General features: G+C 35.2%; 1 protein-coding gene across 2 annotated transcripts; it reads left to right on the top strand.

The window, feature by feature from the left end:
• The first annotated feature begins 16,137 nt into the window (after positions 1–16,137).
• On the top strand, positions 16,138–38,912 carry LOC149559940 (pfkB-like carbohydrate kinase family protein). 2 transcript variants are annotated; one of them, XM_089824371.1, is made up of 8 exons: positions 16,138–16,402; positions 36,546–36,809; positions 36,959–37,030; positions 37,133–37,171; positions 37,451–37,561; positions 37,691–37,788; positions 38,061–38,172; positions 38,271–38,912. In XM_089824371.1, the coding sequence occupies exons 2-8, from the start codon at positions 36,588–36,590 to the stop codon at positions 38,541–38,543; spliced, it is 927 nt and encodes a 308-aa protein (XP_089680497.1). In that variant the 5' UTR covers positions 16,138–16,402; positions 36,546–36,587; the 3' UTR covers positions 38,544–38,912. The 2 variants fall into 2 exon arrangements, with proteins under 2 accessions (XP_089680497.1, XP_089680496.1); XM_089824370.1 differs by having other exon boundaries at positions 16,138–16,357.
• Positions 38,913–72,089: the final 33,177 nt, after the last annotated feature.

Here is a 72,089-nt window from a genome sequence, read left to right on the forward strand (position 1 = left end):
GCAAGTTGGTTCAAGCCAAGAAAATTTTCAGTTAGTGCTGAGCAAATGAAAAATTTGGTGCGTGTTGAGCAATATAGGAGCTGAGCATGTTCAGATGCCAAGCAAAGTAATAGGTGCTGAGCATCAGCAAAACGTAGTTGATGTCGAGTAACACAGTATGTGATGAGCATGAGAATTTCAATGGTGCCAAGCTACTGCATTATTGAAAAGTCAAAGATTTGCCAAATCTAAGCAGATAAGTTGGCTACCTTCAATTTTGTGAACTAGCTGGATGATAAGGATGATGAGCTGGAAGCACAAAATTCTATGTAAACTGTTCTTGAGTGAATTCAAGAGGATTCTTCATGATGTTTCTAGAAGGGAAAAAATGTGGGTTATATTTAATGAATCCTACCTAACCCATTCAAATAGAAATTAAAAGAGGAAAGAATCAAGCGAGAAAAGAAATTCTAGACTTCTATTTAAGGAGTCACAAACCAAGAAGTAAGAGTTGCTAGAGTGCCAAAAATTGCAAAGTGGTTGAAGGGTTTCAAGAAGAAGACATCAAGGAGAAGGAAGAATAGAGCACATAGACTCTTCTTTGATTATTGGTCAAAAGGAAGATTGCACTAGTACATTGAGCATGAAGACTCAAGGAGACCAAGCTTGAAAAGAGGGCAAGCTGTCAAGAGTTGCAGAGAATGATAGCCAGACAATGTTATGAGCTGAAGAAGTGATCTGAAACCTACAAGATAAGTTGTAAAGCTGTAATCAGGTCAAAAGCCCTTATTGTTACTCTCCAGCAATTGTATCAGTTAGGGTAAAAATCCTATGGACTTAGGTTTATTTAACAACCATTTGTAAATCCTTTAACATGGTGGCATTCCAAGTGAATGTCCTAAAAGTCCTCTAACTTGGCCCACTTCTAACAGGGTGGTTAAATCCTTTAACTAGGTCACATTTAATATTGTGTTGTAGCCTTTAACCGGGCATCACTTCAAAAGAGTGAGAATTGAGTAGCATGTTATTGGTGGTTTTTCCCAAATTGAGTTTTCACGTAAATCACTCTATCATGTGTTGATCTTTTCATGTGTTATGCTTGCATGCTGAGTTACAATAACTTGCTAAATAGGAATGTTTAAGCTTGGATGAATGATCAATTTATTAGGCTCACTTTACTTGAAATGTTTGAATTGGACATTTGGACCTTGAATACCTGATTCACGCCCCCCCTTTCAGTTATTCTAAAGCATTCTAACATCATCACCCATTTTTCTTACCATAGGTAGAAAGTACTAGAGTCAAGGATTTGGAGGATAATGACTTTCATGATCTTTTCAAGTTCCTCATAGGAGGACTAGCCTCCAATGATGATGCCAAAGTAATGTGTGCTAAAAAAGAAGGCCTGGCTCTCTAGCCTCTATTCCTTTTGGATGGTTATATTGTTGATGGTTCTATCAACCTTGTTCTGATCTAACTTTTACATATGATAGGTTTAATAGTTTCATTAAATCGATACTTGTTAAGAACTGGAAGGCTACTAAACAAGACTCTTTATAACTACTCTCTTATGGCCAATACTTCTATGGGGTGTGTTGTAAGATTACTTTATATGTGGTGTGCTTAGTTAATTTAGAGGTGTTAGCTATGTAATGCTAGCTTGTAACTAGCAACCAAATTATGTTCTTGGTATTAAGTACTTGATGTTTTGTCTTGATTTTACTTAGTGATGATAGTTTTATTTCTTTTAATATAAAAAGCAACATTTTCTTCTAAAATAACCAAAATAAAAATAGGTTTTGGAAGGGACCCAAAACCCAATACAAAAGAATGAGAAAACAAATCCCCACAGTAAGCCAAATGCTTCCACATAATAGCATTATATGTCTAGCAGCCCAAAAAAGACCAATGAAACAGTGTCAAGGATAATACTATCCAAGACCAAATAACAAAGATAATAAATAAAATAAGCTCTAAGCCCAAACTTTCCCAGAGAGCTTTGCAAATAGGAACCCAGAACCTGCCATACAAAAGGACAAACTAAGTTTTTCCTTTACCTCCCTTCTTTTGGGAGTGTAGAGTCATATCAAAATGAGGAGAAGACTTTTTAGAGTGCTTTCCAATAATCAAGATCCAACCCTCTTAAACCACTACATATTTATTCTACCAATAAAGTAACTCCATACCAACATTTCTAAAACATACAAGGCATCCAACATAAGACCCTCCATCTACAGGGTGAAATATGTCACATTCATTATTTGCTGAACACTTCCTATGTAACAAATAGTTGTTCATAACAAAAACAAAGATAGTTTATAAAGAGATTCATTGAAAAGATAATAGAATTCCTTATCATATGATATTAAGTGTTTTAACTACCAACAATTAGATGAATTATCTATGTTTAACTGTGATAACCATACCAATGATCAATTGAAATAACTAGATTAATGTTTAACTGAAAATAACTAGATTAATGATTAACTAAAAACAACTGTATTTATGATCAACTGAAAATAACTAGATTAACGATTAATTGAAAATAACTATTTCTATAATCAACTGAAAATAACTAGATTAACAATTAACTGAAAATAACTGTATCTATGATCAATGAAAAATAACTAGATTAACGACTAACTATCTTTTCTACATACAAGTATATAAATGCTTATCATAGAAAGAAGAATAGAGCATACAAGTATTATCAGATGGTTCTTTAGCTAGTTGTGCAAGTCTCAACTTTTAGTAAGATGAGAAGCATTGACTTAGGCTTAACCTCCCAACCTTGAACCATACTTATCTCTACACAATTTATTAAATTAGAAAGGCCCTACCTACCTAGGGATCGAGCTTGGGATGTTCTTAGTCTAGCCACCTGAGCATCCTGGTGTTTAGAATGTCCGCACAATTATGAAACAGACACATCTGCATAATTGGCACCACTGACATCAAGTGATCATTAGATGGGAAACATGCCTTTAAACTACCTTGGCCAAGGATTTTTGATGTGTTCAACAGCCCAATCACCACTGCTCAACTTGACAACAGGTTACATTATTAGGGACGAGCATGAGCTATTTAATAATATGTTTTTAATTCTTTATATTTGACTTTTATTCTTTGTCATTTTCAGATTTCATGTCACCTCTTCACTTTTCCATGGCTATATAGCCGACGAGTCCTAGATGTTGAATCTTAGAGCAATCTGCTCTATATGTTGGTTCTAAACTATATATATATATATATCAACTTATCACAATTTGTGATTTGAGGAAAATATTCTTAAAGATAATAGAATTTATTGTTTAATTCTAATCTCCATTGACATGATAATTTATGGATCCATACTATGGTTACTTGGCTCTCACTTGCCATGAACAAAGCTAAATTAAAAAGAAGTTCAAATCTGTAAAATCAAACAAGATATCGTCATGATAAATACTCAAGCTTACTGCTATGAAATTCAATGTTATTGTACCTTTTATACAAGGAAATCAAATTGGAACTATTGGTTTCGGGTGTTTCACATAACCTGGAAAAATTGAAGATAATGTCTTGCTAAACCCTTAGCTACTTCGCCACACCTTACTTGCAAAATATCTACTTCACCACACCTTATTGAGGAGGCAGGAATGATTACTGAATGTCGTAGCATAAACAAGATAGTTGGGTGTTTGGAAAAGGATGTTTGCCTTCTTCTCATGGACTCAATAGAAGGAAAAAGATGCAACTTCTTGACTTTCGTAACATAAGAATATTTATTAGTTTAATACGCCAAGTGTTTAATCAGTTACAAATAAGGAAAATGATAAAAGATGGAAAAAAGAGTTGGAAGGCTATAATTCAAATATTATTATAATTTATATTTATATATGTAAATGTAAATATTTTAGTGAGATGGCATAGTTTTATTATAAGAAAATAATATAATGGCGCCACTTCATTTTTATATCTATATGTACGTACATATACAATAATAATAATAATAATAATAATATGGTGAAAGATCATTTTAAATCCTTTGAGGTGCATTTTATATTTTAATTAAATTACTTTATATTTCTTAACTTATTTATTTAATAGATCATGAGGGTCCCACAGATGTGTTCTGTGTTCAAGTCATTAGGTCCTTACCAAAGACATTTAAGGTCATACTTGTTGATTCTGTTGATTGGACTAGGCAAGTATCCCAATCTGATGATCCCATTTAGCAATGCTTCCCCACTTCATCTTCTCCTATAATCACCCATGAAACACTTCCACCATAATAACAATTCCATAATAATTTCATATAAACATTCAAAACACTTTAAATTATTAGCCATAATTCCAAAATCAAGCAACTGCTAAACCTCATATAGAAAATAATGGTTAATGGCCATCTTCATTAATAGTTAATACAACAAATATAAATAACTACCTACTTCACATGCTCATGAAAGAAAAATCCATTAAATCTAACGGCTATGAGCAATTTTAAAACTAGGTCAAAATTTGGGATATAACATAACCTCCCCCTTAAATTTTTTATCGTCCCCAATGAATATCATAACAAACTTTAAACAATATCTATTCAGATTAATTCAAGAAAAGAAATGTTCAGGTTCTAGTCCTGTAAAAAAGATGAGGGAATTCTTGAAAGATTTTGTGATAATCTTCCCAGTTGGTATTATTCTCTAGATATTGATCCCGTTGGACCTTGCATTGAGTCACCTCCCAATTTCGTAAGCATAGCTTACGCACCTCGAGTATTCTAAGTGGTTCTATTTCTACCACTTCTAGTTCTCACACCTATAATAGGTTCCAATCAAATATATGATCATGATGAGTAATGTATTTCTTAAGGAATGACAAATGGAAGATGTCATGCATGCTGGCAAGGGCTGGTGGTAAAGCAATTCTATAAGCTACTAGGTTCACAACTTCCAATATTTCAAAGAGTCCCACATACCTTGGGGCTAACTTGTCATTCTTACCAAACTTGATAGTACTCTTCTGAAGTTTTAATCTTAATAGTACCTTTTCTCCCCCTAAGAATTCCCTAGGTGTTCTTTTTGCTTCTACATAACTTTTCTGTCAGTCATTAGCTTCCTTTAATCTTTGATAAATCTAGATTATCTGCTCTTCCATTTACTTAAGCATCTGAGGCCCAACAATAATTCTATCTCTCAATTGATTCCAACTCACAAGAGTTCTACATTTGTGGCCATATAGAGCCTCGAAGGGGGCCATTTTAATGGTGGATTCGTAGGAATTGTTATAAGAAAATTCTACCAAAGGTAAATATGTTTCCCACTAATATTGCCTATCCATACAATAAACTCTCAAAATATCTTCTAATACCTAGTTTACTCTTTCTATTTAACCATCTGTATCAGGATGATAAGATGAACTGATGTTTAGTTTAGTACCTAATGCTGCAAATAATGTTTGCCAAAATCTGGAAGTTATCCTAGCATCCGTATCTGAAATAATTTTCTTTGGAACTCCATGCAATCTAAAATTTTCTTTTATGAATTTATGAGCAATTTCTGGTGCTCCATCAGTTAGATTTCTTGGTATAAAATGAGCAACTTTTGTCAGTCTATCAACTACTACCAGAATGGTATTGTGTCAATTTCATGTCATAGGTAATCCTTGTACAAAGTCCATGGAAATTACTTGCCATTTCTACTTTGATACTTCATTTGGGTGCAAAAGACTAGCTGTGTATCAATATTCTAGTTTTACTCTTTGACATTCTAAGCACCTTGCCACAAATTCTATTATCTCCCTTTTCATTCCTTTCCAAAAATATAGAGGTTTTATATCTGACAACATTTTAGTTACCCCAGAGTGTCCTGAATATGGCGCTGAATGAGATTCTTCCAGAATCATTATTCAAAGTTCAATTTTGTTGGGTACATAAATCTTGTTATGATATTTTAACAATCCATCCTCTTCTAGCCTGAAATCTAAATACTTGGAATCATGTGAGTCCCTAATGAGAGCTAGGTTGATCTCTGCATAAAACTCATCATGCTCTAGATATTGTAAAATCTGGTGCCTTAATCTAAAATTTATAGTAGCCATTGCAAAAATGTGTCTTCTTCTACTTAAGGCATTTTCCACTTTGTTTTTCTTGCCCTTAATATAACTTATGTAAAATTCATAGTCTGCTAAAAATTCCAGCCATCTTCTTTGTCTATTATTTAGATTTGGTTGAGTGAAAATATATTTTAGGCCATGATGGTTGGATCATAGATCAAAAGGTTTTCCAATCAAGTAATGTCTCCACATTTGAAGAGCATGAACAACATCTGCTAATTCCAGATCATGAGGGGTGTAGTTTTTCTCATAATTCTTCAACTTCCTAGATTCATATGCAATTACCCGCCCATCCTACATTAGCACACCTCCTACCCTTTCTCCTGATGCATCAATTATAACAACAAATTTAGTTTTTGGGTTAGGTACTCTTAGTATGGGTGTTGTGGTTAACTTTTCCTTCAAGTATTCAAAAGCTAATTGATATTTTTGTAGCCATACAAATTTCCTTCCCTTTCTCTGAAGTGATGTAATCGAGTAAGCTATTTTGGAGAAATTCTTGACAAACTTCCTATAGAACCCTGCCAATCCCATGAAACTTCTAACTTCTATCACATTTTTAGGTATAGGTCATTCCTTAATTACTTTTATTTTTGACGGATCTACAACTATTCCCAAAGCTAATATAATGTGTCCTAAATACTGAATTTCCTTTTGATAGAAAGTGCACTTAGACAAGTTTCCATATAATTTATGTTCTCTTAACCTCTATAAATTTTTTTCCAGATGTTCTTGATGTTCTTCTTCATTCTTTGAATAGATTAGATTACCATCTATAAAGACTAGTACAAACTTATCTAGGCAATCTTGGAATATGCTATTCATTAAGTTCATAAAAGTTGTTGGAGCACTGGTTAACCCAAAAGGTAACATTGCGAATTCATAATGCCATACCTGGTTCTAAATGTAGTTTTGTGAATATCTTTGTCCTTAATACGAAGCTAGTGATATCCTGATCTCAAATAATTTTTTGAAAATATTGTTGCGCCTTTCATTTGATCAAAAAGGTCATCAATTCTAGGAAGTGGATACCGATTCTTGATGGTAACCTTATTGAGCATTCTATAATCTATGCATAGTCTCATGGTTCTGTCCTTCTTCCTAACAAACAATAGTGGGGCTCCCCATGGTGAAACATTGGTTTGAATCAATTTTTTGTTTAACATATCCTGTAATTGTATTTGTGACTCCATTAATTCTATAGTAGTCATTAGATATTGTGCTTGAGAAATAGGTTCTACTCCTAGTATCAAATCTATGAGAAAATCAAAGACTCGAGATGGTGGTAAATTGGGGAGTTCTTCAGGAAATACGTCTCGATAATTTTTTAGATAGGGATTTTTTTCATAAGAATCCTTTAACTTTTCTTTGATTTCCCCATTTTTGAAAATGTAGTCATCTCCATATGTGGTGTTTATAGGATCTCTCATGTCTTCAACTCTTATTGTAAAAATCTCACAACCTTTTCTTCCTTATTTCTTGAGTTGCATGGTAGATAACTATTTTGATTTAATTTCATGTTTAATCCCTATAATGCTTGTAGGTTTGCCTTGGTCATCCAAACAATCTACAATTTTGGCAAGACAATCCACCTTGGCCTTATGCTCACTGAGCTAATTAATGCCTATAATAATATCGTGAGACTTAAGAGGTGCTACATACAAATTCAATGCAATGGAGAAATTTGGAAAATCAACTTGAGCATCAAATAGACATTGCTCTACCTTATCCCTTGACTAGTTTGCATACTCAACTATCCATGGTTTTACCATAAAACTAGATCTCTTTCAAAATCTACTTAATAGTTTAGACGATATAAAACACACATAAACTCTAGTATCAATTAAAATAGAGACAGGGTTCTCGTAGATCTTACCCAGAGTTTCAGTTGGGCTTATATGTTTTTTTGTTTTTCTATTATCTAGGGTTGCGTGGATTCTTTGCTGAAAAACATGTTGTTGTTGTGGAAGAGGTGGTTGTTGCGACTAATTGGTGTTGGGTTTGATGAGGCATTATCTAGCATAATGATCTCCCCCACAATTGTAACATCCTGAAGTTGCCCCCTTCTTTTCATTACTCTTATTATTTTTACTTGTAATGAAATATTTTAAAATCCTTGAATTTGTTTCCTTTTGATTTTGGCTTGCTATACTTGAAATCCTTAAACTATTTTTTTTGAGATCCATTATCTGCACCTTCCATATTACAGTTTTTTTTCCTTTCCTTTATTATTATCCAGTTTAGCAGTTGCTTGATTTTGGAATTATGGCTAATAATTTAAAATCTTTTAAATGTTTATATGAAAATTATTATGAAACTATTATTATAGTGGAAGTGTTTCACAGGTGATTGTAGGAGAAGATGAAGGAGGGAAGCATTGTGAAACGAGATCATCGGAATGAGATACTTGCTTAGTCTAGTCAACAGGATTGATAGATATGACCTTTAACTTCTTTGGTAAGGACCTAACAACTTGAACACAGGATACATATATGTGGGATCCGCATGAGCTATTAAATAAATAATTTAAGAAATAGAAAGTAATTTAATTAAAATATAAAATGTACCTCAAAGGATTTAAAATGATCTTTCACCATATTATTATAATATTAATATATATATATATATATATATATATATATATATATATATATATATATATATATATATATATATATATATGTACATACATATAGATATAAAAATGAAGTAGCTGTTAGAATCTGAAAAGATTAATAACCCAGAAAACTAGTGCAAAGAGTAAATATCTAAACTATGAATGCAAATGATACAAAATCAAAATAGCATCATAGAGTTAGTCTCCAAGAGAGTAATGCAAATGCTGGAAGCAAAATAGCATTAAGAGGATGCAAAAACAAGAGATACAAATACAAGCCAGGTAGCATGCTTATATAGGCTAGGAAGAGGGAGGAGGTGGCAACACCAACCAATGAGGAGCAACCATCTATCAGACTAAAGATAGCAAAGTATCTTCCCAAGATAGCAAAGTATCTTCCCAAGATAGCTAATTGATGCTCACATGTAGGAAGGTGACACCTCACAACCATTCACCTAATAAGACATGCTTTATTAACCTAAGCGAGATTATTAAAAGTGTAGGAAAAACTTAGCAAAATAAGAAAAATAAAAAACTACACTAACACCCCCCCATAAGCGAAGCTTAGGTGGATGTAGAAATGGGTCCCGGTAACAAGGCCTGATCAGGTACCCAATAGAAGAAAAAGAACTAGATGAAGGAAACTAAGCCTCCAATCTAGAAAATGTCCCAAAGAGAGGAACAAAAAAGAGCATGAAGCATCTCTGAAGCATGAAGCTGCAAACTCTGTCAAAATGCTGATCTGTAGAACCTCCATGGAAATAGAAGGCATGAACCATCAACCAAAGAAGCATAGAACAACAAGTGAACCCCCCCATAATGTTGAACAGGGAGAGGGGTGACAGGAACACTGAAATGCAATGCCAAAAACATCTACAAGAAGAAGAATCAGGAACACCAATAGTGTAATAGAAGTACAAGCACATGATAAAAGGCAGTGTCACCGACACACTGCATGGGCTAATGTCATGGAAGAAAAATTCACTTGACAAAGGTGGATGAGCACAAAATGGCAAAACATCATAACCCCCCATGGCACTTTATAACTGAGTGCGAGTACAGACAAACACAAGGTGTACAAGATCTCAGATATGCAAAAGTAGGCACTTTATCTCAGTGCGTTTACAGAAAAAGGAATGCAACAGAATAGAAGCATACAATGCTCAGAAGTCAAAAAGAAGAGTGAGCCAAAAGAACAGAAGAAGAGATTCCAGGACTTGTAGAATCCAAGTAATCCGCCAGAGTGCGAAAGTGCAAAACTCAAAGGAAAAAGAACCTGGAGTAGAATCTGGGTAAAAGATCTCTATAACTGAATAACTCATAGAACCAGCTTTCCAATGATATCTGGCAAGCCCAGAAAAGAGTCTGAATGAGCGAGATATGGCTCCCAAAAGGAAAAATAGAACATATGGCTTTGACTGCCAAAATAGGCAACCAGACTATAGAAAAAATCAAAAACACCTATACCATTATCTCCGTCTCAGAACCAGCTTTTTGATGCATTTTTCAGATCGAAAAAATATGTCCGTATGCTCAAGTTACGGAAGAAAAACCGACAGGGCCTCCTTATGAAGAGCATATGCTAAAAGTGAAACTTGGGCACAATAATCAAGGAAACATATAGTACCACTGCGATCTACTCAAAAAATCATGCACTTTCAAAAAAAGAATAGCCTCGATACGAGGTCGTATGAGAAAGTTATGATCCTCCGAAGTTTTCAAAACGAGAACTATGCACAGTCACGGCTGAAAATTTGCAATTTCTGAAGAATTCATGCATGAAAATCAAAAAATAACTCCACTAGTGGATAGAGCACAAAAAAATAGCCAAGTTCATAACAAGAATCATCAAAATTGGAGTCTGTATGAGCAAGAACAAGACATTTGAAAATTGCATTCAAATCTGCGGCTGCCAACGGAGAGGGGTATGGTTGTAGCTTTGCATGCTTGATTTTGAAAAATATACAGCTTGCATGCAAAATCTAAAAGATACCCAGATGGTTTTTCGGGGCTGCGAACAAAACCCAGAAAGCATTTTTCTTGCTGATGTACAAAAGATGTTGCTGTAGTGTAAATCAAACGCCTTTAACAGTAAAAAATGGCTCCAAAAATTAAAAAAACGACCCCAGCAACCAAAATATGACATGCAAATGCTGGATCAGCTTCTTAAGTCCATCAATGGCATGCTGGAACTTGCAAAACTGATTGAAAACTCCAAATATGCATGTTGGTTGTCAGATTTGAGATTGAAACCCCAGAGAAAAATTGTTTTTGTCAAAACTTTTCTGATTCTCAGGATCATCCAAAGATGCAAGAGAAGAGCATACTTCGTTTTTCAAAAAACTACAATAAAGTCTGGTTTCCCCCCCCGAATCTCTCAAATAAGGAAACTAAAATCTACTCTTGCACATAGAAAAGCTCTGATACCATGTTAGAATCTGAAAATATTAATAACCCAGAAAACTAGTGCAAAGAGTAAATATCTAAACTATGAATGCAAATGATACAAAATCAAAATAGTATCATAGAGTTAGTCTCCAAGAGAGTAATGCAAATGCTGGAAGCAAAATAGCATTAAGAGGATGCAAAAACAAGAGATACAAATACAAGCTAGGTAGCATGCTTATATAGACTAGGAAGAGGGAGGAGGTGGCAACACCAACCAATGAGGAGCAACCATCTATCGGACTAAAGATAGCAAAGTATCTTCTCAAGATAGCTAATTGATGCTCACATGTAGGAAGGTGACACCTCACAACCATTCACCTAATAAGACATGCTTTATTAACCTAAGCGAGATTATTAAAAGTGTAGGAAAAACCTAGCAAAATAAGAAAAATAAAAAACTACACTAACAGTAGCACCATTATATTACTTTCTTATAATAAAACAATGCCATCTCACTAAAATATTTAAATGTACATATATAAATATAAATTATAATAATATGGTGAAAGATAATTTTAAATCCTTTAAGGTACATTTTATATTTTAATTAAATTACTTTATATTTCTTAAATTATTTATTTAATAGCTCATGTAGGTCCCATAGATGTATCATATGTTCAAGTCATTAGATCTTTACCAAAGAAGTTTTAAGGTCATACCTGTCAATCCTATTGATTGGACTAAGCAAGTATCCCATTCCGATGATCCCTTTTAGCAATGCTTCCCCACTTCATCTTCTCCTGCAATCACCTGTGAAACACTTCCACCATAATAACAGTTCCATAATAATTTTTATATAAACATTTAAAAGACTTTAAATTATTAGCCATAATTCCAAAATCAAGCAACTGCTAAACATCATAGAGAAAATAATGGTTAACGACCATCTTCATTAATAGTTAATACAAAAAATATTAATAACTACTTACTTCATAGGATCATGAAAGAAAAATTTGTCAAATCCAACGGCTATGAGCAATTTTAAACTAGGTCAAAATTTGGGATGTAGCATTCTACAACAGTAGCCTTGATAACATCATGTTGGACAAAGCCAACAACATCAATATTTTGATGTTCAACTACATTAGACCTAGACACCATTGCAACCTAAGTTTAGAGCCAACAAGAACAACATAACACATAGTCAACTGCTCCAAAGTAATAGAAGAAATCTCATCTCCGTTCCAGACAACCTAGTCCTGAACTGAACTAGTGGTTCCCTATATATCTTCTGTAGGATTCACATCCTCCTAAAAAGATTTTTTAAAATAATTGTATAGTGTTTTGACAAAGCTCCCTTTGGATACTTGCTTAGTCCAGTCAATAGGATTGACAGATATGACATTAAACTTCTTTGGTAAGGACCTAACTACTTGAACACATGACACATCTATGGGGCCCACATGAGCTATTAAATAAATGATTTAAGAAACATAAAGTAATTTAATTAAATATAAAACATACCTCGAAGGATTTAAAATGATCTTTCACCATACTATTATAATATATGTGTGTGTGTGTGTGTACGTACATACATATGTAAAAATGAAGTGGCACCATTATATTATTTTCTTATAATAAACAATGCCATCTCACTAAAATATTTACATGTACATATATAAATATAAACTATAATAATATGGTGAAAGATCATTTTAAATCCTTTGAGGTACATTTTATATTTTAATTAAATTACTTTATGTTTCTTATACTATTTATTTAATAGCTCATGCGGATCCTACAGATGTATCCTGTGTTCAAGTCGTTAGGTCCTTACTGAAGAAGTTTAAAGTCATACCTACCAATCCTATTGACTGGACTAAGCAAGTATCCCATTCTGATGATCTCGTTTAGCAATGCTTCTCCCCTTCATCTTCTCCTGCAATCACCTGTGAAAACTTCCACCATAATAACAGTTTCATAATAAATTTCACATAAACATTTAAAAAACTTAAAATTATTAGCTATAATTCCAAAATCAAGCAACTGCTAAACATCATATAGAAAATAATGGTTAATGACCATCTTCATTAATAGCTAATACATTGGATATAAATAACTACCTACTTCACATGATCATGAAAGTAAAATCCGTTAAACCCAATGGTTATGAACAATTTTAAAACTAGGTCAAATTTTGGGATGTAACATCCTACAACAGTAGCCTTGTTAACATTATGCTAGAAAAAGCCAACAACATTAATATTTTGATGTTCAACTACATTAGACCTAGACATCATTGCAACCTAAGTTCATAGCCAACAAGAACAACAAAGCACATAATCGACTGCTCCACAATAATAGAAGAAATCTCATCCTCATTCTGGACAACCTAGTCTTGAACTAAGCCAGTGGTTCCCTATACACCTTCTATAGGATTTACATTCTCTTGAAAGGATTTTTTAATAATAGTATAATGTTTCGACAAAGCTCCCTTCCACCATGAAGAGGGCCTCTTAAATTTGTATCTATTAATGTCACAGTTTGCACATTTTCTACATCTATAAGGAAGACCTTCATAATCTAAAGTTTGAATTCAAGATCACTTTGGAGTGTAAAGTTTATTCTCTAAAAAATCTTAGGAAGCATCAATGTCTACAAGAATCAGAGTATAAGTAGAGTGAAACATATCAAATGAGGCACAATCTACCATTAAAATCTCCTAATGCTTCTCCCACTTCCTCAAGAACATAATCCAATGAAAGATGTAGGGGAAGGTTAGAAACGTGAACCCATATAGGCATCTTATAATAAGATTCAAAAGATGGATTAAGACCTGATGTCAAGGCTTAGTCATTCAATGAAAATTAGTTTTCCTAAGTATAAAAGTGGTCACAAAGAATGACCTTTTGTTCTCTAAGTTGTCAAATCTAGTAACAAAGAAACCTTAGCCAAAGGGATGATCTACACTGAGTTAGAAGTAGATGGTTCCCAATGCTTAGTAATCTAAGCATGAAGCCCTATGAGCATGGAATAAAAACCCCTAAATTGACATATTACAACATCCTTAGTGACAACCTTAGTCTGTTGCTCAATATTCGATACTATATCTTTGTCAAGATTCAACAAAAATGAACTAGCATATAGGAAAGGGTTTAGACTCAACCCTCCTAGCAACATACTCCAAACCTCCACCAATGATTAAGGTTTGGGCATAAGAAGATCCACTGATACCAACAAACCTTCTAACATTGATAGTCCCAAGAGAGGAGCACCCTTTTGCAAGACCCTTCTCACTAGCACAACCCACGACAACACTATTAGGACATGACATGAAATAGGAACAACCATGAAAGCCACTAGAGCATTGAGAACCTTGGGAGCAACATGGGAAACCTTGGATGAGGGCTTAACATTACTTGAAAAGGGGACTAAGCCCTTCTCAACACCATTGTACACAACAAGGCCCTTCACAACAGTCGAATGACCACCTGTATTGGCCAAAAGATCCCCCACAACTACAGATCCAGATGACTTGTAAGAGAGACCAACAACAACCCATGATCCTGCAACAACCACACCAACTCCTCTCACAGTGGGAGCAAACCCTCCCACGACACCATTGAGGACATAGGTCAAAGCAAGACCCATAGCCGATGCTCTAACTTGACACTAAGTTGATGTAATAACTATATTCTTATTTGGACAATTCACATATTTATGAAGTTTTAGTTTAGTCTCATTAAAAATCACTCAAACATTTATTTTATAAATGTTTCGACTCAAAGATTCACCACAATCTTCAATACATTATTATAGGAGATTTTTCTAATCCAAATTTTATAAATTATTGTAGAGTGATATATCAATACTATTAGATACTTAAGGATTAGTGCCACATATAATCTAATGACTTCATCATATTCATTAATTAGTAAAATATACTTACAAATTATAATGCTCTTCAGGTTGAGATTGCTTTGAATATTTGATCTTAATGGGAACTAATAGTTTAAGAACAATTTTGAACCCTATGAACATTACAAACTGGATGTACAATTTATTTCACTTTTTTCCCTTCAACTAATGATGTTAATTAATTATTGTATAATCTACCCCTTGCACATAGTAACCATTTCCACCTTCCATCAAAATTTATTTTTTTAAATAGAAAAAAGTCAAAATAATTAAACAAATTCTCATTATTTTACAAGATTTGTCAAGATTGTCTACCAATAAATTTTGATATAAGAAAAATCACCAATAAAAGTAAGATTTTTTAAAGACAAGAAAATATGTATCAATATAAATTAACATTAAAAAAAAAAAGGACTGGAGTTTACAAGATTTTTAAACATATTTCCATTATTTTATAAGATTTGTCAAAATTGTCTACCAATAAATTTTGATATAAGAAAAATGACCAATGAAAATAAGATTTTTTAAACATAAGAAAAATATTTATCAATATAAATTAACAAAGTAAGATTTCTTAAACACAAGAAAACATGTATCAATATAAATTAACATTAAAACAAAAAGAAAAGGAACTGAGAATGCAAAGTTTTAAAACATAATTCTATTATTTTATAAGATTTGTCAAAATTATCTACCAATAAATTTTGATATAAGAAAAATTACCAATAAAAGTAAGATTTTTTAAATACAAGAAAATATTTATCAATATAAATTAACATTTAAAAAAAAAAAACAACGGAGTAAGAATCAAAGATCTTTTAAGTGTTTATTTTAAGCTATTGCTGCGAAAGAGGCACCAAAAGGTTAAAACATAAAATACTTGTGTCTTTTAAGATCCTTAAAATTCTTATTCGAAGATTACCTCCTATTGCGAGGGCCCAATCCGAGACAAGAAATAACATTAAAAATAAAATGGAACGGTATCCAGGGGGTCTGGAAGGCTACCTTCAGTCCTGGCTATACGTAATTTTGGAGCGACGTAAAAGTGACTTCTGAGTCAAATGGTGAAAACCCCAAATTAGACGGTGTCACCTGTTTGCCCGTTTGATATTAAAGCGTATAGGAGTTAAGTATAAGAAGGCAAACAGGCTACTAGTGAAATCCTCCCTCCCCCTTCTGTATTCCTGGCCAATGGGTGCAGATCATGAGCTTCCTTGCTCTACCCCTGCCCTTGCCCTCACTCAGGAATACAACTGTCCTACAATTCTGGGGCTTCAGCCTGTAGCTCTGGTAGATCATGTTGCCAGGGTGGACTGGACTTTGCTAGATTCCATTCCAGGAGAAAGAGGTGGCTCTCAGAGAGTATGTTATCCTCTGCAATCTGTTTTCATCTCATATGAATAATGGGTATGGATTAGATTGACCCCAATCATTAGAGTTGGATGGTGTTTTGAGATTGGCAATGGGTTTTAGGAGTATTGTTTTTTTTAATGCGAGTGATGCTAAGTCGATGTAAACTAACGAAAATGGCTGTTGTTGGGTTGGGTGGCGTTTTCGGTTTTTGTTAAATGGGTTCCTCAAGAGTCCTGTTTGGTTTGTAGTTGTTTTTTCTTGGATTAATGTGCAGTAATGGAAACCCCTCTTAGGTTTGCATTTCTAAATGGCTCGTGAGAGTTTTGTGTAGAAGGATTGGGTATGCTGTGCAATTTGAGCATATGGGTTCTGAAGAGTTTAGTTGTCTTAAAAGTTTCAAACAAACGTCATTGAATCCGTTTTCTATTCTGTACTTTTACTATTAACTGCATTAAGGATGAGTAGTTGTCTTGATCTAATCTAAACCAGTGTAATTGGACAGCGTTTGTTGTTTTTACCATTCGGGTTCTTTTAGATAATTGTTTTTTTTATAGTTGGTCTTGCTTAGATTGATGTAACCTAATGAAAATAGCTGTTATCGTATTGTTTTTCTTCATGTTTAGTAAGAGTCTTGTTTGATAAAGGATCATGATATTTGATGAAAATTGAAGAAATTGGCCAAATTGGATGGCATTTGTTGTTTTCATTGATGGGGTTCCAAAAATCTTGCTTTACATGGGCTCGGTTAGTAATTGGATGAAAGATATGCGACTGTATTTAATTGAATCTTCAACTTTAAGATCAATACTTACATTGGAAATAATACTTTTAGGTCTAGAAAAGTGCAAACAACCTTTGCCTTAAATTTGGATGCCCAACATTGATTTTTTTTCTTTTTCTAATCACCCATGGTTTTGAGTTGTGTCGTGTTGGAAATCTAATAGGGAAAGTAAGATGTTGAGAGAGGGTGGGTGAATCAAGATCTATAAAACTTCTATCTCAAACATGAATCACATTCACACTTGATTGTAATAACCCTCTTCAAATCTGGTTGTAGATGGCTGTAATAATTTCTTTCAATGCTGCCCCTTCTGCTTTGCTTTTTTCGAACTGCTTTTTCGGTTCTGCTTTTTCAAGCTGCTTTTTTTGTACCCACTTTTTCAGCTTGCTTTTTCGGTTCCGCTTTTTCCGACTACTTTTTCGTATCTGCTTTTTCGGATTGCTGCTATGTTGAATCTCAAGACCATATTTTCAATAGTGTCAAGATTTCCAGCTTGAAGGGATTTTGTCTTTCAAACTATAGAGACATAATCTTCAGAAAATTTCTCAATTTCTTTGATATTTCCAAGCATACTTAAAATAAGCTCTTCCATTTCTTTTATAGTGTTCTCACAAGGGCTCCATCCTTCATTTTCTCAATGTGGGATAAAACATAACTCCCTTTATGTAACTTATGTCTCCAATGTGTTATAAAATAAAGGGGACTCTTTTAATTTAAATATTTCCCACAAACTATAGTCTATGCATTAATAAAGTTAAATATTTAAATTTAATTTTATAAAATAGCTTTATCAATGCATAACAAATCTTATCAATGATAAACAAGTCTTCTTGCCGATTTTAAACAATTACCATCGACATACCGCTGCCACTGGATGTCCGACCATATCCAAGATGACTTACTATAAATAGTAAGTATGCCCAAAGTTGCCTCAAAACCCCTCAAAAAGACTTACAACTGAAACTATCTAGGTCAAATGGCCTCTAAGCCCCTTTAATGTCTTGGTTAGCCTACGGGACCGTGGAGAAATAGGCTAATGACAACATCATGCTATGAATGCTAAAAAGGGGACATTACAGTCCGCCCTTCCCAAAATTGCTTGTCCCCAAGCAATGGTCGAACAACCTAATCAATCCACCTGGATCCCAAATGTAGTCATGAACTATACTGCTGTCAATCAACATAGGCTCCTGCAACAACCTCTGAAAATTAACCAAGAGGAATCCATAATAAAATTGGCAAATACAACTCACCCAAACTCCAAAGTCAGGAACCCATGAGAAACAAGCTCTCGAAATATCAGAACCCAAGTAGAGTAGATAACCCAAACTACCAACATAGTAAATACCATCAACACATCCCACTAGCCTATGTGGAATGTACAATACAATTTTGCAACAACGATGAATACTCCCGCATGAAACTGCACCAAATATAGAGAATCCACACACTGCACACCTACTGCGATTAACACAACTCTGCAGATCATCGGCCACTGTCTCATAACTTTAACACCCATGCACTGCTGATGGTGAATAGTCATTACACGGTAGATAGCAAAAACGAGAGCCTAGACCAAACTTGTCTGCCATCAACTCCTCAACACATGGAACAAAAGCAAACCGATGAACATATTCTATAGTATAATGCCGGTAAAAAGAACCAATCCCAGTCAAATACTCATCCTGTAGACGTGATACAACCAACTGTGACTGATCATCAGCTAAGTCAGAGGATGATATAGCCAAGAGTGCAGAATCAACAACAACATCACTAGTCTTTGTGCCCTCCAAGTCAAACATACCACAATGCTCAGCTGCAGCACCCAACTCAGCTGAACCTGCCTCCAGTGGAAACGGACCAAATATGCCAATACTAGTGTCATGGATAGATATATCCTCATCTCCACTGCCTCTATCAACCTCGACCATGGACATCCTCGGATCACCAGACACCACGGTCAGTGATTGTACAGAATCTGGTAAAGACTGAAGTCGTTCCAACTCCACGGTCACCTCAACTAAATGAAATTGTGACTCCTCGAAAGCCAACTGTGTACTCTCAAGAAACTCAAAAGTCACCTCAAGCTGCTGAGTAAGCTTACTCACCTCATCTTCCTTGACCAATAATGCGTCATATGCTGTACTACCCCAATCCATAAGATAATCTCTATCGGCTACCAACTGCATATAATTCTATCTCAGAATCCGGATAGCCTCCCATAAAGAGTGGATCTCTGTCAAGGAAAGATAACTGCCTCCCTGCTCATCACTAGCAGGAGAACCCCATCCATAAACTGCTAACAATTGACGAGCAGCATCGAAATGCTCGAAAGCGATAGAAATGTCTCGCTCGCAAACTCTCAGCTGACTAGACGCATGATTGTGCTGACTGGTCAAACTCCTATACTCTACCCTTGGTACACTGCCCAAAGGAGTAACCTCAGAATGGCTATCATCTGTAATACTCAGATCCTGGGACTCTTCTGTAAACTCTGTCATATCTGAGAGATCATTAACCCATTCCAACAAGAATGGTCGACTGGATATATGAACAATGCCCAACACAGGTGTGTAAAAACTAAATCCAGCATCAAACAAGCTGCTGGCATGGATGAGAACTACACCTGGCAAGCTACTAATCAAGTCCATGATGGTGCAATAGATACTACTACTAAAGAATGATAAATATCTCCGGTCAAAATGATCCCAAGTACTAAGATAAGGATCCCAACATCTAATCCATGAACGGAAACCGATTGGCAATTCAAGTAAACTTCTTACCTGAGTAATGTGAACAATACCAACTGACTTCACGCACCTGTCTATTGTCTCTGAATCCAGAGTGTGAATGCTAGACGTACTCATATCATCATCAATATGTGACCCGACTGTAAAAGGAAACTGAGTCCCTGCTATATGCGCTAACTCCCGAACTGAGCTCACCTCAAGACAAAGCTCGTCCACATGTCTCTCAGAATCGTGGAGAGCCAAATGAATACACACCAAGGAATTCTGAGTATCCTCCAGCTCATGAGAAAGCTGGTCAACCTCCTCCTCCTCCTTCTTCAATGCATCTAAATAGATCCCTGTAAGATTAAGGAGATGATCACGATCTGAAAGTAGGTGTATGTAACTTATCTTCATTGCCTCCATGCCTTCCTTAATCTGTTGTAAGTTGTCACAAGAAGAACCTGTTGTGACTCCTTTCTGTCTCTCCTGCAGTTGAATCATCCAAATGTGATTCTCAATCAATCCATGTATCCTGTCATGATGAGATAAAGCCGCGACAATATCCTTGTCCCCTGTCTTCAGCTGGCTTGCCAAACCAAGTGAAGAGCTACTAGCCTCTATCTCATGTGAAGAAGCATCCAACTGTGCTTGATACTCATTTTCTGCAAAGTCTTGAATGCTCACTTTCTGATCAACTGTACTATCCTCAAACATGACAGTATCCTCAACTGCTGTAACTTCATTCAGCCCAACTGTATTGGAATCACTATCTGTGTCAATCACACAATCCGGTGTGCCTGTGATATCACCTTCTGATGTTACTGGCTCAACCCGCACAACATCTGTAATACCTTCTGCCTGTGAAGATGATGCAAATAAACCATTACCTGAAGATGTGCTAATGTCTCCCTGTATCGAATCAGCATGTCTGTTAAACTCCTCATACAAGTTTCTGCTTGTCATAGGGAAGGTATGATCCTTAGGCCTATCAAAACATTCAATCAATCTCTTAGTAAACTCTACATATGAGGTAATGTGTGCATGACCCATAGTGACCGTACCATGATGCCACCACTCGTGTGCTAACCCATCTAGGTGAATTGCTGCATACTTAATAGCTTCTTCCTCAGGCATAGGGTTCATTTGAAAGTATGTATCAAGCTTTTGAATCCAAGCTCTTGCTGTAGACTTCCCTGAGCCATCATAATATGGTAACTGAAGTTTCCCTCCTTTCTTCTGTAGCTCATAGCTCTGGTTCCTGTCATGTCCACGTGGCATATGCTTCATTCTCACATCTATATACTCCTTAAAGGTGATTACAACAATAAAATCTAGACCTCCAACTTCCCAATCTCTCCTCAGCTGGTCCTGTATATCAATGATTTGGGGCTCTGGTACGGGTTGCTCTGGAGCTCTAGGAGGAAATATGGGAATCATGGGCCGCGAACTCACTGTCCTAGTTTGCTGGGGTGCATGACCGAAATTGTTCCCAACTTGTTCGCCTCCATTATGTGCCCCATCCTGATTATTGCCATTCTGATTATTTCCTCCACCCATATTAGCATTCAACCCCATTTGACAAGCCATCATCTACCACATTTGACAAGCCATCATCTGCATCATAAGCTCAAATCTCTGACTCTGTTCCTGTGCTCTTTGCTCTACTGATCGCTGTCCCTGTGCTAAGGTGTCTAATAATTGTAAGAATCTTTCCTTTCCCTGATCTGGACTAGCATTCATTTTGTCAAATCTGGCTAATCCAAATTCCCAATAAGACTTCCACAGGATGGCAGGAAACCGCTCTGATACCACTGTAATAACCCTCCTCAAATCTGGTTGTAGATGGCTGTAATAATTTCCTTCAATGCTGCCCCTTCTGCTTTGCTTTTTTCGAACTGCTTTTTCGGTTCTGCTTTTTCGAGCTGCTTTTTTCATACTCGCTTTTTCAGCCTTCTTTTTCGGTTTCGCTTTTTCCGACTACTTTTTCGTATCTACTTTTTCAGATTGCTGCTATGTTGAATCTCAAGACCATATCTTTCAATGGCGTCAATATTTCCAGCTTGAAGGGATTTTGTCCTTCAAACTATAGAGACATAATCCCCAGAAAATTTTCCAATTTCTTTGATATTTCCAAGCATACTTAAAAGAAGCTCTTCCATTTCTTTTATAGTGTTCTCACAAGGGCTCCATCCTTCATTTTCTCAATGTGGGATAAAACATAACTCCCTTTATGTAACTTATGTCTCCAATGTGTTATAAAATAAAGGGGACTCTTTTAATTTAAATATTTTCCACAAACTATAGTCTATGCATTAATAAAGTTAAATATTTAAATTTAACTTTATAAAATAGCTTTATCAATGCATGACAAACCTTATCAATGATAAACAAGTCTTCTTGCCAATTTTAAACAATTACCATCGACATATGGTTGCCACTGGATGTCCGACCATATCTAAGATGACTTACTATAAATAGTAAGTATGCCCAAAGTTGCCTCAAAACCCCTCAAAAAGACCTGCAACTGAAACTATCTAGGCCAAATGGCCTCGAAGCCGCTTTAGTGTCCTGGTTAGCCTACGGGACCGTGGGGAAATAGGCTAATGACAACATCATGCTATGAATGCTAAAAAGGGGACATTACATTGATTCACCACACATCTCAACCTTAACCTTAACGGGCACCAATCTTGGGATAGTCCTTTACTTGCATGATCACAAGATTAGGGTCCAACAATTTGTCATGAGCTGGCATTTGTACTGACTCAGTCTGCATGTGACCTTCACTCTACTTCTCTGGCTTAGCTGTAACATTTTCTTCACTCAACACATTTATGTTTGGGCTTGCTTCGGGTTCATCATCTGTTACCATTATTTCATTTTGCCCTTCACTTTGTTGCACCATGTTGTGAATTGTATCAACAAGATTATTTGTGCCATCATTAATATCCTCTGTATTATCTAATTCCACATGTTCTTGTTCATCTTTTTCTTCCTCACCGTTTTGTTCATCATTAGGAATCAATCCATATATCTTCTTCCATATCCTTCCTCTTCCTCTTTGTCACCGGATAGGTCTTCATCTTTACCTCTGTGATTTGCAGGGGTGCCTCCTACTCGACATCTTCGCTAAGATTTCTCTCGAGATTCTTTATCATTCCTTTTCTCTTCGAGAGGCCACTATGCTTCGTGATAGCACAATCTAGTCACTGCTTCTGCAGCGACACTCATCTACTCAGCTCATTAGTGCCTTTTTCACACCATTATCTCCTTTACATGGTGTGAAAAGGCCTTCTAGCTCCACTAGATCTACCAGGCATTCCAGAGGCATCAAATCTTGGACCGGTTATTTACACTAGCGACACTTCTCTATGAGTGGCCATAGACAGAGCAGGGCCTTTACTCATCAACATGCATATCATTCAATTGTTTGCTTTCTCTTGTTGTTGTTTGTTTTTATTTTAGAACACCTTTGTGTGCTCCTGCTGTTGTTAGCCTTATTGATGTAATCCTCCAGTCCCATAGACCTTTTATTGGACATTAATATCATTATCTTATCTTCCTATCCAGTTTAGGAGCCTTAGTCTTCATCATGGTCTTTATTTTGGCAATTTCATATGTGCCAAATGTTTTGGCTTCCTTGTCTATGGGTTCATCCAGTAATGTTGTGATTGTGGCAACCGTTTCATCAATATTAATCTCATAACCTAATGGTTCTAGCCATGTGATTCTAGGTATGACAACTTGGATGTAGGTCTTGTCTGTATCTACCAGAAAACAAATGTTCTCATAGTACTTGTCAACCAATGACTTAGGTATTCTAGACCTATTCTTCATTTTTCGTTTGAATTCTTCATAGTAACCATCCACGATTGATTCAAAGGTATCTCCCAACTGATTGATAAACTCATTGACTTGTTGGGTGACCGACTTCTTCTTACTCCATGTAACATTACCTTTAGTAGGAAAATAATCTTGCACATAAAAGAATATGCAAACTAACAGGGAACCAAACTTACACATTGTATATTTCACGTTTTGGATGCTTTTCAAATTCTAATTAATTGCTACAGTTGCAGGTTAGGTAGTTTGTAGGAATGACCTTTCTTCACAATTGTCCATGCAATGTCAACTGCAACATAGGGAATGCTGTCTAGCTGACTTGATTGGTAAAACTTGTGAGCTATAACCCTCATAGCAAAATTTGTCTTGGTGTCCTTAATGGTCGAAAATTAATAATGAGAATCGGAATCGGCAGGGCCGAATCGAATCTTGAATCGGCCATGAATTGGAACCGAATCGGCAAATTTAAAAAAACCGTTGAAATTTATTGAGGAACTTATTTCATAAACTTTTTATCGCTGATTCGATTCACAAAAAATTGTTTGGCTTGAATTGAATCGCCGAATCGCATGAATTGTCGTGATTCTTGTTGCTATGGTACTAGAAATTGTCATACTACGTTTATTCCACATTGCCATTGTGTTAGCTTCTATTTCATCTCTGCTTTGACATCAAATGGTCTACACTTGGTTTGTTGTAGGGTAACCAGTCACTTGGTGAACAATTTGTTTCGTTATCTCCATTGGTCCACCCTTTAACCATAACTTCATCTGATGCACTCAGCTAAGAACAACCTTAATCCATTCAACCTTAAAAACCTTGGGAAAATCTAGGGCACACGTGAGTCCGGCCTCGACAATATGCTTGTGCTCCTCCTTCAGTTTCCCATCAATGCACAATCTCTCATATGCATTCCTCAGCTCAAAATCACCTATTTTGCCGATCTGGCACATATAACATAACCTAACATCATGAATCATAATAACCCTAGGTGAGATTGATGATAGGGCACTAGACACATCACCTTTCATTGCAATTTTAGGATATGCCTTAAACTTTAGGAGTTTGACTGCTTCGTTATGAATCAATTGCACATCACTAACCTTTGATGCTTCGCCCTTCTCTATAGTTGAACTTGATGCCATTACCACATTTAGGGTTTGAAGAATTTGAACTTTGCTTTGCTCGGTGTCAAAAACCACCTTCAGATCACTCCCAATTCCCAATGAAATGCTATAAGATATTCGCACAAATCGCTAGCTTCGCTCTGAATTTTCTCTAACTCTTTTAGCTTTGAGATCTCGAATGCAAGTTATTCAAAATGATTGACAAAATTCATTATAAGAGTTGAAAAATTCAATTTTAGGGCCTCATAAATGTCTTGTACACGTAGTAGGTGGACAACAGTTGTGTCGACCTTCTCTGCAAAACTCGGCAAATATACTTCACACTCCTTCAAATCGGCTAGTACCACAACTCGGTCAATACTAGTGATCTCACTCGACCGCTTAATGCTTTATCACTCACTGTTGATACTCGGCAATTATTAGCTTTTCAACTCGACTTCCATACATCAAATGTGTCCTTTTGCATCTAGCAATTTGCTAATTTGGACTTTTACACTTTCAATAGTAGGAACTAATGTATGATTTAGCAAATTTAAAATACAATTCCATACATTCCTCTTTATTTAGTTTGAGGGAGGGAAATCACCTAATCCATTGGATTGGGTGATTATAACTTCACCATGTGAACTGTTGCCTTCATTAGTTTTCTTCTTTCAAGTTTGATTCAGCTGATTTCTCACTTCAACATTAATGTTTGCTTTGCCATTATTTTCTTCATTAGTGGATGCTGATGATCAGGTCATACAGTCTCTACTTAGGTGGCCGACCTTTTGACTATATTTCATGTTTTCTTTTCAGTGCTCTTATTTCTTTATTCAAAATATTGTTCTTCTCCAATAGATCTACCATTGCTGCATTAGTTTCACTAGATCTGCCTTCAGTACATAAGTCCTCAATGCTTTCTTCCTTGTATTGTGTGTCATTTTGCTGGAGTGCCATCTCCTTCCTTCTCTTCAGGGATTCCATTACTTCCTCCTTTGCAGCCTTATACAAGTTGTAAATGAAGCTTTTGATTCTCAATAACCTTTCCCAACTTGTAGGCTTCCATCTACAAGATCTTTGACTCTCAAAGTGGTTAGACTTCTTTCTTAGAGAACTCATCTCTGATACCAATTTTTGGAAATTTAATAGGGAAATTAAGATGTTGAGGGCGAGGCGGAGGCGGGGGCGGCCGGGGGGGGGGTTTAAATCAGGATCTATAAAACTTTTGTCACTTTAAACATGAATCACGTTCACATTTGATTCACCACACATCTCAACCTTAACCTTAACATGCATCATCATATAACGTGTAATATCACATCTAACATCTAATAACACGAATAATACATATAAGCAATAGAGCAACACATAACACCAGATGTGTGGTAACACATAAACCCCCCAACGTGAAGGTAAGACTGCGGTGGGGATAACACCCACAAAATCTTCACTACTGTAGCAATAAAGTGTGCTTGTTAGGGCTACAAAGTTTGATCACTTCTGATGATCTACTTTGTGAGGGTCCGCTCTACTAAGAGCTTACAAGACTGTTAAGTCTACCTTGATTAAAGGAATTTTTTTTGGGGGGGGGGGGGGGTTTAAATCAGGGTCTATAAAACTTTTGTCACTTTAAACATGAATCACGTTCACATTTGATTCACCACACATCTCAACCTTAACCTTAACATGCATCATCATATAACGTGTAATATCACATCTAACATCTAATAACACGAATAATACATATAAGCAATAGATCAACACATAACACCAGATGTGGTAACACAGAAACCCTCCAACATGAAGGTAAAACTGCGGTGGGGATGACACCCACAAAATCTTCACTACTGTAGCAATAAAGTGTGCTTGTTAGGGCTACAAATTTGATCACTTCTGATGATCTACTTTGTGAGGGTCTGCTCTAGTAAGAGCTTACAAGACTGTTAAGTCTACCTTGATTAAAGGAATTTGGGGGGGAGTGGGGTTTAAATCAGAATCTATAAAACTTTTGTCACTTTAAACATGAATCACGTTCACATTTGATTCACCACACATCTCAACCTTAATCTTAACATGCATCATCATATAACATGTAATATCACATCTAATAACACGAATAATACATATAAGCAATAGATCAACACATAACACCAAATGTGGTAACACAGAAACCCTCCAACGTGAAGGTAAAACTGCGGTGGGGATGACACCCACAAAATCTTCACTACTGTAGCAATAAAGTGTGCTTGTTAGGGCTACAAAGTTTGATCACTTCTGATGATCTACTTTGTGAGGGTCTGCTCTACTAAGAGCTTACAACACTGTTAAGTCTACCTTGATTAAAAGATTTTTACATCACAATAAAGTGAGCACTTTGTTAGGAGATTTACAATAGGCCTGTTAGGACAACACTATTAAAATATTTTCTTGATACTTTGGTTAGAATGTAATCAGTACTATGATCCTTCGGTTTGCTCTTGATTGCTGACGACAGATCTTCTCTTTCCAATATTCATTCACCTCAATGTAACAGATATACTTTATCTCCTCTCTACACTGCTTGGTGCCTTAGTCTTTCAACCTCTGATTCACCTTCAACTGCACAATTCTCTCTCTAACAACTTCAACACCATGAAATTCGGTCTTAAACCCTTCTTTTATAGCCATCTAATGAAGCTTCTGGATCTTGATCAACGATTAGGATTCATTCTTTTTGCCGCTTGACCTTTCCATTTTCCTGATTGGTTGATCACATAGTATAGGGATTAATGATCCGCAATTACAGGCGTAATTACCTCCATGATTGACTCCTAGATCATATAAACATGCTTCCAACTCGGCAAAACGGTTTACCTATGAGTTTGTGCCATTCCAAACTCAAATATAAAAATTGTGTTACTTGGCTCATATATCTTTTGCCACTCTGCTCTGCTTGTTCTTTCGTGTTGTTCCTCGACATGAACTTGACTTGGCTATAGCTAAATCTTACTCCTGGAATGCTTGGCGCATGTTGCCTCTTGAATCACTTAGCAACTACTGAAATGCTCGACGAAGCTTATGTGCACTTGGCAACTATAACTGCCTCGACACATATTGAACTTCTTCACTTCTCTACTTAATAACTTGGTTTGTATGATGACTTGGTCACGGTGATGACTGTAGAGCAAACTGTACTCTAAATATTGATAATAATTTATAAATGACAAATTTAATGAGCCAGTTCATCTTGCGTCTAAATGTCAATCCGGGGTCGTAAACTGATGAAAGGTATAGTGGTTGTCTGCTCAAGGAGTGAAGATATCATGCCAAGTGGGGATGAATGCATAGCTAGAACACACGGAAGAAAACCTACAAAAAACCAAAATAAAAATGACGACAGGAATTGTCACTTCCTGGCAACAGGATCTTCTCTACTATGTTCAAGTGACAGGAACTACATAGAAGTTGTAGCAAACTCTGAAACACCAACTTTAACACAAATTTTAAAGCCAAATCTAAAACATGGACTCTAATTTAAATTAAATAAAAGCTACTAAAATTCTCAAACAACAAAGTCTAAAATGAAAACCTTAATACCGCTACCACAATTTTTAATGATTAAGCATGAAGCACAAGAATAAATTATGAATACAAACAATATGTGCAATACTAATCTGGAATGAGACTCAATATAAATAATATAGTTTTTTTGATAGGTAATGGGCCGAAGCCTAGATAATTTTTTAAAATTATTTGTTGAGATTAAATATTATTGTGTGTTAACTCCAGTGGATTCGAAGTCAAGACCTCTCCGGTGAGAGGCTCACATGCTACCATTGTGTTATAGGCTCTTGCCTTCAATATAAATAATTAAGACACTAAAATACCAATTTGTAATAATACATAACACAAGTAATTAAAACAAACAACTTACAAAAATATATAAAATATATTTATATACATTCAATAGCTGCAGAGTGGGTGCCCTTCCTCCCAGCAAACCGATTGAAGAAAATACTCAAGGAACTCTTAAATCAGCTCAGTAGAACAATATTATATTTCTCATATTATGATTCATACATTCTTCTCCCTTTCTTGAATATATGATGGCTTATATAGCCTTTTGCAAATAAAACAACCAAACCTATTTTGATAATCAAAGTTCAGTCTTTATGGCTGAAACTTATTGTTTTATTTTTAATAGACTGTAAAATATATGACCACTCTTTCTATAACAGAAAAACTGATTGCTTAACAATTTACTAATCATGAACAAACCAATTTCTTAAGAATATAACAAACATATAATCTGGAAGCTTGGCTGTAATAGTAAATCATGAAATTTGACCTTTAGAAAACTACCCATAGTTCTTTGCTCATACAGTTTTTGAAGATTTTGCCACATGGGAACCTAATTGGGCATATTCTGAACAATACCATGTTTCGGATTTTTGAGATTTCATCCTTATTTGCCTACAAATCTTACTGTCCTTATTTTTGGCTGATAATTATTCCTGTCAATTTCTTTCTCAACATTCTCCTTGGTCAATATTGTTGGAAGGAATAGTGCTTTAAATTGTTGTGACAATAATGAATGCTAATAAGATTCTTACATAGAAGGTGAGAGGAATCATGTTGCGGATATATATTTCAAAACATAAAATAACAATGCTCTTTAATAATGACAATCAATAATTAATTTTCATAATTTAACCTCAAAACTATATTAAACATAACTTATATATATTAAATCATATGCAACATAAAGTGGTTAAATGATATGAAAATAGAATGGAAATGGAATGTAAGAATAGGATTAAATATGTCGAAAAATGAGACATTATTTGCTCTCATCAATGATTGACCAACATTGCCTACTAAATGACTAAGTGTTTTGCACTAATAGACAATTGCCTTTAGCGTCAACATGTCGATTTGTGTTTTGGAACAACAACTTAATTTTATGCCAACACCAAGAAAGGAAATAAACTTCTCTAAGGCTCCAACTACTTGGTTGAGGCTTTTGAGATAGCTTTAGTAGGGAGATATGAGACAGCTCACAAGAGGTTTGTTGATCATTCATTTTCCAGTTAAGGGGTTAATCACATTACTCACACTTTGAAGATTATGTTTTCATTCCTTTTATGAATAATGGCCATAATGGCCATGCATGAGATTAAACCACTTGTAAATTAACACCGAGGAAAAAGTATCAAGAGAAAGGTAAGAATAAGGTGCTTAGTTTCATAAATCCTCGGAACTAAGCTATGCACTGCTTGGCTCAATACAATCTTCCACATCGTTAAAGCAATCATGTAGGGAAAATCAACTAGAAATATGTCTCCTATGTTGCAAAACCACAGATAAATGCACAAGTAACATTAAGAGTTCACATAAACCAGATGTGCAGAAGTAAAAACATGACGTTTGCTTTCAAAGATTTATATGCTGAAATTCAAATTGATTTGAATGGTCATGTAGATAGCAATAGTCCTCTAATCTACTTAATCTGCTACTGAATTCCTAACTTTTAAACCTCCCAGCCATTTCATTCTTTGTATAGTTTGAAGCATATTGGCACATAGTGATCTTGATTGCCTCTGAGATCTATAACTTGCTTAATCTCTTGCAAGGTGTTGCAATCTGGGTGCATTTGCAAAAAGAAAACGTTTCATCAGCTCTGTAAAATCAATCTGATTAAATATAAATGCATTAAACCTGATTCAAGAGTATGGGCAGATCTAAGGTTTCAGAGAAAAAGTATAGCAGACACAATGCTCCTAGGCTTTATGAAATAATTTAGAGGCAAAAACAGATTATTGTTGGGCTTTTGATCTCGTTTCAACTGTAAGTTTATTTTAATTAACAATCTGGTCTCCATAGGACGTGCCTCTATATACCAGAGGATGCATCATATGTCACTATCAATTTGCCACAGGTTGGACACAAAATATTTCAAATCTGATTTTCAAACTTTGATGATTTGGGAAATCAGAGAAAAGAAATCTAGTTGCAAGAAATTCTCAGAGAATCTGGATCATCTGAGTTATTCAGCAGAGAACATACAATTTTGTGTCTGCGAAAGCAAAAGTCATAAGGTTTAAATCTGATTAAAGCAAATCTGGGTTTTAAAGATCAATCGAATCCATGAAATCAGTTTTTCGATCTGGGAAAGCTAAGAACTTTAAAGTAAGACTTCAAATTTCATATAATGTATTCATGCTGAAATCGGATCCATTTGATTCATTAAATTGGATATATAAGCATTTAAGTACACAAGTAAGTGGAAATAAACAAACGGAGGATGAAATTAATGACACCTGAATGTACTTTGTAGAAGATAAAAATAAATGAATCTAGAATTAGATTGGATCCAGGAAAGCTCAGAGGACAGAGTTGAAACATCTGGGAGAAAAGATCAGCAAAATGAATTTAGCAACATTTGCCATTTGGTAAATAGTTTATGCACAAACTGGAATCCAAAAACTCTTTTTGTTGTTTATCTCTTTGTCTGTGTACCTCTTTATTCTTTTTAATTTTTTGAACTTATTATCTGTAGTGTCAGACAAGGTTGGCTAGTTGTCTTTCTTGTTGGGAATTCTACTGTTAAGGGAAGCAATTTGTGACTGATCACTTGCAGTTGCTTACATGAATTTCACTCCTGCTGCAATGTTGGCCAGGAAATGCTAAACGTTTTCATTAACATAAATGTGTCATATAAAACTTGTCATATATTATTAATGAAGCATGCAATGCTGGATGGGAAATCTGAATATTTTTGTTAATATAGAATGTGCTGTACAAAACTTGTCACAAATTATTAATGATTCAATGAAGCATATTTAGCTCATAAATTTACATTTCAAATTTATACAGATAATCATTTTAAAGTACATATCTTCAAGTTTGTATGATAAATAAGAACATTTTTATTGATATAAAATGTGCTGTACAAAGCTTGTCACATCTTTTTTTGACAAGCAAGAGGCTGAAGCCATTGATTAAAATAGTAAAAAAATACAACCCAACTCGAGAGGCACTGAGAGGACAAAGTTGGGTAGAACTTCAATTTTGCCTATCATTTGAAAGATAGAAAAGAAAGATACAATACGTGAATCAGATTTTTCTTCCCGCATTCTATTGCCCATTCAAAATCCCCTTATCCAGCCCAGTCCTGAGATAACACAGCCAAACCACCAAACAATTCTTGGCCCATTTTGTTAATTTGTTAGTTCGTAATATAGTAAAACCACAAATCTGGAATTTGTCATTTTTAAAACCATATAGCTTAAAAGGAGATAACAGGACTAAGAACTATCATTAACAAAACAAAGAAGAGGTACAAAAATACAGATGAACACAAGAAGCATTTGTTTATTTAAAAAGTGAATTCGAAGTACATAGCCCAGATAAAAAGTCAATTGGTAGGTGTAAAAGAAGGGGATTGAGGTTCTTCCTCCTTTGAGATCCCTTTATCTTCCACTGCTGAGGTATCCAAACATCATTACCAAAATAAACTGCCTTTTTAGCAAGATCTCACTCGCATTAGTACCATATTTGTCAGCATATTTATGCTCTTAACGATGTCTCATCTTCATTAATATATAAATATAATCTACCTTAGCTTGTTGAAAGATCGATTCCCTGATTAGCTAACTTGTCTGCTCTCTTATCCCTTCACGGCATATATGGTTGATTGAAAGTTTGTCAAAATAATTACAAAGCACGAGGGGTTTGGATAATTGGGCATCCAATCTCCAATTAGTGAGGGGGCCTTTCTTGAGGGCATTGATTATTATGGATGTGTCACCTTCTATTTCTAGTTTCGTCAGTCCCAATTCCTTGCAAAGATCCAAACGCTCTACTAAAGCAGAAATTTCTGCTCAATTGTTAGTAGCTTCCCCAATTGCTTTGGCTAGACATGCAATCTCTATCCCTTTATCATTATGAATGCTGCATCCTATACCAGCCTTGCCAAGATTCCCCTTAGATGCTCCGTCAAAATTGAGCTTATACCATCTTCTCTTAGGAGTCTTCCAAACACATTCTTGCCTACTTATGATACTTGATACTTTGAAGGTCCCCTTTCCCCAGGAAAAGGGGGTGGGGGGGTGGTGATTTTCAATCCAATCCACCTACCACACATCTTCTCATCCCAACGAGACATGTTTGCCCCTTTGGGGATCATAGATGCCAATCAATTGTTTGTAAATTCAATGATTGAGGCTTCAATTTTATTGACAAGATGGTCAACCTCCATCTTCTCTTCTTAAAATATTCCTCTATTTCTTTCCTTCCATGGTTCCCAAAGAACTATGGAAGGAGAGGAGATCCAAAGGTTCTTGTAAATTCTATTTGGTTTCAGCAAGTGTGTAATGTCCCTTCTCCCATCTTGATGCTTAAAACCTGTAACAAATGTTAGTAGATGGAAAAGACAACATTAACATATATGAGTATAAAACAATGATTAGAAATTAACAAGATGAATATTCTTAAATCATTTAAGTACTAATTCCCATACTTAACCCACCTAATCCTTTGAAGGAGGCTCTACTCAGATTTACCTAACCCTCTAATGAGAATAACTCTCAGGAATTCATCATGTTAAGAGCACCTTTTAGGGCCTCTGGGATCTCTATTAATGAGTGAACTCATTAACAATACATACTTGGTAGAGATCCCACCTCTAACCAAGCCTCTTGTCTCGAACATATGCATATGATTAACCACTACAATATATATTGTCTCTAAGAAATTCCCTACAAATCTCTCTCTGGGTTCCAATTTGGAATCCCGACATTCAATCAAGAATGCCCTCTAATCTTTGAGTTTTTTTAAAAGAAACTTGACATTCTAATGAATGACCTCTACCAAGTTCTTACTTGATCTCTATGAGAACTATAAAGTTCTCATCTCAATCCTTGATCTTGATAATTTTATCTACCAAATGAGTCATATTTATTTATGAAATAAACATATCAAATGAACATACGTCTTGTTCCCTTTAGTTTTTTCATTTTATAATACTTCATAGAATATACATTATTTCAGTTCCCAACATTCAATATATATTAGTTTAGTTTCTTTACTTTGTCTACCCTGATGGTTTTGTAGTTCAACTCTCTTAGTTATAATTGTTTATTAATCCTTCCATATTTTATTTATCATCCATGTCCTTTTCAAAGAGTTGCAAACCTTCATAATCACAATCCTTTTGAAATGTCACAACCCTTCATAATCATAATCCTTTGGAAAAGTCTAAATGCTTCATAATCAAAATCCTTTTATAAGTCGCAACACTTACATAATCATAATACTACCAAAAAGTCGCAACATTTCATAAACACAATACTATAAAAAAGTCACAACATTTCATAGTCACAATACTGTCAAAAAGTCACAACCTTTCATAATCAGAGTCCTTTTGAAAAGTCACAACTCTTCATAGTTCAAATATTTTTGAAGGGTCACAATTATTCATAATCACAACCCTTTCAAAGAGTCGCATCCTTTCATCATTGAAAATATTTGAAAAAGTCAGTTGTTTTTTCTCATTCCTCTTCTAATAATCCTTTTTTAACTCTTCTCTTCTTCTCTTCTTCCTTACTCTTTAAAATGGACTCTCCTCCCTTTTATACCTTAATTCTAAAGAGTCGCATCTTTTTATTACATCTCTTACCTTTTTATTAGATTTAGTTAATTTATATTATTATATTATTTATTTACTTATTTATTTTGTATTTATTATCATTTATTATTAAATTTTATTTAGAAAGATAACATACTTTCTACAATATTCTCTTCTATATAATTTAATTAATTAATTTATTCATATTAAATTTATTATTAGTTAATTGTTTTAAATATTATACTAAATATAATTTTATTGGTAATATATTATATATGTAATTTTTTATTTCTTATTTCTATACTTGAATATGATTTTCTTTATCATTCTTTATTTAATTATTATTAAAGTTATATTTTAAACTGGGGGCATGACAAAGGGCCAAGCTGAAAGCAAACTTATGATGTAGTTAGGGAAGGCTGAACTCCATCATAACTTAGAACACAACCACTGCCAGCAGTGGTTCGAGAAAGAACAATTAAGAAAAAGGTGAACTTTGTAACCAGCCCAAGTTAACTTGTTTTGAATGCCAGATCTACATTTAAGCAAGAAATTCCAAATTCTTGAGCCTTTAGGGGGATTGGCTTCTCTAAATAGATTTTAAGGAACTAGAGAGGCAAGGTATATGTGACAGAGGATCCTAACCCATTTTAGGTGTGGGAACTTTAGCATTCTCCATGCTTGCCTGGCTCCCAAAGCCTTCCCTTGTAATTTGATATTCTTGATACCAGCCCCACCTTGCTTTTTTGGTTTACAGACTTGATCCCAAGATACAAGGGGGAACTATTTCTTCGCATCTGACCCCTGCCAAAAACTAGTTCTAAGAAGCCTATTAATTTCAACTAGTTTACGACCTGGTAGGTCTACACAGGAAAGTTAATAGATAGGTAGGCTTGATAAGACTGATTGAACTAAAAGAGCTTGTCAAATTATTAATTCAATACATTCTGCTCATAAAGTAACATTTCAATTTAAAAAAAAAATCATTTTAAAGTTTCTGCCTGTTGGGAAACAATGTCATCCATTTTCTTTCCAAGTTAGTAGTTTTGACAATCATGGTCCTGTTTTGTCTTGCATTGGTTGGAGACTGCCTTAAGTTTATCTGGGTAAATTTGGGCAAAAAATTCTCATGCGAGACATACCTTCCATGTGGTCCCTTGTTGGTTAAAAGTTCTCACAAAGAACATTCATATAGTTGCCTGACAGTCCTTGAAGTGCTTGATGACACTTTGATAAGGTACAGATAGTGTAGCTTGAAGTATCTTGGTAAGGTTGGCCAAGAATTTCTCATGCAAGACATGCCTCCTATGTGGTCCCTTTTTGGTTCAAATTTCTCACAAAGTAATATTCATATTTTTGCCTCACAGTCCTTGATAAGTGCTGGATGGCCCTTCAGTAAGGTAATTGTAGCTTGAAGTAGCTGTCAGAATTTTACTCAATGGAAATGTCACGGACACATCCAATGACCATTGGATCCCCCTGCAAGGTTCTTTTTAGTTATTTAATCGAATTTTCTTTGGTTGCATCAAATAGAACCACTCTAACTACTAATGCCTTCGGCCATTTAGAGCTCCATCCAATAACTGTTGGATCCCCTTGCAAGGTTCTCTTTAAGTTGTTTAATCCCTTTGGAAGAAAGGGAGCGGAGACTTGAAGTTTATTTTTCTAAGCTCTAACTCCCAATACCAACCTTCCTTTGATGCATCAAATAGATCAACTCTCTGTTCATATCAAGGAATCAATATGGAGTCCATTTCCTTAGTTCAAAACTTCTATCCATTCTCTCATCATGGTTTTAACTTGTCATGTTTATGTACTTGTTATTCAAAGATACCTTGTGTACCATCTCAGAAATAAGATCAGTGTTGATGCTTTCAATATTTATTCAATTGTGTTACTAACATATTAATTTCCTTATACTGCAAAATACTACACAAGCATCAATCTCGTGTAATTTTGAATTGTAGTTTTTATAACTTTTCAAAAGTCATTACTGAGAGAATGTTGAAACTAAAAAATGATGTTTCATATAATGAACCACAGTAATAGCACTTGCAAGAATGGATCCTTTGTAGTTGTCAGTTTGGTGGACTAAAATTCCATTTGATATATTTGCTGGAAACAGGTGACAGTGGAGGAGCTGGAGCATATATTAACTGAAGTGAGTATGCATATGCTTCCATCTTCAGAAAATATTTCTCCAATTAGAACAATTGCTGGTGGTAGTGTTGCAAATACTATTCGAGGCCTGGCAGCAGGCTTTGGGATTTCTTGTGCCATAGTTGGGGCATGTGGTGATGATGACCAAGGACAGATGTTTGTAAAAAACATGAATACATCAGGGGTCAATCTTTCACGATTAAGAATCAAAATTGGGCCCACAGGACAGGTTCACTATTGCCATCTTTTAGTTGCTTTTGCTTTCTTCTGCAAAAAGCATGTTAGATTGAGCTTCAACATAGTGAAGCATTTAAATATTTTTCATACGTTCAAGAATAATTTTCTGCAATGACAATCATTTTCTGATCGACACAACAGTGTGCATGCCTGGTAGATGCTAAAGGCAACCGCACAATGCGTACATGCCTGTCTGATGCAGTGAGACTCCAGGTACATTATGCTTGTTTCTTTGATAGCTATTAATTTATGTCATATCTGTGGTTGTTTTCTTTTGAGGTGTATTTTGCTCATGTTGTTTATCATCTTGTGCAGACTAACGAGTTAAATGCTGATGATTTTAGAGGATCCAAGGTACTTTAATCTTTCGGGCAAATTGTTTCTTGACAAAGGTTTTAGTGCACATGCTTGATTTTAGATGGATTCAATATTTCTTCTAAGCTATATAGATATTATGATTTTAGCTTAGGATCTTCTGCTGAGCTAAATGTCACAATAAAATGTTCCAGTAGGGAGTGACCACAGACTAACTGAATTTGCCATTATTCATATTTGCTTATAATATTCATGCATCAAAGATTGTGAATTTAAACAAACAGCACTGGAATGACTTTGGAGTTTGGTTTTTCCTAGTGGGTTGTGCTGAATGGATATGGATTCTACGGGCAAGAGTTGGTGGAGAAATCTGTTTATTTGGCAAAGCAGGAGGGTGCATTTGTCTCAATGGATCTGGCCAGTTTTGAGGTGCCACACCTTGAACGTGTTCTTATTATTGTAATATTTGTGTCTTTGATGGAATGTATTGTAGTCATTTCAAATATTGCAGCGTTGCACATCATATATAAGAATTAATATTTGTGTGCTTATGGGCAGGTGGTTCGGAACTTTAGACCACAACTGCTGGATCTGTTGAAGTCTGGGCAGATCGATCTTTGTTTTGCTAATGAAGATGAAGCAAGAGAATTGATGAGGTAATTGGCCCTATATAGTTCTTTTTGCATGAAACATATTGCTCATGCGATTATGGGACATAACTTTGTGTGGTCTTGTGGGTTTTATTTGCTACTAGTGAGTGATCATTACCCAAACACTTGTTGACCAAATTAACATTAGTAAGAAGTAAATTATTTGCACCAAAAATGGATTACTCAACTTATTCAATACAGATATCTATGTAAAGCTGTTGGATATAAAGCATACCGTTATTCTTGTTGTATCAAACAATTTATTTTTGTGTTTGCAGGGATGAGCCTGACAGAGATGCCGAGTCTGCTTTGGCACTTTTGGGAAAATACTGCTCTTGTGCTGTCGTAATGCTTGGTCCTAAGGGTTGCATTGCTCGACATGGAAATGAGGTTATTAGAGCTTGAACAAAATATGTTAATAATTTTAACTACGAATGACATGAACTTTTTTTGCTTATTATGTGATATTTATGGCTAACTTGCTACAGACAGCTCGAGTTCCAGCAATTGAAGGTACAAATGTCATCGATACTACTGGTGCTGGGGATTTATTTGCCAGTGGTTTTCTTTATGGAATGATAAAAGGCTTGCCATTAGCAGATTGTTGTAAAATAGGCTGCTGTTCTGGTGGGGCTGTCGTGCGTGCACTTGGTGGGGAGGTTGAACCAGAGAGCTGGCTGTGGGCTTATGGGAAAATGCGCGATCTTGGGCTTCCAAGCCCAGAATTTGCAGAGTGTTCTATTCAAAGTTCAGCTCCATAATAATTTTTGCAAGTTTATCAAATTGCCATCTTGTTTTTGAGTTTTGAAAGAGTTATTAGGTGGTTAAGTCAGTTTCAGTTTTGATGAAATGACAGTTCATAGTTCATCAAGCAAACAATGGCAATAGTGCAAAGACGTACAAATGACATAATAGCTGAGAATGTTTAGAGTACTGAAACTGAATATTCAGGCGGGGAAAGAATCTATGGATGCTAATTTATTTTGATATTCAACGTTGGGAGCAAACAAATTCCTTATGGAGCTGGAACTAGTAGCATAGCTTAATCTGTAATGAAACTATGGGGGCAACCCTTGAATTGAAAGTTATGCTAGGTTTCTGATAATTTAATTATCTTTATATGCCTGTTCTTTGACATTTCTCATCAAATTCTTGCTCATTGGAGAAAGCAAGATTATATGAATTCTCATTCATGTTGAGTTTTAATATTGAGCATGGACATCGATTCATGCAGTATGGATGTCTTCTTTTTTGGAGGCAAAATATCAAATATTTTTGTAACAAGGGTAAAGGAATACAAAAAACGACTTTCTGGAATAGCACATTCTCTGCAATAATTCATTTCTGATACTAGTGATTCAAATTAGTATGGGGGTGAAAACTAAAACTTAAAAAGACCAAATGGGTAATTAAGTTTGCTAAATTGACTTGTAATAAATTCAAGTGGGGTAGGATGTCAAATTCAATGCGCTTTCCATAATGATGAAGAGCTTATATTGTTGTGTACAACTTAGCATGAATGACAAGAAGTACAGGTTTATCACAGACTTGGAATCCAAGAATGACAAGATGTTAGTGAGGGAATAATGGAACAAATGCTTTTAGGTCAAAGATCTTTATTCAAATTTGTTGTTGATTTGGAGTTTTGAATCAAAAGTTATATATTCTTCTTAGTTGCAAGATTCATCCTAGACAAACTAGATCCAGATTCAGATTTGACCCGGATCTGGATTCGGGCTTGGGTCCTTGAGCATCTGGGCATGATCCTTGATTCTCCCTGTGGATCCGTGGGCCACTGATCCTGATGGATTCACAGGCAGAATCGAGGATCTGTGCTAGAATCAAGGATCCAGCGCGGATCCACGGCAATATAAGGCACAAAAATATAAAACAGTGGGCCCGAGTTAAATTTTTAATGTTTTTTTTTTTTTCGCTTTGGCTGATGTGGATGACCATCTGGGATCTTGCTAGATTCAATTTGGCTGATGTGGATGATGAGTAGGAGGATTATGAGTTCACAATCCCCTCTAGCACTAGTGGAGCTGGTTTGGGTTCTTCTAGTGATGTAGATACTTGCAGCTCATTAGTACCCCTTTGATGTAGATCTTCTTGAAAATTCATTTGATGATTGAAATCAAAAACTTTAGTCTTGAGTCTTGACTCTTGACTCTTATATCAGTGAGTCATAATACAAACTTGAAGTTCAATGATCTATATTTTTGAATTTTCATAATTTCATTTTGTAATTTAGTAATTCAATGTGAGTGTGTTGATTTTCTTTATAATTGTGCAAATAGATCAATTATCAAGTATACTAGATTCATAGATCCATGCTAGAATCATAAATTCATGTGAATTGGATTCATTTCACGAATCACAACTAATATATTTCTCCAATCTCATGCACACAAGTTGGCAAATTTGTTAAAAATTACAAGACTAGTTCAAGGAGTAAAGATTAGAAAGTCTGCTAGATTAGATCAGAAATTTGGTAGGCAGCTGCCTTCTGGTGGTTCCATAAATTGCACTTTATATTGTAGTATTTGCTAGATAGGTTCAGTGCGTTGATATTTCAAATAGACATGAATAAGAAAGACAATTTAAAGGTCTTTGTAAATAATCTAGGAGCTTGCATTTATCATTTAATACTAGATAATCCATTTTAAACTGTAGGACATGATTAAGCAAGGATTATGATTAGCATGGATTGAATATTTTCCACATATAGATCACTAAAGTGATAACTGGGAGGAAACTGGTATGTTTCAAAATGGGCTAAGTGGAGGAAATGATTATCTACATTGACGAAGATAGCAACAGGAAGTAAGCTGATAATTCATAACGGAGAAGCTGTAGGAAATTCTTAATCGGCATTTGTATTGTAAAGTTGTTCCAACATTTACTCCAAATTCATCCTGCCTCGGCTGTATAACTGCTGTATGCAAAGCACAAATATTACAAAGCCTTGCATTGAAGAACATTGTACTTTGGCAAGTAGTTCTAACTATTGAAGTGCATCGATTTTTAACAAAAACACAAGGTCTGTTGTAAGTGTGAAACAATAAATTAATTTACTTGTCACTCAGTGACTACATGAGTGTGCTGTCTAATCCAACATAGAGTAAATGTAAGTGAGCATGGAAAAGTAATACTTGGGGAGAATTATTTCAGCAAACTGAAATGCTTTAAAATTTTTATTTATCGAGTGTAAACATCTGTTGTTATGTGCACCAAAACCTGCACATAACTGATATATGGAGCTGGTACAACTGTTTAACCTCTGGACACCAAAGGGTTTTTATTTTGATTTGGACTAGGGCTATGTCTTATATTCAGTTTTCTTTAAAGGTGGTGTAAGATTAATTAGAACCATTTTCAATGCAAATGGAAAAAGATCTGGATTTGGAAGATCCAAATGATTGGACAACCACAATGCATGATCAAGTCAAGCAACTGAATGATGAATATCTCTTCAATCTTGACATTTATAAAAAGTTAAAAGCTGATTCTAAACATAGAATGGATCAACCTTGTTCTGACATAAAATCCAAATTTAAAAAGAGTGGGGACGCAAATCAAAATTTGGGGTTTTACTTTTCATTTATTGTTTTCCAGGGAGTTGAGTGGTTTAATAAGAGGGTTGAGGGAGACTGTCCAGAGTTTGGCAAAAAGAGCGATTCCTTCAAACCCACAACATGTTTGACACCAAATCACAATCTTCGGAAGAAGAAATGTAGCAATAGTCAACCGTTCTGCAAAAGGGAAAAACTCAATGTTATTAGAGACTAGGGATTGCCAAGAACTTGATATCCAACAATGTACATCTGAAGAGAGGGTTAGAGACCATTTATTCTATAGACCAACCCATGGCATTGGTAGAAACCCACATTATCCATTACGTCTAGGCCACACACCACTATAGGGGAGGATTTGGCATAGATAATAGCTCAAGTTTTCACCTTTCGAGGACTAGTAGTAGCTCAACAGATATAGATGGTGAACTACAATCTTTGCTTGTAAGTGAATTTTTGGCTGGATGAAGTTGTGGCTGATAATGAACTCACGACCATTGCACATCTCTAGATGTTTGAAAGTGCCGACAACACTTGCTAGACAACAAATGAAGAACTACTCCAAGAATATGAAAGGAACAACTTTAGATCTGACAAACGCATAGGAACAACAAACAAATGGAGGCTTGCATTGATTCGTTCACAAATTTGCTCCACACAATCAGGAAACAAGAATATTAAAAAATACAAAAGAGCTTATCACTACAAATGGAGTATATTGTATTTGTCATATATAAATTTTTTTGTTACTACTCGGTTTGCCAAATTGTCAACTAGGTCATTGGGTTTTGTTGTAGCAGGGAGACACCTCAAAGTTATAAAAAACTTGAGGTAATGAAAGGACATGTTGTAAGAAGTAATTTACTTGCCGGTTTAGAGTAGAGAGAAAATAGAGGGCCTTAATGACCACCATTGAATCGCCTTCAATATACATGTTGCAAACTCCAAATTTAGTTACCAATGAAAGTCCCAAGATGAGTGTTAAGAGGTCAACTACATTGTTTGAAGCATGAGGAATGGACTTGCAGGCTACTTGGATAAACCTCAAAGTCCCTAAGAATGGCCCCAACTCTTGAGATTCTTGGATTTCCCTTATACGTATCGTCAAAATTTATTTTGATCCAAGTTGTCAGAGGAGGTAGCTAGAAGATCTTCGATCTGTCTACTTTAGGGCATGATGCAAGGACTCTAGTGTGGGTCTTAATATTATCCATTTAAAAGAAAACTATAATAGTTTAGAAAGTAGATTCAGAGTATTGTAATTTTTGTATTTTACACATTTTCTCATCTTGAGTGCATAACCCTCATATGACTCTTCCAAGATTAGGTTTACCCAATTTTAGAGAAAGTGTGTCCACTTATACCCACCTTTTTGCACACCATCTTGGTGCACTTACCCATGAAAGATAATCTAGTTTTAATGCATAATATGGAATAACATGTGTTGAAGAAAGAGTGTCAATTATTGTAACAAGGTGGTTAAGAGATTGGGAGGACCTCTTCATGAATATGCAGTCTCTCGATAGTTGAACCCATAGCCTTTGTTATCTAAATAAAAGCCCTCAACATTCTTGGAAGCACACAAGACCTCCTCTTATCTATTAGATCAAATGATGAAAGATTTTATATGTGACCAACTTTGAATAATGTCTCATAATCAACGAATGCTAATGAAAGCTCATGCATTTGCATGCCAAGAGACATTTCTATAGAATTGGCAAAATTGGATAGGTGAAATCTTGTTTAAAGTTATAGTCTTAGCTATGATCTTCATTGGGCATTTGCTTGCAACATTATGAACCATTAGTTGTGCTTCGATAATGTCCATCTTTTTCTTCTTCTAAATCTAAGAAATACCCCCCAAGTTGGACGAAGATATAACATGCACAATTTAGTTGAATGTATGGGCCAATGACTAAATATTTCATGGCCTAAAATAGTTGGAAAAAAATCATCATGGATGTTCCTTTCCTTGGATACAATACGTAGCCTAAATTGCAACAAGGTTTGCAAATAGAAGCTCATCACACCCAAAGTGTTTTCTTTGTGAATATAGATCGTATATGAATATATGCAGCTTAATCTTGGTTCTATTCTTCTAGTTGGACTAAAGAAAAATGTGGCAATTCACATTCTCCAAAATTTATTATGGTAGATGAAGACATTGATGAATGAAGACAACTTTTCAAGTCATTAAATTTATGTCATGGAATTTTCTTATCAATTGCATCATTCTATACTCATCTCAATATCATGCTTTATCTGTAAGCGAAATATTAAATTATTCTCTTGGCACGACATTATTGACCAATTACCTTAATGTTTGTGAGATTTTAAGAATGGATGTGCCGAGAAGACTTTGAAAACTTCATGGCAATGTCAAGACATATTTATTATACACGAGTTCTGAAGGAGCTAAAGTCCCTGTCTTTTGTTTGAAGTAAACATTGATTTGCACCATATTTGTGCCATCTTTAGTCTCAATAGGGGTATGACTAACTATATAACAAATTTTGAATATTAGTTTATGTTCTAATACTTTGAGGATTGCTAGATGCCATTTAAATCTTGGTTTATAGAAAAGTCTAATAGTTTGTGTTCTCCAAAGTTGAAGATCAATTTTGGATGGAAAAAATCATAAATTTAAAGTTATGTTATTGATAGATAGAAATAGAAACTTTGTTACTAAACAAATTATTTTAAAATTGCTTGGTAAAATTATTGAAGAATTTATATATTTCAAGTTTTATGGCTTATAAATAGAAATTTAGTCTCTAGATATTAAGTTAAGAGCAATAAAAAAAACCCTAGCTCAATTTTTAGATATTCTAAGTTAATTGCTAGATTTATATAACTTAGTTACTATTTATAGTTTTCTATTCATATAAAAATTTGTTGTCTGTTTTATATTTGGTATTATAGATTTTGTTTTATAATTTTTAAATTGACATAACAGTTAATCATATTTTTATTTGATTATTGATTTCATATTTAAAATGAATTATTAATTTTATATATGAGTGAAATGTTTAATAAAGTCCATGGTTTTAAGTATGTTCCCTGTAGTAATAGTAATATTTAGTATTATACAATTAACTTTTAAAAAGTTTTAATTTTAAAATTTGATGTAACAATTAAGTTGATTATTAATTTTGAATGTTAATGAAATAATAGAATTGATAGTGTTAAATACATTTTAATTTTGAAAATCGAAAAAATAAATATTTTTAATTTTCTATTGTATATTTTGATAAAGAAGGTGTTAAAAATTCAAAAAATATATTTAAAAAAAGAAAAGGAAAAAAACAATTTTACCAACTGTTTTAAAAAAATATGTAAAAAGCATTAAATTTCAAACATTTTATTTGAATTTTGAACATGCACTTATATTAAAAATAATTATTAGTTAGTCAAATAAAACATAATATATTACGCCTAAAATATATCTAAAAGCCCGCGGTGTACAATGAAAGTCATTTTCTCTGTGATGTGGGCTCCCTCAAAATTCAGAAAAAATTATCGGCAAATATAATGACAACAGGGAGAAATAACATCCAGGACATTGATAATCTCAGTGCTGTGGATGTGTTGGAGATGAATTCGAAGCATAAGAATGTCAAATTTTTTGTCAAAACAATTTTCTTGTAATTGATAATGTATGAAAGTGCTCTTTGTCAAATACCGAAAGAAATTTTCTATCGAGAAAAACTGCTGCATAGTCATTTGTGACTCAGAGTTGTCGTTTAATCCCTACGCCATCTTCAAACTTGGAGCCTTGCTCATTATTCTTATTCTTCCATGTCCAGACCATGGGAAGCTTGTAGAAATGTGAATAATCTTCCAAATCCAAATCACGAGAGAATTGAAAATTTTCACACCAATCGCAAATAATGGCCACCAACAACTTTTGAGAATGATAATTGCTATAATAAATACAAGCTTATCTATTTCTTTTGATTTTCTTTGAAAAAGAAAATTACCCATTGAAGAAAAATCTAGTTGACCAATAGAATATTAGAAATAAGATCATAAAAAACATTTTAAAATATTTTTTATTTAAACCTTAACAAACTTGCTTATTTAAATTAATTGTGTACCACTGCCAAAAACATTAGTTCCTGACTAATAATGGTTGCTTCAATAGGGTACACTCTCATCGTTAGTGGTGACTGCAAGTGGCATAGAAGTGTTTTGTTAGAGTATTCAACATTTATTTATGAAACATGAACAATAGACAATGCACTTCAATTGCTCGACAAAATGCTTCATAGATGTATCAACTTGAAGGCAAGACATGCAATGTTTCAATTCCACAAATAATGTTGGTGACCGAAGTGGGGAATTTTATGAGACAAATTTACATTATGCCATAATTCTCAAATACTATCTGTATACACTATATAAGATTGCCTTATTTTAAAAAAAAAATTGTATATGAAAGTTGTGATAATGGCTGCAAGATCTAGAATCTTTATGTTCCTACTTTCATGTTGCAATACTTTTGTGAATATATTTATTTCATTTGGGTGGCCAAGTATGGTGGAATCAACAATGGATTAAGTGTGAAATTGGAGCACCCCACCCCAAGTTATTACTATAATTCATGGAGATGCCTCATTCAGAGATATATATTGGAGAATGTGACACCTTGTCTCACGAAAACATTCCAAACATTGTCTAACGATTTCTATAATGGTCATAAGCTTATGGTTAAGTTGTCTATTAGATCATTTAGAGATAAGGTTTTATAAATGGTATTACTCTTTGGCTTTTAGCTCATTAGATTGGGGAGATTGATTTAATACTAGAAATCAATTTAGTTTAAACAAGGGTTCTCAAGGTTTAATTATCCTTTTTAAGTCCTTAATTTGTTTGTGGATCTTCTTACATCTTCAATATAGTGTTCTCAAAGACTGGGCTAGGTTGGGGAAATTGGAAAATTTCCCTTTTTTCCTACTTTCTATTTTCTATTGAAGATCTTTTTTAACATTTATTGAGTATAAAATTAAATTCCAAACTTAATAGAAAATGGGACAACAAATTTAGAGAAAAGACATTGAGGAGATTAAGGAAATAGATATGGAGATCTAGAGATAAGATTAATACACGAGGGTAAAAGTACATTGTTGTGTCACAGTAAAAAACAACTAATAGGTTTTGACTAGAAGTAGTTATAGTCAAACCAATTTTGGTCAAACATGCTATGACTGGACATATTGTTGAAAACAATTGGTTAATTGTGTATTATTTTTGATTTTACACAAAATGTCATATATTTGCCAATCAGTGTATACCAGCTCACTCAAGCATTGAAGACAGTTTCCTGTGTCCACCGAGCATTCCAGAGTTTGCCAAGTTCAGAAGACAGTGTCAACCAAGTTCACTCAGGAGACAAAAGGAAGTTCATAGAAAGTTGAGTGTTAACCGATCTCACTCCGTTAATAAAGGAAAAGTTGAATGGAACCAGTTTTAACCGAGCTCACTTGGTTACCAAATAAAGTTTGTGAAGATGCAGTGTTAACTGAGTTCATTTGGTTAACATAGGAAAATCATTTCTAAGTTAGTACCTACCAAGTAGGGTTGGCTAACAAAAGATTTTATTGTTTTGACATATTAAGATTAATGGATTTGTTTGTTGGTTCTAGCCAACTGAGGTAATGAATATTAATTATTCTAAGATATATTCAAGCCAACTTGACAATGCATAAGGTATAAGTATAAAGTCAAGTTGAGGATTGAATGTGTGGAAGTGTATGCAAGAATAGAAGATGTCAAGAGGAAGTGAATTAGAAGGATAAGAGCAATATCCTTGTGGAGTCACAAAGATACATTTGATAAAAAAGGATTAAGTATTCAAGCCATAATATAGATATGTAATCAGCAATTCAGCTGCATCAAAAATTAGGTCATCTCATTGTTACTCTCTAACCGTTGTAGCAGTGATCTAAATCTCCTAACATAGTTGGTTTAACATCCATTTGTAAATCCTTGAACAAGGTGGAATTTCTAGATTAAAGTGTCTAAAGACCTCTGACAAGGCCACTCCTAAAAGGGTGATTAAATCTTCTAATAGGGTCACACCTAATAGTGTGTTTTGTAACCTTTAATAGGGTTGGCTCCTAATAGGGTTCACTTCAGAAGAGTGAAAATTAGTAACTAGTTACAATTGGTGATTTTTTTCAAATTGGGTTTTCACATTAAATATTGGTGTCACTTGTGTTCATGCTATTTATTTTATGTGTATACAACTAATTTAAGTAAGGTTAATCATAGATAATATCTTAAGATTTTTTTTTTTTGAGTTTTAGTTGTTATTTCAGTGGTTATCGAGTTCCAACATTAACTACTGTAAATCAAGTGCATGTGTGTTTACCAAGCATCAATATTTGTAGTAAATTTTATATTCTGTGTTGACCTCTAAGGGATATGAGATTATTTTATTGGTAACTGATTCACCCCTCCCCTCTCAGTAAATCCTTCTATATTTCCAACAATTGATATTAGAGCTATTTGGTGCTTGCAGAGAAGGTTTCAAGGACCTAAGCTAAAGATCAGGATGTCTTACAGAAGAGAGATTCCCAAGCTGAACAAAGAGAACTTTGAGGCATGACAAGAACTTATGAAGTTGCACCTAGCAACCATAAGTGATCCAGGTTTGAAATATCTTGATTTTATTCTTACAAGGCTCCGATTGGAACATATTACTGAAAATAAAACTCATAATATCATGATGATTGACATTGAATAAGCTCTTAACTATGATGAATTCAATGAGCTCAAAGGATGTGCTACTGCTCATGACATGTGGACCAAACTAAAGGATATCTATGGAGGTGATAATAATGTGAAAAGAGCTAAGGTATAAATCTTGAGAGGTCAGTTTGATCAGATAAAGATGAGAGAGGATAAAAACATTGCAAAATATATTGAGAGAATCAAAGCTAGTATTAGTGCATCAAAGCCTCTAGAGGAACAATTAAAGATGTGATAGAGGTAAGCAAGGTATTTAGAACCCTTCTTCCCTTCTATGCAATCATAGTGTCTTCTATTCAAGTGATGAGATGTAATCCAAATAACAAGATAAATTTGGATGCTCTAGTAGGAAGATTGATTGCATTTGAACTAGATAACTATGATAATTATACTTCTAGCTCTAACAATCTTGAGTTGGCATTTAAAGCCATGTTATCACTCAAGAAGAAAGATGAAAAATCTAAAAGAACAAAATCTAAAAGTGAAGAGGAAGATAGTTTCGATAGTGATCTTGAAGCCATTGAAGCATTTCTTGTAAGAAGGTATCCCAAAGGCAAAGGAAAGTATAAAGGTAAAATCCCTTTAATTTTTTTTTCTTGTGAAGAAGTTGGACACATTGCTACAAGGTGTCCAAAAAGAGAAAACAAAGATGACAAGAAGCACTAAAATTACAAAGGCAAGAATAATTTCAAGAACTTCAAAGACTATAAGGACAAAGGTAAGAAATCATGTTTTATGGCTAAAGATTTAGATAGTAGTGAAGATGATGAGATGATATATAATGTTGTAAAATATGAATATGATGATGAAGGAGATAAAATGGAAGTTATCTCTCATGTTAGCGAAAATGATACATGGATTATTGATAGTGGTTGCTCACATCATATGACTAGTGAAAAATTAACTTTGGAATATATGGAACATTATGACATGGTGGAAGTGTGACATTCGGTAACAATGAACCATGTTGCATAAAAGGAAAAGGTTGTAACTCACTAACCAATGAACTTAGATGTGATCATGCTTATTGGGTTGAAGGAGTAAAGCATAATCTATTGAGTGTGACACAGTTGAATAACATTAGATTGAAGGTAGAATTCATGAATGGGAAGGCCGAGCTACTAGATGGAAAAATAAATCTAGTTGGGTCTGGCAAACAAATGAAAGGTAATCTATTCTATCTAGATCTCAGTGAAAGTTCATGTTTCATTGCCCAAATAGAAGAAATATGTGTTACAAGCTAGATTTTTTGTTGCACCAAAAGATCAACCTATTAATGCTTGATACAACTAGTAGATTTACAGAACACAGGAGGCAGTTAAGCCATGTCACAAATCTTGAAGGGGAACATTGGTGGTTAGTCCAAAAATCTGCCCTCAATGTTACCCAAGGAGATTCAAACTTGTGACCAAGCTCTGATACCACTTGTTACAAGCTAGAGTTGCTGTTGCACCAAAATATTGACCTGTTAATGCTCGATACAATCTCTAGACTTATAGAGCATAGGAGGCAGTTAAGCCATGTTACAAATCTTGAAGGGGAACATTGGCAGTTAGCCCAACAATATGGTTATGGATTAAAAGGTTATGTTATGTGAAATTTAATAATCTGATCAAAATAAGAAAAAACAAAAGAGAGAGGTATTCCAAGTTTGAGGAAACTTGCTATAGGCCTATGCAAAAATTGTCAAATTAGTAAGATGGGAAAGACAAGTTTCAAAAGCAAGAACTATCATTTTGAATAAGTCTTGGAGTAGGTTCATACAGACTTATGGGGACCTATTGGAATAGAATGATACAATGGATATAAGTATTTTATTCTTTTTGTTGATGATTATTCTAGAATGATGACTATAATGTATTTGAAAGAGAAGTCAGAAGCTTTTCAAAAGTTTAAGTGGTATCTGGAAAGAGTGGAAAAAGAAATTGGAAATAAGCTAAAGTGTTTGAGATCAGATAGAGGTGGTGAATTCATCTCTAATGAATTCAATGAATTCTACACTAAAAGAGGAATTAAAAGACAAGTATTAGCCCCTAGAACACCACAATAGAATGGTATAACCGAGAGAAGGAACAAATCCATTATGTATTGTGCAAGAACTTTGATGATACAAAAGAATGTGGAAATCAAATACTAGAAGGAAGCAATCAATACTACAGTGTATACCTTGAACAAAGTACAACTGAAGAAAGACTCAAATCAAATTCCTTATGAACTATGGTATGTAAGTTACTTGAAAGTATTTGGTAAAAAATGTTATATTCTAAAAGAGACTAGGAAAGGTAAATTTGATGTCAAAGGCGATGAAGGCATATTCCTAGGATACTGGATAGTAGAAGTATTAAATGTTTGAATTTATCCACTCATAAGATCATAGAAAGTGCACATGTGAGAATTGATGAGTTTGTAAAAAAGAATGAAGAAGAGAGAAACAAAGAACCTAAGGATTACAAAAGATTTATTTACTATGAACCTGATACATTTCCATATCTAATTGGAAGTCAGGAGGCCCCACCTCCCAAGTCCTCAAAATCTTTAGAAGCACCCAAGTTGCAACTAGTACAATCTGAATCACAGTCTAAAGAACCAGAGTCACAATTAGAGGCTACTAAGTTGCATCAAAGAAAACTAAGTTTGAAGTTTGGAATGGAAGATTCAAGACCAGTTGGAAAACCTATGTCTACTAGACATAAGATTTCTAGCAATGATGATTCCAAAGAGGTAGATTGGACCACATACAGATCAATGATTGGAAAATTGCAATATGTAGTACACGCAAGGCCTAATATTGCATTAGAAGTTGTTATGGTGGTAAGATTCTTAGAAAATCCTAAAAAAGATCATATGATGGCAATCAAGAGAATCATGACGTATCTGAAGGGTACTGAAGACTATGTCTTATGGTACAAAAAATGAGGCAATTTGGACTTGAAAGTATTCACAGATGATTTGGTAGGAAGTATTGATGACAAAAAGAGAACCAGTGGTGGAGCATTCTTTCTTGGTAAATACCAGTGTCTTGGAGAAGTAAGAAGCAAAATTATATTTTTCAATCCACAATAGAGGCATAATATGTGGTAGAAATAATTAATTACTCCAATATTATTTGGTTCAAACAAATTTTGGCAAGTATGAAGGTAGACATCAAGGATCCAGTGGTTATAGTTTGTGATAACACTAGTGTAATTAATATATCAAAGAATCTTGTGCTGCATACCAAGATCAAACACATTGCTATAAAATATCATTTTTTGAGAGAATTGGTGCAAGATAAAGAGGTAAGATTGGAATATGTGAATACTAAAGCACAAATTGCAGACATATTCACTATGCCATTACCTAAGGATGTAGTTTTGTATCTAAGAGGCAAGTTAGGGGTTATTCCCCTATTTGAAGCTCACTAAATGAAGTTTAGTGATGCATCAACTAGAGCATGTTGAAGATCAATTAGTTGATGCAGTAATGAAAGGGTAGAATTCATATGAATCAGTACATCAGGCACATTGATACTTACTGAATATTGTCTTTCGAATAAGATGTCAAAGAGGGAGAAGTTTGCATGTGTCATATATCATAATTTTTTCTTGAAGATTTTAAAGAGGGAGAATTCATCAGAGGAAGAACTTGGTTTGATATTAAAGAAGATAGAGTTTGCTAACAGAGGGAGAAACTAAAGGCAGAGGGAGTTTGCTGACACAGGGAGTTCGCACTAATAGAGGGAGTTCTCAAGGTTGAGAATCATAATGAAACTACAAATATTTTCCTTGATTTATTTTTTTCTAAAAATTTCATTGTATTATGACAAGTGTTGCCATTAATGCCAAAGAGGGAGATTTTTGAGAACAATTGGTTAATTGTGTATTGTCTTTGATGTTATACAAAAATTCATATCTTTATCAGTTAGTGTATGCCGAGCTCACTCGAGCATTGACAATAGTTTCATGTGTTTGTCGAGCATTCCAAAGTTTTCCAAGTTCAGAAGATGGTATCAACCGAGTTCACTCAGCAGACAAAGAGAAGTTTGCAATAAGTTGAGTGTTAACCGAGATCACTCAGTTAATGAAGGAAAATTTGGGTGGAACTAGTGTTAACCGAGATCACTCAATTACCAAAGGAAGTTTGTGAAGATGTATTGTTAATCAAGTTCACTTGTTAACATAGGAAAAACATTTCCGAGTTAGTGTCTACTGAGCAAGGTCGACTAATGAAGGATCTTCTTGTTTTGGCATATTAAGCTTAATGGATTTGTTTGTTGGTTCTAGCTGGCTGAGATAATGAATATTAATTATTCTAAGATGTATTCAAGACAACTTGATAATACATAAGGTATAATTATAAGGTCAAATTGAGGATTGAATGTGTGGGAGTGTATGAAAGAATAGAAGATGCCAAGAAGAAGAAAATTAGAAGGATAAGAGGAATATCCTTGTGCAACTGCAAAGGTACATTCAATTAGAAAGGATCAAGTATTCAAGCCAGAACAAAGATCTATAATCAACAATTCAGTTGCATCAAAAATTAGGTCATCTCATTGTTACTCTCTAACCATTGTAGTAGTGATCTAAATCTCCTAACAGAGTTGGTTTAACAACCATTTGTAAGTCCTCTAACAAGGTGGTATTTATGGATTAAAGTGTCTAAAGATCTCCAACAAGGCCACTCTAAATAGGGTGATTAAATCCTCTAATATGGTCACACCTAACATTGTGTTTTGTAACCTTTAATAGGGTTGGCTCCAAACAAGGCTCACTTCAGAAGAGTGAAAATTAGTAACTAGTTGTAATTGGTGGTTTTTCCCAAATTGGGTTTCCACGTTAAATATTGGTGTTACTTGTGTTCATGCTATTTCTTTTATGTGTATACAACTAAGTCAAGTAAGGTCAATCATATATAATATATTAAGATTTTCATTTTCCAAGTTTCAATTGTTATGTTAGTGGTTACCGACTTACAACATTAACTACTATAAATCGAGTGCCTGTGTGTTTACCGAGCATCAATATTTTTAGTGAAGTTTATATTTTGTATTGATCTCTATGGGATCTAGGATTTATTTTAATGGTAATTGATTCACACAGATGTGGTGCATACATGGACCATATCACAATACTCAAAATGTTCACCTAAAACTAGTTCCACTGAGCCAGTTTCAACTAAAACTACCAAAAAATACATATAACTTGAATTTACCTTGACCTCCTCATTTGCACAAGGAGCCTTTCAAGATTTCAGAAGCAGGTTTGGAATCTTTAACCAGATTTGGTAGGGTTTTTTTGTGTTTTATTTAATTATTATTGGTTTTATTTATTTATTGTATTTTTTAAGTTCGTTTTGTAATTTAGTTATTTTAAATTGTACAAAACAATTAACATACTTTTAGGTTGAGTTAATATAGAAAATATGTATTTTATTAAATTATTTCATTAGTTAGTTTGCATATGTTAGTTAGTTAATTTTAGTTTGTTTACATATGTATGTTAGTTAAATTATTTAGTTTTATTGTACATACATTTTGAAACATGAGAAAAATGTTAGGAAACAAAATTAGTTAATTTAGTTTGTTTACATATCTTAGTTAGTTAAATTATTTAGTTTTATTGTACATACATTTTGAAACACGAGAAAAATATTAGGAAACATAATTATACATAACCATACAAATAAACATACATAACTATGTACATTATGAAATATTTGCATGTAAAAGTCATAGATCAAAAACATTAAAATCATATTTAAGGAAACATACATTAAAATAATAGATTAAAGAATATACGTTAAAATTGTACATTAGGAAACATGCATAAAATTATATATATGGAAATATATATTAAAATATGCATTGGAAAACATACATGTAAAATGTTACATTAAAATCATACATTACGAAACACACACAAAATTACACATAACCATATATTACTAAACATACACATATAGAAATGTTACAATGTAAACATTAGATTTTTTTAAACATGTGAAAACATTATATTGTAAACATTAGAAGAATACACATGTTTAACTTCATCAAAGCCCCCTAATTGCAACCTAAAGTCTAACCATACTTTAAACCTAGCTAACTTGTCTAAGGCTATATAAATTAAGTTAGTTAACCTAGTTAATCATACTTCAAACCTAGTTAACCTCCAACACGTACATGTTTTAATTAATTAATTTATACAAATATATAAATTTATACTTCAATTAGAAATTTCATGTATTTTTAATGTGTAAATTGTGTGTGTGTGTGTGTGTGTGTGTGAGAGAGAGAGAGAGAGAGAGAGAGAGAGAGAGAGAGAGAGAGAGAGAGAGAGAGAGAGAGAGATGTACATACATACATACATACATATACATAGTCTGTGTGATTTGGATTATTTAAAAATATTGCAATAAGTGAATGTATGTATAGAGATCTAGATATATAAATATTTATATTTTAGTGCATTTATTTTAGCTATTACATGACATCGTGCAGAGGGGCATCATCTATTGATTCAAGAAAGCCTAGCGTACAATGGGGTGATAGTGAATGCTCTTCACATAAACCATGGCATGCCCCCATTTAAAGATAGAATTTAAATAAAAATTAAGTAATAAAATATTATGCCAATAGTGGCATGTTGTGATGGTTAAAGTTGCTGTGTTGTTATCCTTGCCATCAAGGTTCAAATCTCATGCGGATGAGGTCCCCCGTTTGTGGCCTCACTGGTTCATAGCTCCAGGTCAAAGCGTTTACCCCTCTTTTATAAGTAATAAAATATTATTAAATAAATAACTAAATTAAAATCATATATACAACTAATTAAAATATTAAAAATAATAAATAACAATATAATATTCTTAATATATAAAAATAAATAATAAGATAATCTATCATAAATAAAATATGATTTAAAAATGAATAAATAAAAATAATAATAAAATTACAATAGATGAATAAATAAATAAAATTGACTACAAGAGAGAATATTGTAGAAAATAAATAATATAACATATAAGTTAACTAAATCTACTGAGAAACCTAAAAGATATGTAATAAAGTGACGTGACTCATTTGAAATAAGAAATAAAAGAGAGGAGAGTTCATTTCAAAAAGAAAGGAATAAGAGAAGATATGAGGCAAAGAAAGATTAATGAAGAGGAAATGAATGTGAAGAAAATATGGAAGTAATTTTTTCAAAAGGTAGTAATGATGAAAGTATGTTATTTTTTGAAATAGTTTAAGTATTGAAGGATTGTGACTTTAATTTTAACAAAAAAAAAATTATGATGGGTTGTGACTTTTTAAAAGGACTCTGATTATGAAGTGTTGTGAATTTTGGAAAGAGGGTCACAACTCCCTTTGAACACGGTGAAGAGGTGGGGCCTTTAAATTATACATGCATACAAGCATAATCTATTAAGACCATGTGCAATGGATTATATTCTTGGAATCAACCAATACATGATTATAATAGGAAATTAGGATAAATGATATGAAGGGGACACTAAGTGGTATTAGAGCATGATCTTGACTTCCTACAAGCCAAAGATAAAAAATATATTCATGTATAGATTATAAAAATAAGGTAGATGTTCAAGGAATAAGTACACACTATTGAACATGATGATTAAAATAATTTTTCTGTGGGAAAGTAAAGTCCACCAAGTTAACTGAGAGGGTAGTGGGGTGAATAATTTATGCATTTAAAATAACTCTCAATATTTTTATTAATTCAGAAATATGCAAAAAATAGATGTAAAAACCATAGAAAGATAACCATACACAATAACATCAGATATCTTAGTTAGGGAAACCCTTGATCAGAGGGAGAACCTTGGTGGGAATGTGTTGGGTGATGCGACGCGCTCCCCTGCCCACAGGTGGTTAATTATGTGGTGTTCCATGTTCACTAACAGTCATGGCTTTTGGTGCAACGACAAATGGGCCCAACAATTGGTATTAGAGCCTAGTTTTGGCTTGGTCATGGGTTCAAATCTCCCCGGTGCCTTCCCGACTCGCGTAAGCACCTGGTATGCGCGTCGAGGGGGAGATTGTTGGGTGATGCGACGCGCTCCCCTACCCACAGATGGTTAATTATGTGGTGTTCCATGTTCACTAACAGTCATGGCTTTTGGTGCAACGACAAATGGGCCCAACAGAATGATGCCCACAAGATGATGTATTAATATAAAAGTTCCTTGTTGAAGGATGGATTCTATTAAGAGCCAATGAAACATAATCAGTACATGTGAGTCCTTGTAAGGAGACTTTGAATCCCTGCTAGAAGTTTCCAACCTTATTAGGAGCTATGCCAACCCTATTAGGAGTTGGGAGGATAACTGAACCCACTATTCTAATAGCATAACACTACCTTCACTAAACAATCTTGAGGATATCATATCCAAGTTCTGAACTGACTAAATAATAAAATATTTGTGAATATAGTTCCTTTGAATCTCATAGAACATCATCAACATTAATCTTTACTTTGATCTTAGCCAAATTTGCATTCAAGCTTGCACATATAATAACCATCTACATTGGATACTAACCTACTAGGAAACAATCTTTCCTTTATACCAAATCATAAAATAAGTATTTTGCCAGCGTTAAGGTTTTCTCAATTTATGATGAATGGTATAGGACCACATTAAGATAATACAATACACGTAACATTACAATTAACAATTACCAAAATGATTTTATCAATAGTTAGCTTTCTAGGAAACATACGTTGAACAATCTTCACAAATCCTCATAGAATTAACTTTCAATTCCACCATGTAAACCATAACATCATGAAATATCTTCACCCATAATCCAAGCACGTTGAATGATCCTTAGCCTCACTAAAAGATACAATGCAAATACAAGAAAACTATCAACCATAAACTCTCTCTGTGAACAGTCTGTTGGATACAATTGTCTAATTGTGTGTTGACTTTGATGTCATGCAAATGTCATATTAGTTTTAAATTAGTGCACACTAAGCTCACTTGGTCAACAAGGCAATTTTCTTTGTCTATCGAGTGTTTTTGAAGATTACTTTGTAAAGAAAGTGTCTACCGAGCTCACTCAAGTGTCAAAGGAAATTATGGCAGAAAAAAATGTTAACCAAGTTCCCATGGTTAACGAAGGAAAGTTAGCCATAGTTAGAATTAACTGTGTTTACTTAGTTGCCAAAGGAGTTTGTGCAAGTTCACAGTATTAACCGAGCTTCTATTGGTTAACATAGGGAATCATTTAAGGACTAGTGTTTACCAAGTAGGGTCGGCTAATGAAGGATTTTGTTATTTTGGCATATGAAGCTTAATTATTTCAAGTAATGGTTCTAGCCGACTATGGTAATAATTATTGGTTATTTTATTTAGTATCGAGCCAACTTGACAAACTGGATGCTATAAGTACAAGGTCAAGTTGTGATTTTCAGGTATGCAAGTGTGTTGATTGAATTGAGAAGGAAAGTGTGAGAGAAAACTTGAAGGATAAGAAGATATCCCTATGGAGAAAAAAAGTAATATTCGATCAGGAAGGATCAAGTTTTGAGCAGAATAGAGATTTGGATTTAGCAATTTAGTTGCATCTCAAGCAGGTCATTTCATTGTTACTCTCTAATCATTGTAGAAGTGATCCAAAATCTCTTAACATAGTTGGTTTAATAGCCAGTTGTAAATCCTCTAACAGGGTGACAGTTCCATTAAATTGCTTTAAGACCTCTCACAAGGCCACTCCTAACAGGGTGATTAAATCCTCTAGCAAAGTCACAACAAATAATGTGTTTTGCAACCTTTAACAGAGGTTGGCTCCTAACAAGGCTTACTTCAAAAGAGTGAAAAACATTAACTAATTACATTGGTGGTTTTTCCCATATTGGGTTTCCAAGTTAAATCTGGTGTCTCTTGTGTTCATTTCTTTTCTCTCATGTTTGCAAGTTATTACTATTCATGTTAGCAAGGCATACTCTGTATTTATCGAGTGACAACAATAATTAGTTTTATTAGACATCTAAGGGATTTGTGGATTTATTTTTGTGGTAACTAATTCACCTCCCCTCTCACTTACTCCATTTATATTTCCAACATAGTCTCCACAAAAATTTCTATAACTCACTCAGAGCTTCATAAATCCTTCTATAAACATATACATAGCATCAGGATAGGTTCTTGAATATACCTTCAAGTGCACATAATGTAACTCTCTGTCTATGAACCACACCGAACTAGTCTCCCACTACAAAACTGGCTGACCTATTCAAAAAATTAATATATTGACATCAATGAAAAATAGTATCATAAACACAACACATAAGTACTCAATTATCTCTCTGACATATTGATAAAACCTCCATACAACTATATCAAGCATTCATGCGTTACAATCTCCCCCCTTTTGCATTGATGGCAATATAAGATAAAAAACATTTAAGCACCATGAATACCAAAATACATTTCTTCATTTAATCTTCCTTGACTCCCCCATTCATGCTTCCCATGAAATACACATACATCACAATCTCAGTGATGTAGGAGCATCCTGGGTATAAGAACAATCTTGCATCATTCAAAAATATTTTTATTTCAGTCTTTTTCTATTTTAATAAGGACTCGTAGACATGGTGGTTACTATTTATGGGAACTTGCTATTTTTAGTAAGTTTTTCATATGAGCTTGGAATGTTCTCATTTTCTATAGGAAGGTTCATTTTAGAGTTATAAGTCTACCATAAAAATCTCATTGGTCCTGCTTAAGCATCAAATATCCGATATGGCTCTGTAGTCAAATTCTAAAAATCTTCAAATTTTGGAGGGAAATTCGATTTAAATGTTCTAATTTTTTATTTTTAAATTATTTCACTTATATTAATATGTAAAGGCATATATATATATATATATATATATATATATATATATATATATATATATATATATATATATATATATATATATATATATATATATATATATATATATATATATAATAACGTAATGTAAACATACAAGACATAATATAGTAATATATAATAATATCTTATGTTAATCTTATTACAATCTATAAATATAATTGATATTATTATTATTTTTACTAAATATAATAACGTAATTTATATATATATATAAAATACGTATTATATATTATTATATTAATATGTATGTTATTAATATATACAATAACGTAATATTTTCATTAAATGTAATATGTATTATATATAATTATATTAATATGTATAATAATATAATATATATATATATATATATATATATAACAACGTAATATTTTTATTAAATATAATATATATTATAAATATTATTATATTAATATGTATGTTATTAATATATCTATATAATCATGTAATATTTTCATTAAATATAATAATGCAATATGTATATATATATATATTATTATATTAATATGTATATTATTAATATATAAGAGTCAAAGGGGGTCATAGGGTGACCTATGACCCTCTTTGACCCATTAAATGATTATATATGTTTCTAGGGGTCCTAGGACCCTTAGGGACATATTCGAATGGGTATTATGGGTCAAAGGGGGTCATAGGGTGACTTATGACCCTTTTTGACCCATTAAATGATGACATATGTCCCTAGGGGTCCTAGGACCCCTAGGGACATAGTCGAATCGTTCATATGGGTCAAAGGGGGTCATAGGGTGACCTATGACCCCCTTTGACCCATTAAATGATGAAATATGTCCCTAGGGGTCCTAGGACCCCTAGGGACATAGTCAAATCGTTCATATGGGTCAAAGGGGGTCATAGGGTGACCTATGACCCCCTTTGACCCATTAAACGATGACATATGTCCCTAGGGGTCCTAGGACCCCTAGGGACATATTCGAATGGGTAATATGGGTCAAAGGGGGTCATAGGGTGACCTATGACCCTCTTTGATTCATTAAACGATGAGATATATCCCTATTTGAATTGTTCATATGAGTCAAAGGGGGTCATAGGGTGACCTATGACCCTCTTTGACCCATTAAACGATGACATATGTCCCTACAGGTCCTACGACCCCTAGGGACATAGTCGGATTGTTTATATGGGTAAAAGGGGGTCATAGGGTGACCTATGACCCTCTTTGACCCATTAAATGACGATATATGTCTCTAGGGGTCCTAGGACCCCTAGGGACATATTCGAATGGGTAATATGGGTCAAAAGGGGTCATAGGGTGACCTATGACCCTCTCTGATCCATTAAACGACGATATATGTCTTTAGGGGTCCTAGGACCCCTAAGGACATATTCGAATGGGTAATATGAGTCAAAGGGGGTCATAGGGTGACTTATGACCCTCTTTGACCCATTAAATGATGACATATGTCTCTCGGGGTCCTCAGACCCCTAGGAACATATTCAAATGGGTAATATGAGTCAAAGGGGGTCATAGGGTGACCTATGACCCCATTTGACCCATTAAACGACGACATATGTCCCTAGGGGTACTAGGACCCCTAGGGACATATTCGAATGGGTAATATGAGTCAAAGGGGGTCATAGGGTGACTTATGACCCCCTTTGACCCATTAAATGATGACATATGTCCTTAGGGGTCCTAAGACCCCTAGGGACATAGTCAAATCATTCATATGGGTCAAAGGAGGTCATAGGGTGACCTATGACCCTCTTTGACCCATTAAATGACGACATATGTCCCTAGACCCCCTTTGACCCATTAAATGATGACATATGTCCCTAGGGGTCTTAGGACCCCTAGGGACATATTCGAATGGGTAATATGGGTCAAAGGGGGTCATTGGTGACCTATGACCCCCTTTGACCCATTAAACGATGACATATGTCCCTACGGGTCCTACGACCCCTAGGGACATAGTTGAATCATTCATATGGGTCAAAGGGGGTCATAGGGTGACCTATGACCCTTTTTGACCCATTAAATGATGATATATGTCTGTAGGAGTCCTCGAACCCCTAGCGACATATTCAAATGGGTAATATGGGTCAAAAGAGGTCATAAGGTGACCTATGACCTTCTCTGACCCATTAAACGACGATATATGTCTCTAGGGGTCCTAAGACCCCTAGGGACATATTCGAATGGGTAATATGGGTCAAAAGGGGTCATAGGTCACCCTATGACCCTCTTACATATTCGAATGAGTAATATGGGTCAAAGCGGGTCATAGGGTGACCTATGACCCTCTTTGACCCATTAAATGATGACATATGTCCCTAGGGGTCCTAGGACCCCTAGGGACATATTCGAATCATTCATATGGGTCAAAGGGGGTCATAGGGTGACCTATGACCCCCTTTGACCCATTAAATGACGACATATGTCCCTAGGGGTCCTAGGACCCCTAGGGACATATTCGAATCATTCATATGGGTCAAAGGGGGTCATAAGGTGACCTATGACCCTCTTGACCCATTAAACGATGACAAATGTCTCTAGGGGTCCTAGGACCCCTAGGGACATATTTGAAAGGATAATATGGGTCAAAGGGGGTCATAGGGTGACCTATGATCCTCTTTGACCCCTTAAATGATGACATATGTCCCTAGGGGTCCTCGGACCCCAAGGGACATATTCGAATGGGTAATATGGGTCAAAGGGGGTCATAGGGTGACCTATGAACCTCTTTGACCCATTAAACAATGACATATGTCCCTAGGGGTCCTAAGACTGCTAGGGACATATTCAAATGGGTAATGTGGGTCAAAAGGGGTCATAGGGTGACCTATGACCCTCTTTGACCCATTAAATGATGATATATGTCTCTAAGGGTCTTAGGACCCCTAAGGACATATTCAAATGGGTAATATGGGTCAAAGGGGGTCATAGGGTGACCTATGACCCTCTTTGACTCATTAAACGACGATATATGTCCCTAGGGGTCCTTAGACCCCTAAGGACATATTCAAATGGGTAATATGGGTCAAAGGGGGTCATAGGGTGACCTATGACCCCCTTTGACCCATTAAACGATGACATATGTCCCTAGGGGTTCTAGAACCCCTAGGGACATATTCAAATGGGTAATATGGGTCAAAGGGGTTCATAGGGTGACCTATGACCCCCTTTGACCCATTAAATAATGACATATGTCCCTAGGGGTCCTAGGACCCCTAGGGACATAGTTGAATCGTTCATATGGGTCAAAGGGGGTCATAGGGTGACCTATGACCCCCTTTGACCCATTAAACGACGACATATGTCCCTAGTGGTCCTAGGACCCCTAGGGACATATTCGAATAGGTAATATGGGTCAAAGGGGGTCATAGGGTGACCTATGATCCTCTTTGACCCATTAAATGATGAGATATGTCCCTAGGGGTTCTAGGACCCCTAGGGACATATTCGAATCATTCATATGGGTCAAATGGGGTCATAGGGTGACCTATGACCCCCTTTGATCCATTAAATGACGACATATGTCCCTGCAGGTCCTATGACCCCTAGGGACATAGTCGAAATGTTCATATGGGTCAAAGGGGGTCAAAGGTGACCTATGACCCTCTTTGACCCATTAAACGATGATATATGTCTCTAGGGGTCTTAGGACCCCTAGGGACATATTCGAATGAGTAATATAGGTCAAAAAGGGTCATAGGGTGACCTATGACCCTCTCTGACTCATTAAATAACGATATATGTCTCTAGGGGTCCTAAGACCCCTAGGGACATATTCGAATGGGTAATATGGGTCATAGGGTGACGTATGACCCTCTTTGACCCATTAAACGATGACATATGTCGCCAGGGGTCCTCAGACTCCTAGGGACATATTCGAATGGGTAATATGGGTCAAAGGGGGTCATAGGGTGACCTATGACCTTCTTTGATCCATTAAACGATATTCGAATCATTCATATGGGTCAAAAGGGGTCATAGGGTGATCTATGACCCCCTTTGACCCATTAAACGATGACATATGTCCCTAGGGGTCCTAGGACCCCTAAGGACATATTTGAATCATTCATATGGGTCAAAGGGGGTCATAAGGTGACCTATGACACCCTTTGACCCATTAAACAACGATATTATTCGAATGGGTAATATAGGTCAAATGGGGTCATAAGGTAACCTATGACCCTCTTTGACCCATTAAATGACGACATATGTCCCTAGGGGTCTTAGGACCCCTAAAGACATATTCGAATGGGTAATATGGGTCAAAGGGGGTCATAGGGTGACCTATGACCCCCTTTGACCCATTAAATGATGACATATGTCCCTAGGTGATCCGGGGGATACTTTCGTAAAAATTGAAGTATCTCCAAAACTCCAACAATCAGCATTAGATTAAACTCCTTGAAATTCTGGACCCAACGCAATTTGAACGGGTGAGAAAGGAGTCCGTACACAAAAGTTATGACCAGTCAAAGGTTGGTCAAATTCAGGTACAGAGGCTATTAAAAAAAAAAAAATTCAAACTCTCCAAATTTGGTCAAATTCGGCATCAAATCGAAGGTCTCGTCAAGAGCTCTCCAACGATGTTCGTTTTGTCAAAAACAGAGATCGTATGTGAAAATGGCGCTCGATTGAAGTCCAAGGTGGTGTGGCATTAAATATAAATATATATATATTTTTTTAAAAATAAAAAATGCCATTCAAAAAAAATGTAGGTGATGGTCGGGGGGGTCGAACCCGTGACCTCCTAGTCCTAAGACTCCACCGATGACCATTGGAGCATTCATTGCGTTTGAAATATATAAAGCGCAGTTTTTATATACCCCCTTCCCGCCGAAAATTGGGGAGAAAGGAAGCCGCCGGCGGGGTTGGAACCCCCGACCGGCGCCTTTTTTAAAATGTTCAACTGCCAATGCGCTATTTTGGCGCTTTAACATATATTTAGCACAGTTTTTAATTATCCTTTATCTAACCCGCCAGCCTTATGTTAAATAAGGTATATAGTTAATTTGTTACCCTTAAATTGCCATAAAGCCAAATTTAAGTGTGTCTATGGACTTTGTGGGAGGTTTACCTATGTCTAGGAAGGGTCATGATTATTTGTATGTAGTAGTTGATCGGTTTAGAAAAATGTGTATTTTAATGCCTTGTAAAAAGCAAGTTACTGCTGAACTGACTGCTCATTTGTACTTTCAAAATGTATGGGTTCATTTTGGTTTACCTACTTCTATTGTATCAGATCGAGATTCTCGATTCTTAGGGGAAGATTCTTTACTTGTACTTGCACTTATGCTAGAAGAACTTGGAGCTGATGAAAGAGATATTTATTTTCCCCCCTATAAAAGATAGCTTGACGATCAAACAAATAGGGACTCCCAAGTACAAGACCACATATATCTAAGAGGGTGAGAAACCCACATGCTCACATTGCAAGAAAGAAGATGAAACATCTGAGGCATTTAAGGGATGTGATCCAAAACATAAGGCTGAAATAGTCAAAGTTGTTTCCACTTATGATGACTTGTTTCAGGAACCAGAAGGATTGCCTCCTAAGAGAGAGATACAACATGAGATTCAGTTGCAGCAAGATGCACCACTTCCTAATATCGGCATGTACCGTTTATCAGTCTTACAAAATGAAGAAATCAAGAAGCAAGTTCAAGAGTTGGTCGAGAAAGGAGTTATCCGTCCTAGTACTTCTCCTTGTGGTTCTCCTATTGTGTTGGTTCCAAAGAAAGATGGGACTTGGAGAATGTGTATTGACTACAGGGCTCTGAACAAGATAATGGTAAAGAACAGGTACCCTCTTCCTAGAATTGATGATTTACTTGATCAGTTGAAACATGCAATTTATTTCACTAAGCTAGACTTACGTAGCGGATATCATCAGATAAGAATTGCAGAAAGTGATATTTGGAAAACTGCTTTTAAGACAAAACAGGGACTTTATGAGTGGTTGGTTATGCCATTTGGGCTTTGTAATGCACCAGCTACATTTATGAGAGTCATGAATGATGTCTTCCGTCCCTTTATAGATGATTTTGTCATAGTCTATTTGGATGATATTCTTGTATTTAGAAAGTCTTGGGATGATCATGTAATTCATGTAAAGAAAGTATTTGAAATACTGAGAAAAGAAAAACTATATGTAAAGATGTCAAAATGCGAATTTGCAAAGACATCCTTAGTGTACTTAGGCTATGTCGTAGGGAATGGTCAATTGAAAGTAGACCCTGCAAAGGTCGAATGTATTGTAAAATGGCCTAAGCCAAGTACAGTTACAGAAATTAGGAGTTTCTTAGGTGCAGTTCAATACTGGAGGAAGTTCATTGCAAACTTCTCTTACATTGCATCACCATTACATGCATTAACCAGTACTAAGGTAACTTTTCAGTGGGGAGGTCCGCAACAGAAGGCTTTCGACACTTTAAAAGAAAAGTTGAGCACTGCACCAGTTCTGGCTTTACCAGATTTACATCAACCATTTGAGATCGAGACAGATGCGAGTGGGTTTGCCATGGGAGCTGTACTCATGCAAGGAGGTAAACCAGTCTGCTACCACTCTGAAACGTTTTCGGGAGCAGTAAGTAACTATCCTACATATGATAAAGAACTTTATGCTTTGGTTCAGAGTGTTAAAAAATGGAAGCACTACTTAATGGGAAAGGAAACTGTAATCCACACTGATCACCAACCACTACAATATTTGCACTCACAATCTAAGTTGCAACAAAGTAGGCACTTTAGGTGGATGGGTTTTCTACAACAATTTCATTTGGTGATTAAGTATAAGAAGGGTTCCCATAATAAAGTAGCAGATATGCTCTCTAGGCCTCCTGTTAAGAATGCTTTGATAATCCTTCGGAATAGTTCTATGGTTCATGAAAGTTTTCAGGAACAATATGCTAATGATGAGAACTTTAAGGATATCTATGCAGCTTTAATCCAGGGTAAACATGTAGAAGAGAAAGATTACTATGTGCAGGATAATTTGTTGTACCACTTGGGAAAACTATGCATTCCTAAAGATGAACATGCACATGTAATCCGGGAAGCACATACCTCTTTGATTGCAGGGCATTTCGGGGTAAGTAAAACATTGGCTCAATTGCAAAAATATTGTTACTGGCCTCGGATGCAAGAAACTGTCACCAAGTATATAAAAGGATGTGTAATGTGTGCAACCAGTAAACCAAGTAATAGGAAATTAGGTTTGTACACACCATTACCTGTACCATCCCGTCCATGGGAAAGTGTGTCTATGGACTTTGTGGGAGGTTTACCTATGTCTAGGAAGGGTCATGATTATTTGTATGTAGTAGTTGATCGGTTTAGCAAAATGTGTATTTTAATGCCTTGTAAAAAGCAAGTTACTGCTGAACTGACTGCTCATTTGTACTTTAAAAATGTATGGGTTCATTTTGGTTTACCTACTTCTATTGTATTAGATCGAGATTCTCGATTCTTAGGGGAATTTTGGTCATCTTTGTGGGGACTCATGGACACCAAGCTGAAGAAGAGTACAGCCTTCCATCCGCAGACCGACGGACAAACAGAGGTAGTGAATAGGACAATTGTGCATCTACTTAGAGGCTACTGCAGCAAACATCCTAAGTTGTGGGATGAAAGTCTTCATTATGTGCAACATGCTTACAACCATGTGACACACTCTTCTACAAAGAGGTCTCCTTTTGAGACTTGCTTCGGTTACTTGCCTAAGACACCAATGGATTTTGCTTTTGGAAAGGACGATGTTGTAGATGGACACCATGATGCAGAAAAGGCTTTAAAGTTCATCCAGAAGGTCCAAGCAATCCATCAGGCAGTAGAAGCACAATTAGAGCAGAGCCAAGAAAAATACAAGGCTCGCCATGATAGGCATCGCATTGATCACCAATTCCAAGTTGGTGACAGAGTTTGGTTACATATCAGCAAGGAAAGAATGCAAGGTGAAGGAAGGAAGCTCAAAGCTATCAGGTATGGTCCTTTTGAGATCTTGGAAAAGATCGGTACTAATGCTTTTCGCCTTAATCTTCCGCCATACATGCAAATTTACTCAGTTGTCAATGTTGAGAATCTGAAGTTGTATGAGCCTCCAATGATCTTGGATGAAGACATCAGTGTTCAGGTTCCATCAGTTGATGATCTTTCACCAGAGTATATGTCAGAATTGCCAGAAGATGTTATCCTAGACAGGAATGTCAGAACTTCACGAAGAGGACCAGTTGAATACCTCCGAGTGGGATTGAAGGGGATGCATCCAAGCAAGGCAAGATGGATGGAGATTGGTAAAGTGAGGGAACTATACCCTCACCTTCTTTCTGAGTAATCCAAACTTTCGGTGGTCCGAAAGCTCCTCAGTGGGGAGGCTTGATCCGGGGGATACTTTCGTAAAAATTGAAGTATCTCCAAAACTCCAACAATCAGCATTAGATTAAACTCCTTGAAATTCTGGACCCAACGCAATTTGAACGGGTGAGAAAGGAGTCCGTACAAAAAAGTTACGACCAGTCAAAGGTTGGTCAAATTCAGGTACAGAGGCTATTAAAAAAAAATTAAAAATCAAACTCTCCAAATTTGGTCAAATTCGGCATCAAATCGAAGGTCTCGTCAAGAGCTCTCCAACGATGTTCGTTTTGTCAAAAACGGAGATCGTATGTGAAAATGGCGCTCGATTGAAGTCCAAGGTGGTGTGGCATTAAATATAAATATATATATATATTTTTTTAAAATAAAAAATGCCATTCAAAAAAAATATAGGTGATGGTCGGGGGGGTCAAACCCGTGACCTCCTAGTCCTAAGACTCCACCGATGACCATTGGAGCATTCATTGCGTTTGAAATATATAAAGCGCAGTTTTTATATACCCCCTTCCCACTGAAAATTGGGGAGAAAGGAAGCAGAAAGGAAGCCGCCGGCGGGGTTGGAACCCCCGACCGGCGCCTTTTTTAAAATGTTCAACTGCCAATGCGCTATTTTGGCGCTTTAACATATATTTAGCGCAGTTTTTAATTATCCTTTATCTAACCCGCCAGCCTTATGTTAAATAAGGTATATAGTTAATTTGTTACCCTTAAATTGCCATAAAGCCAAATTTAAAAAATGGCTAAAGGGGGATAATCGAATATGGATCAGTTAAGGGTCCTATATTTATATCATTTTGTTATAGCCTTATTTTGGCTAATTTTGTGTATAAAATGGGGGGGGTTAGGAGGCTATAGGGGCATTCAGAAAAAGGAGAGAATGTTGAAGTGCTGAGAGTAAGGGAGATTTGTTGAAGCGTTTATTCCTGTACTTTGAAACAGCATGATGTTGATGTACTTCAAAGGAATGACTTTGTAAACATTTGTACATGATTTTGGAGATAATCGGATCGGTCCCCCTATTGGAGTTGGACCCGGAGACGTAGTCCATACGGATGAACTCCGAGATCAAATTGTTTGCGTCTTCTTTCTCTCATTGTCTCTTTTATCAGATTAATCTTGATGTTCTCTTATTTCATTTATGTTAATTTGATTCGTTAAAAGTTTTAAATTAATTCTATGTGATAAATTAGCATTCCTCTGTAATAGTCCTAGATCCTAATCAGATCACTAGGGGTCCTAGAACCCCTAGGGACATAGTCAAATCGTTCATATGGGTCAAAGGGGGTCATAGGGTGACCTATGACCCCTTTTGACCCATTAAACGACGACATATGTTCCTAGGGATCCTAGGACCCCTAGGGACATATTCGAATGTGTAATGTGGGTCAAAGGGGGTCATAGGGTGACCTATGACCCTCTTTGACCCATTAAACGATGATATATGTCTGTAGGGGTCCTAGGACCCCTAGGGACATATTCGAATAGGTAATATAGGTCAAAAGGGGTCATAGGGTGACCTATGACCCTCTCTGACCCATTAAACGATGATATATGTCTCCAGGGGTCTTAGGACCCCTAAGGACATATTCAAATGGGTAATATGGGTCAAAGGGGGTCATAGGGTGACCTATGACCCTCTTTGACCCATTAAACAACGACATATGTTCTTAGGGGTCCTCGGACCCCTAGGGACATATTTGAATGGGTAATATGGGTCAAAGGGGGTCATAGGGTGAACTATGACCCTCTTTGACCCATTAAACGATGACATATGTCCCTAGGGGTCTTAGGACCCCTAGGGACATATTCGAATCATTCATATGGGTCAAAGGGGGTCATAGGGTGATCTATGACCCCCTTTGACCCATTAAACGATGACATATGTCCCTAGGGGTCTTAGGACCCCTAGGGACATATTCGAATCGTTCATATGGGTCAAAGGGGGTCATAAGGTGACCTATGACCCCCTTTGACCCATTAAACAATGACATATGTCTCTAGGGGTCCTAGGAGCCCTAGGGACATATTCGAATGGGTAATATGGGTCAAATGGGGTCATAGGGTAACCTATGACCCTCTTTGACCCATTAAACGATGACATATGTCCCTAGGGGTCCTAGGACCCCTAGGGACATATTCGAATCGTTCATATGGGTCAAAGGGGGTGATAGGGTGACCTATGACCCTCTTGACGCATTAAACGACGATATATGTCTCTAGGGGTCCTAGGACCCCTAGGGACATATTCGAATGGGTAATATGTGTCAGAGGGGGTCATAGGGTGACCTACGACCCCCTTTGACCCATTAGACGATGACATATGTCCCTAGGGGTCTTAGGACCCCTAGGGTCATATTCGAATCGTTCATATGGGTCAAAGTGGGTCATAGGGTGACCTATGACCCTCTTTGACCCATTAAACAATGACATATGTCCCTAGGGGTTCGAATGGGTAATGTGGGTTAAATGGGGTCATAGGGTAACCTATGACCCTCTTTGATCCAGTAAATAACGACATATGTCCCTAGGGGTCCTAGGACCCCTAGGGACATATTTGAATTGTTCATATGGGTCAAAGGGGGTCATAGGGTGACCTATGACCCTCTTGACCCATCAAACGACGATATATGTCCCTAGGGGTCCTAGGACCCCTAGGGACATATTCAAATGGGTAATATGGGTCAAAAGGGGTCATAGGGTGACCTATGACCATCTTTAACCCATTAAACGATGACATATGTCCGTAGGGGTCCTCGGACCCCAAGGGACATATTTGAATGGGTAATATGGGTCAAAGGGGGTCATAGGGTGACCTATGACCCCCTTTGACCCATTAAACGACGACATATGTCCCTAGGGGTCTTAGGACCCTTAAGGACATAGTCGAATGGGTAATATAATAATATTATATATATATATATATATATATATATATATATATATATATATATATATATATATATATATATATATATATATATATATATATATATATATGTATAACAATGTAATATTTTTATTAAATATAATATATATTATAAATATTATTATATTAATATGTATGTTATTAATATATCTATATAATAACGTAATATTTTAGTATATATAACGTAATATTTTAGGATATACTATTTATACTATTTTTGGATAATAATTATAGTATAAATAAACACTAAATATTAATATTATTATATGTATAGTAATAATAATAATATTATTATAGCTATAATAATAATATATATTAATACTATATATTGTAGCTTAATATAAATAAACACTATATATTTACACTATTATATCTATATTAATAATATTCATAGTGTTATAGGTATAATAATAATATTGATACTATAGGTATATTAATACTAGTATATATTAATATTATTGATACTAATACTAATATACTATTAACTTAGTTATAAATTAAAGTCGTTTGCCTCCAAATATTTTTATAATATTAATATTATTGTGGCAAAGGAGGGAAACCTTAGCAAGTTTTCCCCTCAAAAGTCCTTTTCCTATATCGAATATTCGATTTTACTGGCATCAATTTCAAATATTTGACTATCCCTACAGACCCGACAACATTAATTTTTTACCTCTTTTTTCACAGGATTTGTAAAAAATCATGTTTTGGTGCCCAACCAATTGAAAAGAATTTGAAAATATAACCTTAGGTGTTCGAATTTTTCATCTGAATGGGGAGCAGCAGTCGTCGAAAGGATAAACGTAAAAGAAAGATATCCAATGAAGACATTGCGACATATAGGGAAAGGGACAAAATGAAACACCGAAAAAAAGACAAGGTATGCTAAATATCAATCAAGTTGATGATGAATTAATAGAAGGTGAAATCATAGAGTCAGATAATGAAAATGTACAGTTGGAGAATGAAAATGTACCTATTGAAAATGATAATGCGAAAATTGAAAATGTAGAGATTGTAAATTTTGAAGAAGAAATGCCACCAAGTCATAACCCAAACTGCATAATTGACCATGTCGAAGATGACAATGCACAAGAACCTAATGCACAAGAACCTTACATATCTCCTAATTATAATCGACATGAAGGTTCTAAAACACCAAAATGGATAATTGAAATTGATGAAACGATTATGACTAGTTTGGAAGGAAAAAAATCAGAAAGAACCATTCGGTTATGGGCTTCAAGACTATATCAGATTTTTTCGGCAACAAGACAGTTGTAGAGCAATGCCAACTTTTCATATACTTATTAAAGATGCAAAAGATGAGACCTATGCTTTCCAAATTGAAAATTCCTGTCAATAAAAAGTTGGAAAGAAATGCCATTATTATGAAGAATCTTTTCAGTGCTCTCAATAGCGTTGGGAAAAATAGCAGAAAGAAGGATAATAGAGCTGCTCGAAGGGTTATTACAACCTCTTTGGTAAGTCATCATTTGAGAAAGGGTAGATATATGAGACAAACTTGTATTGATTTGAATCTAAATCATACTACTTTGAGAAGAGCACTTAGTTGACGAGAGAAAATTGATGATCCTCTTCAAAATGAAACATGGGCATTTGGTGGGAGACTTTCACATTTTGATAAGAAGCTATCCGACGATGTGAAGGAAGAAATTATACAATTTTGACACTCTAACTCACGAGTATCACCCAATGCTAAAGATGTCTTAAAGTTGAGAATTGGCATTAGAGACTGCACGCCGCATCCTAAACACCATTTGGAGGTAAGTCAAACTATGTTGTTCA

The sequence above is a fragment of the Cupressus sempervirens genome, chromosome 4 (assembly GCF_028749045.1).
Source record: "Cupressus sempervirens isolate cs-2001-9-10 chromosome 4, ASM2874904v1, whole genome shotgun sequence".
NCBI classification, from domain to species: Eukaryota; Viridiplantae; Streptophyta; class Pinopsida; order Cupressales; family Cupressaceae; genus Cupressus; species Cupressus sempervirens.

Bases quoted from the DNA above. Each gene is read 5' to 3' on its own strand.
- LOC149559940 (XM_089824370.1), top strand. From the start codon at position 16,187: ATGGGTGCAGATCATGAGCTTCCTTGCTCTACCCCTGCCCTTGCCCTC. The intron at 37,031-37,132 runs GTACATTATGCT...CATCTTGTGCAG, and splicing joins CTGATGCAGTGAGACTCCAG to ACTAACGAGTTAAATGCTGA. The intron at 37,172-37,450 runs GTACTTTAATCT...GGTTTTTCCTAG, and splicing joins ATGATTTTAGAGGATCCAAG to TGGGTTGTGCTGAATGGATA.